At 41.5% G+C, this 72,089-nt stretch overlaps 2 protein-coding genes across 4 annotated transcripts in view; both read right to left on the bottom strand.

Moving 5' to 3' along the window:
- The window catches only part of STON1 (stonin 1), a gene marked incomplete at its 5' end in the record, with an annotated part of 12,960 nt that extends 7,326 nt beyond the window's left edge, over nt 1-5,634 (bottom strand). Inside the window, one exon of the mRNA XM_081998483.1 lies at nt 3,690-5,634. Within this exon, the coding sequence (XP_081854609.1) occupies nt 3,690-5,634 (1,945 nt within the window). The remainder of the gene's footprint in view (nt 1-3,689) is intronic.
- Nucleotides 5,635-27,744: 22,110 nt separating this feature from the next.
- Nucleotides 27,745-62,660, bottom strand: PPP1R21 (protein phosphatase 1 regulatory subunit 21; the record flags this gene model as incomplete). 3 transcript variants are annotated; one of them, XM_081997391.1, is made up of 22 exons in its annotated part: nt 27,745-27,774; nt 29,883-30,011; nt 32,082-32,180; nt 33,105-33,221; nt 34,445-34,477; nt 35,907-36,140; nt 37,313-37,405; nt 39,393-39,545; nt 39,924-40,051; nt 41,902-41,994; nt 42,992-43,128; nt 45,192-45,280; nt 45,381-45,482; nt 48,473-48,622; nt 50,816-50,868; nt 53,292-53,386; nt 55,643-55,701; nt 55,801-55,965; nt 56,658-56,759; nt 58,870-59,016; nt 59,432-59,500; nt 62,601-62,660. In XM_081997391.1, 22 exons carry the CDS (start codon nt 62,658-62,660, stop codon nt 27,745-27,747), a joined length of 2,337 nt encoding a protein of 778 aa, XP_081853517.1. The 3 variants fall into 3 exon arrangements, with proteins under 3 accessions (XP_081853517.1, XP_081853518.1, XP_081853519.1); XM_081997392.1 differs by lacking the exon at nt 34,445-34,477; XM_081997393.1 differs by lacking the exons at nt 34,445-34,477; nt 37,313-37,405.
- Nucleotides 62,661-72,089: the final 9,429 nt, after the last annotated feature.

Here is a 72,089-nt window from a genome sequence, read left to right as displayed (position 1 = left end):
CAGCAGCCACAAGCTCCCCTGGCTCCGCTTCTCTCTGTCGCTCGTGCACCGCCTCCTCAGTGTGGCTCCACGGCGCAGAAGAAAAGGAGAAGTGATCAGCTGAAGAACTGTTGCTTTACACAGCGGCCCAAGGACAGAGGTGTCCTCGCCTTAGGAAACACCGCAGGGCACAAATTTACACAGCAAGAGATTAAAACACAGCGTTTCGAGCCTCGTCTCTCCCCAGCTCCCTGCGCGGGACAGGTGCACGCGCTTTCTCCAGTGTAAAGACCGGCCCGGTGCTGTGCTGAAATCATAAAATGTTCTACACTTCCTTACACGATGCCCTGATTTCACAAATGTGGACTCAATTTGCAGAAATGTAATTGGATCAACCCTTCAAAGTCTACAGCTTTGCCTCTTTTTTGTTTTTAAATAATGTTAACACTCTGGCTCCAAACCCTCCATTTACATACCAGAATAAGCAGAGGCAGCTTTTAAAAATGTTGGGTATCTCACAGCTCACACAGACTTTGCTTGGCCAGCATTCTTCCAAGGAAGCACTTTAGCAGAATCCAGTGCATACTGACATATTTCAATGTCTATAAACGGAGTCACAATATAACTGTAGGCAACATTTCCTTTTCCCTTTCTTCTTTTTTTTTTTTTTTAGAAGCCTCAGACAAAGACTTTTTGAAAGCAAAAGCCTCGGCACATTTTTCTCCCTGCAGTAAAATTTATTATGAAAGTTTACATATTTCTATTAGTTTGACTGCCTCCAGATTTTTGGCATGCCTTGGGACAACTCTATTTTTAAACTCTTAACTGAGTACAGAAAACTTGATAGAGAGGTTTAAAATTTGACCAGGCAGTATTACTACCAAAATGTTTTTTCAAACACATAAACATTTCAGGGATACAAATGATTTTGCAGATCTCAGCCAGAGGAATTATTCAAATGTCAAAAGTTTAAGCTACCGGTTGAAAATAACATAAAGCTGTAGAATGCCACAAAAAAAGGGTTCTTACTTTCAAATAACATAGATCTGAAGTTAATTGTGCACATCAAATCTTAAGGTGAATGAACTGCAGGGAATTAAAGACTTTGAAAGACTGTATAATCTTCTTTAAAATCGCCTGACTAAATTGCTGACTTGATTTCGCAGAAGCAAACCTACATTAAATAGCAAAGAATATTAAAAGCTACCCAGACACTCAGTCCCATAAGCCTTGGGAAAACAAATGGGCCACAGCACATGTGCAAACCTTTGAAGCCCAGAGTGCGTGACACACATATCTACAGATTTTGGAGGCCTGAAGAATCTTCCGCCCACTGGTTCTCCCACGTCTCTCCATCAATTCTTCTGCCCTCCCTGTCCATTTTCCAGCCTCTCCAACCCCTTCCTCGGTGCCTCTCCTTACCTCCCCTCTCTCTGTCATTTTTCTCCCCCCATCATTAATTCTGGCTTGGCTCCCTGCCTTGTGTCAGTCTGTCTGCCAAGGCTGCATCTCCCCCGCTCTCCCGCTGCCCATTGCTTGGCAGCCCCCAGCATCCTCTCCCCGCAGAGCGCGATACCCAGGTAACAGCCAGCGTGCCAACGGGAGGGCTCGGCCAGCTCAGGAGGAACCATATGGCATTAGCCACAGGTCCAAGCCGACCACTCTTCCCCTTCTTTTTCTTTTTTCCAAAGCAAAAGAAGGGGAAAAACAGGGATGGTGTTAACACGTCGTCATTTCTGAACCTGACCACAGTAGCGTTTGTGCTGTTCCTCCTGCAGCGCGCATCAACAGAAATCAGAAAGCGAAACCGCTCAAGGTTTGAGAGACCTCACTGCCTAAGCAAGACCCAATCTGCAGACAAAAGGGGCCAGTTTTTCCATGCAGCATCATTAGTAAAAAATACTAGCCCTAGACTGCCGGTAGCAAGAATACAAGCAACTGCCACATTAGCATGTTGATCACAGAATCATTAAGGCTGGAAAAGACCTTTAAGATCATCAAGTCCAACCATCAACCCAACACCGCCATGCCCACTAAACCATGTCCCCAAGTGCCATGTCCACACGTTTTTTGAACACTTCCAGTGACGGTGACTCCACCACCTCCCTGGGCAGCCTGTGCCAATGTTTGACCACTCTCTCAGTAAAGAAATTTTTCCTAATATCTATGTAGGATGCTTTCAAATGCTGTTTTCATACCAAAAGCAATCATCTAGTTCATATATAGGCTTAGGATAATATTCCCTTTTCATTTGCTCCTGCCTCAGTTTTTCTGTTGACCTGTTACTTCTGTTGCTGAAGTATCAATCACAATTCGAGTATCAAACATCAAACTGTTAAAAAAAAAGTCACAATTACCTAAACAGGTCAGATTAAATATAAATTAGAATTAGTTAAAAATGAGGGAAAAAAATATCCTCAGGAGTTTTTTTTGCCTTTGCTCTTCTTTTTTAATAGTTTTGAATGAGAACTCTCGCCTTTACATATATCTAGCTGTCAGAACCAGTAAGTGGATATGTCAATTTAGTACTAGCATACCTGAAACCAGGACTTAAAAAGATTAAATCTTTTCTGGACGTTTTAAAGAGGTAGTTAGTCCAGACAGTTAGGATACTACAAGACTAGCCTAATCCATTTGTTACCATTTATCCCCTTCTTAAAAGTACAGTTTTTACAGACATTGGAGATAAAATGTTTTTAAAATTGCCCTTGTCTTACACAGATCCCCAAAGTCTCAAATACATGTAATGCATATCCAAGGAAAGGATCAAGTGCCTTCAGTCTACAGAACTTGAAGGAGAATAATACATTCCTCAATAATTTTCATGCCTTTAGAAAAGTGCTATATAGGGATATTAATCTGGTAACTTGACTAAAAATTGGAATTTTAAGACCATATATTTATATTTTCCTTCTCCCAAAAAATCATATTTTATTAATTAAAGTAAGTTAGCTGTTTTACTTAGTGGGAAATTAACAACTCCCAGGTGCATGACTATAAACTTAGCTGGTTTTATTGCTCCAAGGTTTTAGTGAGGTACCACCACCAAAGAAAAGGAGGAATAAAGTGGGAGGCATTTTTTGTCAGTGCAGTTATTGCCATGAACACACAAGCTAAATACACAAACCCATAAAGGAGTTTTAGATAACATAGATAGATAGATAGATAGATAGATAACATAGATAACAGCCTTTGCAAAAGCATACTCAACTTGCTACAGCAAGTTTGACCTCAGTATCTTCTAGTTATGTATCATACCTACCGTTTCTTAAACGACGCTAGGAAGCAAAGACGCAACAGATACAATACCACCTTTTCTATTAACTGCATGATATCGGGTGGCGAAATAATTTCACCTACTGGTGTTCCCTTCCCATCCCACTGTTGCTCAGCCGGTATATGTGAAGCATAAACCCTTACCTCTTTCTTACTATGGATTTGAGGTTTACTCAGAATGATGAGATCCATTTCCATGATACCGCACCCTTACAATTACTGACAATAATACATCTGCCTCCTTCAAATAAGTTAGGAAAATGTGCTTTAAAATAAAAGGCTATATGCTCTTTTCCCCAAAAGGCTACTCCAGCTTCTACCAATACCACCACACAGCTAAAAACCCAAACTACGGAAGCCCATGGGGGTACACAAGCATAAAAACAGCGAAGACATGCACCCAAGCCCATCATTTTATAGTGCAAATTATTTACTTGAGTTTTTATCTGGAAGCCTGTCTATCTTCCACACAACAGCCCTGTAGGCACTCTCATATTTTGCTGTTCCAACCGAGACTTGTATTACGGGATCAGATTCAATCTCGTGTAAAGAGCCAAGGCACGCTCTCCTATTCATTTTTGCTTTTAGGGACTTCTGCCTTTGGAGGTTCATGGTCCAAAGTGCCTTGACCCACTGCGTGGGAACAGGAAAGCGTATCATAACATTTTCACAGTATTTCACAGAGGGTAAACGTGTTGGAATCGGAGCAGTCGAAGACATGTTTATAAAAGCCTGAAGTTCAATGTATGCCCCCTGAACGACTACCACAGCCTTCACAGAAAAGGGAAGATCTTGCCCATTATACTGTGTCCTGAAACGCATCAGTTCCAGCCTATAGGCGTCGGGGGGCGTAAACTTAATAATTCGCGATTGCTCGAATTCCTGCGCTTTGACACAGTTATGGAAATGGCAGTCAAGAATATTGATCCATTTCTTCGCCTCCTCCTTCTCAAAGTAACGCTCGTCCCTCTTCTGGAGCTCCAGGTCATTCAGGGTTAGAAAGCAGTCAGCACTTCCGTTCACAAAACACAAGCAGTAAATATGTGTGATGACGGCACTTTCTACGAGTTTTCCTTCTGCCTTAGTGACTTTCCCCCAAAAGTTATCCACTATTTCCAGAGCCATTTCTTGCTCTTCATAATTCCTCTTTTGTCTAGAAATGGTAGGAAGTTTCATAAGCTCTTCCTCAACTGTTATGAGGAAATCGGTGAAGTCGTCGTAATCTGTGGTGCCCAGCTTTAACATCTGCTCAACCTCTGGCTCATGGATCACTTCTACTTTGGGATGATACCTCCTTTTCTCTGTGTAAGACACACACTCGATCTTCACGGTATGGATCTTTCCTGAGACGTTATAGCTCTCTAATTTGGGTTCGGACAGCTTACAGTGTGGCTGCAGCTGGAATTCCCTGAAAGGTTTCTCCAGACCTTTTTCGTAATACATCTGCAGTACACCCCCAGCTAGGACACTAAGGTAAATAGGGCCCCATTGCCGAGATGACATCATGTTCTTCTTTTCAGGAATCCTCAGCATGAATGGCCACCCATCCACTTTCCGGCTCATGAAGAGGCTGCATGGGACAGCGGGCGAGAGCTTGTGCCATGCATGGGCGCTGGAGACAGGTGGGCTTCCTGTGGCGTCGCAGCTATCGGCTTGCAGGTGTTCAAGCCTCTCGCAGATGTAGCTGAAGGAGCCCTGGTTCAGGCTTTTCTGATCATGGCAAGTTTCTTTGTCTTTAGGATGACAGACGCTCCTGTCAAGGCCTTTGTCCTTCCTGTGCGTGCTAACATTAGCTGGTGACGTGCTGAGCGAGCATCCTTCCTTCCAAAAGGGACTGGAAAAAGCGCAATCGCTCTGGAAGTACGGGAAGTGCCCCGGTGCCGACGACAACTCTCCTAAGTCCTCACAGTTTCCTGGCAGATTAGGGCTTCCTTCACATGTTGATTTGGAGATGGCAGTCTTAACGGGATGGTCATTAGGTGAGGTGTTCAAAGGAGGGCTGCTCAGCTTCTGCGAGGTTAGGGATGAGCAAATTCCAGGTGATGGAAGAAGGTTAAAGTTTGATGGCCATTCAGGGATAGGATAAAGGATGTGAATCCCAGGCTTTGGGATGCATGGACTTCCTGGGTAGTCTCTGGTAGGTGTAGTAAGTGGAGAGTTGCTGGGAGGTCCAGGACTTAGGTAGAAGTCAACTACAGGAGATGAGAGTGGAGTGCTGCCTGTAGAAGATGATCTACTTGAAGTCTCATGCACGCTAGACAGATTCAGTTTAAGGCCATTCGGTTTACAACCGCTCTGATTATCAACCGATTTCTGAGGCGACTGGAAGAGTGGCTCGTCATCAAAGGTGACCCAATTTGCTGGATTTGTGGAACACATCTTGTAGGAGAAACTTGAGGCACTTTCACACCTACCACCCGCAAACCATCTACAAAGGAACAACAGACATGAGCAGAAATAAATTCTTTTGAAAAACAAAACAAAGAAACACAAGACTTATAAAATTCAAACCACACAAAGCTTAAAATGTGCCTGCAGTTTATTAATCCAGTGTACTTTGTGCTTTACATGTATAGAAACAGGTAAACTCCCCATGAATCCCCACTGCTTCCCCGGGTTGGGGATCTAAGGGAGATCTAAGTTTTATGGGCTCTTCAGAGTATCTGATGTATGCAGCCTCTAGATCAGAGAGAACAGAAAGTCCAACAGCTGTACAGGACCACTCGCATAATAATTTCTACAATACCGCTTATCTGTAGCTTGTAATATGGACAGAGATTTTCCATACTAGGCCTTCTCTTCTCCAGGCTGAACAACCCCAAGTCTCCCAGCCTGTCCTCACAGGAGAGGTGTTCCATCCCTCTGAGCATTTTTGTGGCCTCCTCTGGACCTGCTCCAACAGGTCCATGTCTTTCCTGTGCTGAGGGCTCCAGAGCTGGATGCAGGACTCCAGGTGGGGTCTCACCAGAGCAGAGTAGAGGGGCCGAATCACCTCCCTGGACCCACTGGCCACGCTGCTTTGGATGCAGGCAAAATTAGGAGGATGAGGGGGGATATTTTTTTCATTGTTGAAAAGCTGTAGCAACTCAGTGATGATGGCAAAGGTACACATACTACATCGTTGCCATCAGGGCAAAACCAGCCCACCAAGATAACATATGCAATGAACAGCCAGTTCCTGAGGTCTCTCCAAGGCAGATGTTCCCCTCGTGCAATGGGCACAGGCAACAGGGCAGTTGCATGCGCATCCCCAGGTGAGAGGCATCAGGGAGTGTATAGTAGCCGCCAGAACCGACCAGCCTGCAACTCATCACCCACTCCATGCTGCCACCTGAGGTGCCTCCTGACAGGAGCAGGATGTGCAGATTGGTCCCAGATGCTTTCCAGACCTGGGCAGGAACCGCTTCACATCAGTTCCTTCAACCCCGACTTAACGCTCTTAGAGACTGGACATGTCAGAGCACAGTTAGAGGTGAGGTGGGGTGGAAAAGCACTGGACTTAGGAACAAGAGTTAGCCCTACGGATGAGCGACACACCCCTGTTGAAGGGTAGACTACAAGCATCCACTGGAGATAAAAGACTGGTGAAACACAAGTCAAGGCCAAGTAACAACATACTCATCTGCTAAGGACTGAATTGGCTGGCAGCCTGGAAAAAGTACAGGTCTTTAAGTCAACTAATAAAGTATGCTTCATCAAACAAGGTATCTTTGGTAAAGGGCTCGGCTAGATGTCCTCTGGGCAGGACTGCGACCAGTAAATAATTAATCTTGCCTTTGTGGCTTTAAATCATGCACCGAAATGTAAATGCTCACTGTATCCTTATGCAGGGTACGTTGGCCCCAAAGGTTTCCTCCCCACTGCTCCCGACTGATGAAGAAGCGAGCAATAAATTGCTAATGACTGAGGAATCGAGTACAATGAAGCACCATAGGGCACAGATAAACATAGTTTATTTGAAAAAAAGTTATTCTTGTTATGTCAGAACATATTCATGTTTGCCTGAAAGCACAAGGCAGGCAGAGTTCACACGGACAAAACCACCTGCACATACGTTACTCCGTTAATTAAGGTTAGATAACGATGACTTGAAGCCGTTCCCCTTCGTGCACACACCGCCTTAGGCCATTTATTAATTGCAGAGCACTACGGCATATAATCACATAACCACAAAAGCCATTCTTTACCTGTGGCGTGTAGGGAGCAGTTCGTTTCTAGAGATGCCCGAGTTCAGCCCAGTGAAATCTTATGCCACAAATCATTATTTTTACCATTTCCCCCATTATTTCTTGGCCAGTTTATAGCCTTTAAGAAAGCGCCGTAAGCCGTGGCACAGCCCGCTCCTTCCACGGCCGAGCAAACAAGAGCTCGCAGTGGAGAAGGATTCTGGTCCTTCATTATTTTTTGAACTCTCGACCTTTTTATTCAGTAAAAATATTTGCACTATGCTAGTTATTTTATAAGCGCTCTCCTCTCCGCTTACAGAGAGAGAAGGAGCAAACAAGCTACAAATGACTGTCATAGCTCAGGCGCACACAGCTACCAGTGTATCCTTCACCCACACAATCACTTCATCAAAATAACGCGTAGCAATGGAAAGAAAAATCACAGCTATTTGGTCACCGACTTGGTCATCATTTTTTCCTCCCGTTCCACACCCTTCTCCTCCTCTCCCTCTTGCGCTCCTTCAGCGTCATGTATCGATTATGTCTAGATGGGGAAGTTTCAAAGTTTTCAGACCTCGCTTCACCTTAACGAGCCTCGTTTGTTAACGACGGCTCACGCCGTGCTAACTCGGAGCACGGTGTTTCCCCTCGGACAGCCGGGACTGCGAGGAAGCAGCCTCCGAGGCTGCCATCAGAAACTCCCCCGGCGTTTACAAGAGATCAGGGGCCGCCAGCGAGAGAAGCAGCCGGGCGGAGGGAGGGCAGGGAGAGCCCTTCCCTCCCGAGGGGCTCCGGGGATGGTGCGGGGGTTCGGCGTGAGGCTCGGCGGCGAGGACGGCGAGTTCGGCAGCCTGGGAAGGCGCCGCTCTTCGGTGCCACCGCGCCTCGCTGACGGGGCAAATCGCAAAACACGAGCGTCACGGAAAACGTGAAGTGGGAATGTAAGTAAATGCAAATGTTATTTACAGTGAAGAACACAGTCTGCAGCCTGTTTCCCTTTCTCGTTAGAAATTAAGTTTTTCAGCGCCCTTTATCGTTTCCAGATGTTGATTTTTTTTTCCCCCAACGTCTGTTGCTATACACATTTTAAAACCTGACGTTACAGATTATGCAGCAGGTTTTTCTCCTGTTGGAAACAAAGAGATGTTTGAAATTCACCTGCCAAATATTTAACTTCGGTCAATAAATGTATATGAAGCAAACCACTTTGGCAGAGGGAGCTCTCACCTGCAGGTACAATACCCCTCACATACCTGTCAGAGGCCGTGGCTTTCACCTTTCGTTACTGTTCCATAAATGTGTTTTTTAAAAAAAAAAATAAAACGACACTGATGTTAACAAAATCACACGTGCAAGAAGTGAGTGTTGAAATAGATAGCCGTTCCTCTGCTATTGCTCACTGATCCCCAAAACCGACTACTGGGAATGGAGGAAAAAAAATCCAAATGGAGCTTTAAAAGCTGATTTTATAATGTCATGCTAATAAAAGGAAATGCGCCCTCTCACGTGTTATGGGTAGCACCATTCATCCAGTATTTAAAAGAAAAGAAAACCATTTATAGTCTTATGCTCCTTTATGTAGCTTGCTCTCTGCTGCTTTTACATCTGCACAACACCATAAATTAATCTTTTCCCTCAAGTTCTTCTTTGTTCTTAAAAGTGCTCCAAATTCCTCCTTAAGAATTAGGACATTCTTCCTCGAAATGGCAGTAAAATCAGGCTTTAGGATAGAAGTGTTTTGACTCCAAAAAGCTCCCACGGGACCCCCATAAACGTAACCCAGACGTTTTGGGGAAGAGGAAAATGACACAAGATGCCATTGATCTCTGTTACCACATGTGTTGTGCAGCCCATAACATTTAAATTACAAGCACGTGTGGTACCTCATTCAGACATGGGCCAGGAAATACCATTTTTAGAATAATGAAACTGCAAACAAAAAAGCTGGCTGAAATAACAGTTGATCCTAAATGCATCAATTCCAGTGACCCCAAAAGCTGAGACTCATCTCGATTCGTTATTTTCTGCCTGAAAACAATCTTCCCATTTATCAGGTCAACTCAGTCCCTCGGCATTTAATGAACAGTAGTTGCGGCTTAATTTTTTCGTTTTGATGCCTCGAGGATGTAAGGGAGAGAAATCCTATCCTGTTACTGAGAGATTTCATAGGCTGTAGCTGTTACGGGGTCCTTTTGCTTCGAAAATCCCTGATCAAATCTGCAGCGAAAATACCGCTCAACTTCTACGCCTTGCTGGGGGGATGCCGCTATCTCTTCCCATGGTGAAAGAGTAGTAACAGCTCCCTGCTTGCTCCAAGGCGCAATTCAAGGTACTGACTTCGGTACTTTTAATCCAGGTACAGCTCGGTCCCCAGCTAGCTGAGGAGGCTGACCTGCCATCCGGCGTGGCCGTGCGTCGCCTCCTCCACGGCAGGGAAGCAGCAGCACCTGAAGCAGGACGGTGCAGGAGTGAACCCCCCCGGCGTCTTCCCTAACGTTTGGCACCAGGTAAAACCCTCGAGCGCATCCCTGAAGACTTAAACACAAAGGTCCTTTTTTTTTTTTTTAAATATTGGAGGAGGAAGGGGTCATCTGATGGGGAATGGCAGGGAACAGCCCCCTTCTGCAAAGCATGAGGCACTCCTTACTGCCGCTAGCTCCAAAGGCCGTCGTGGCTTCAAAGCTATTAAGCTACACATCCTCTAAACAAATTCCCTTTATAAAGCCCCCGCATGTATCTTACGTCTGCCACTTCCATGGTGGGGTCTTACCGGGAAAACGCCAACCTCACGGATTGCTTCAAGCTCAAAAAAAAAAAAGCAGATTTACCTACACGCAGTGTGGAAAAAAACAGTTAAATAATCCCTTCAAAATACGCTGAGCTCTTCGCGCGAGCTGCTCCATTTGTGGACTACTCCTGGTCGTTATATTTCCACCCTTCCAGAACGCCTATGGACCCCATACATTAGTACGCGTCAACTATATTTCCAGACACAACGTCGTCCGTCGCGCATAGGCGATATAGAAATTTAACGCAAAACTCTGCATGCTCCGCACGCTGCGGTGAAGCTGTCCCATAACGATACCGTATGAGTTGTTACTGTTTCTTGTACAAATACATAGACAATTCTTCAAGCATTTTGCCATAAAGTGTAATAGTCTCACCGGAAAGTACAAATTCTCTGCAGTTTAAGCAATAAAGTGCATATGGTATATAAAACACCCTAAACGTTTGTAAGCCCTTGTGATATCCAAGTAAAATACGGCAGATTTATCTCTGTATTTTATAGCCATATTCTTTATATCGCCATTTCGCTTATTACTTAACTATGCAAAAAACCTGAAGAATACCTTCTATGTAAAATACTGCTTGATTTATGCTGATTTGCCTCAAACTTCTTTTTGAGACTACATACGGCTGCACTTTTATTTAACACTGCTTGAATGTCTCCTAGAGAAAAAAAAAAAAAAGTTCTCCAACCTATACCTCTGAAATAAACATACGCAAAAGGCACAACTGACGGGAAACAGGAATTTCTTGGCTTTCCCTTATATTTGGGATATAGACGTGGATTAAGTCTCCCACTGCCTTACTCTTTTTGCTACTTTTGGAAAAGAAGGAACTGGTGTAACAGTGAAAAATATACACCAACTTCAAAGCGTAACGTGAACTCGTATTTACGTTGCTCACTCTCTGGGGCAGAGGCACAGCTGGGAGAGGTTCGGAGCTCACAGCTAATCTGTTTAATTTGGAATTCCTTACTCTTGGCCCCGAGAGCTGGAGGAATTAAAGCTTTCAGCGTTTGACAGCGGGCACGTCCCCAGAGCAAAGGCAGGCGTAACTCATGCAAACGCCTCTTGCTATTACTTGTTTCTGCTTTGGCTCAAAGGGGAGTTTACAAAAAAGGTGGCTGGTACTTGCACGCGCAAGCATGAAAAAATTAACGTTTTTGAGGGCATCAGCACAACACACCACAGTACGTTCCCAAGCGGAGACAACGCTTACTTTCCTCGCTGGGGAAAAGGATACGGCAGAGGCTGAAACAGCCTCTAGAGAGGATGGTGCCGCGCAGTTTGGGACGTGGGGGACTCGCCACCACGACGGCAAGTGCCGACGGCTACAGCCCCGACGTTCTCTGCGCCCCGGGAGCGCATCCAGCGCGCGGGAGGGATGCTACGCAGAGGCGCCTGGCGAAGGAGGCCTGAAGAAACGCCTGCTCCTCGGCCTCTCAGTGTCACAGCTCATGCTCTAAAGGCTGCAGCAGGTGTGAGATTCACACGGAGGGAAAATCTACGGGAAGCTCTCAAAAGAAAATAAAAGAAAAGCAGCAGTGCTGCCAGATTCACATCTCCGGTAACTATTCCAGCCTGCTGGGCTGTCACTGAAGTGGGTCTTCCCCAAAGAAGGAGCTCTTCTTCTTGCTCGCAACAGAAGGAGACAGTGAGGACCTTCCAGTTTATGTGAAAGTTTAGCATGGCTATTCAAAACAATTCCCATCTTTGCCATGGAATAATCACCCAAACTTCAGCGGCCATGCACTGTAAACAAACTCCTTTTCATGTCTAGATCCACTCTAGGAGACCTTCCCTAACACTCATTTCAAAGCTGCCTCAAAAAGACAACAAAGCAGCATGCATGACCGGTCTTGTGTGTAACACGATCAGCTTCAACCCATCTCCCCATGTACTGTAAGCCCCGATTCCCACACCCTCCCTCGCCCCTCTCCAGCCGACACGCCACCGCGGGTGAGTCAGACCAGCTTGCTCCTTCGGTATTTTCTTAGTTGGGAATAGAGATCAAGGCAAGAAAGCCTAGAGGCAATGTTTTACTGGGAGTGCCCGTAGGATTTTACAGGGACGTGCCGAAGATGCTTGCTGCAGGAACGGAGAGGTTTTCATAAATCACTGCGACATAGTCACCTGGGATCTGCACCACCATTCCTCTCAAGGCTTTTTTGCAGAGTTTATTATCATGAACGTAACTTTCAGAAAGGCATAAAATAAACTAAATAGAATAAACCAAAATAAATAAACTAAGTAAACTAAAACAGAAAGCTAATTTATGTGTCATTGGGAAAGATGCTGGAATGGAGACCTGAAGCCACTACTCAAGAGTCTCTCCAGCAGCGCACACAGCCAAGCACCGAGCTGCAAAAAGCAATAGTAGTCCTCTTACCCTAAGGCCACCTCACTCACCTGAAGACAACTATAAAGTTCCTTGCAGCAATTCTTACCCTGCTTGCTGTGACTTAGCCACTACGCATTACAAAACACTTGAATCAATGAATGCAACAGCACGGAGAAGTCAATCAAAAGCCAGTCTCCAGCTACAAAACATATAAGGACCACAGACTTGCAACGAGCACTTTCTAACATCAAAAAAAAAAAAAATAAAGCTTTCCCAAACCACAGCCAACATGTAACTATTTTGTTTCAAGATGATGCCATCACATCTTGCATCACACCACCAACTCTGGATAATTATGGTGGTACCAGAAACAGGTACATTTATAACCTATTACGGTTTTTTTACAAATGTAACAAAAGTGACAAAAAAAAAGGTGCTTATCTCTGGTATATCATCAGGTCTAACCACAGGAATGGCAAACACCAGTTCCTGACACAAGTCTAAGCATCTTTCTTGGGTCCATCAGTTCTAACTTCTCAGCCAGTTCCTCCAGAAGAGATTCAAAAAGAGTCCCATCTCAGACATCCAGCATTTCCCTGTTGATGGGACGGATTTCCTGTCTGTCTCGGAAGGTGACAGACTGTGCCAGGTCTGAATAACGCGGTAGCGTGTGTTTCTATGCATCTTTGGGCTCCAGGTTGGTAACTGAGAAGGCAGGATGGGACGTGCCCATGCTCGTGCCCCGTTTGCTGGCAAGCAGGGGATGGTCAGGAAAAACCTCAAGAGGAGAGAATTTGCTATCAAAGGCAGTAGGAGCATTTCTACTAACTCAAATTTAAACCACAAAATGTTATACTGAACATCTTTAACAGAAGAAAACTCTATTTTCCTAGAAGAAATAATAAAAAGCATGATCAAATCAGTATTAGCTACTCGGTGTTTTTATTCTCTTCCTTCCTGGATAGCAGAGTGCCTTCTAAGACAGATCACATGTGTGCAAGATGCGATTGCATCTTCCCGAAACAAAACAGCTACATGTAGCTGTGGATTGGGAAAACCTGGTTGTTTTTTTTAATGTTAGAAAGTTGCTCGTTGCAAGCCTGTGACCCTTAAGCGGCTTGTAGCTGGAGGTTGGCTTTTGATGGACTTCTCTGTGCTGTTGCACTTAATTTCTTCCTATTAGCTGGTTAGACAAGATATGCAAATAATTTTTAATTCACTTCACCATACTTATGTGTGTTTCATGTATAGCACACATCCCTCCACAGGGCCTTTCTTCTTCCTACCAACAAACCCCCCTGGTTAGACGATGGGTGGGGGCGAGGCGGAGGTTGCTGGGCCGTCGAGCTGCGGGGAGCCGCGCCGGTGCACCCCTGAAAGGTGCTTCTGTTCCTGCTCCCATTCAGTTTACTCAGCCAGTCCTGCTTTATCCCCTCTGAATCGCGCTCCTCTTCAGCATCACCATAGTGACTGCATAACTTATGCGCCATAGGCAGGTTTTGGAGAGCCAATGGACGGTTGCAGCAGAGTCTCATGTAAACTGTTTATTGACACTAGCCAACATTTTACTGTACCAAAGGTTTGGGTTTTTTTAATTAAAAAAAAAAAAAAGCAAGCTAGCAAGCCCTCAGCATAGTGCTCTGGCCAGGAAGAGACAGGAAAATACATCTATTTTTATTTACGGTACTTCTGCAGGTCACTAAGTTAATGGAATGTTACTGCATTTACTGAAGCAATTTTTAACTATGTTTAGGAAACATGTTATTATTAGGAATGCACAAACATCCCACAAAAGTACTCTGGTCACAGCAGCGCTGCAGAGGGCTCTGGCAAGGAGCTTAACATCCCAAAGCCCTCCCTCTCTCCTCCCCCTGAGCAGAGATTTGCAGCAGAAACTGAGTTACGGGTGGCTGTTCCACTTCTGTAAAATCAACACGCTTTTTTTTTTTTTAGGATTAAGCAGCCCTCTGGGTGAAAAAAAAAAGAAAAAAAAAAAAAAAGGCCTGAACACTTTGGCATATGGATCATGTCAAAATGTTAAAGTGGCCCTGGTCAGAAACAAATTTAAAGCTGGTTCTTTGCTTGTGTTTGCAGTGTCCAAGGGAAGCAGTAGATGAAATGCCATAAAGAACACGCGGCGCAAAAGCACACTTCAAAAACTCTTGCAATAATCTCAGCAGTGAATAATAAAAAGTAGGGTAGCTAATGGAAATACTATATTTAGCATATTCACTGTACAACATAATACACTCTCTTTTTTTTTTTTTTTTTTGGTGTGTGTGTCGTTCAGAGTCGGTTTTTAAATCCGCATTTAAATCTACCTCATGCTTCAGTGCCCAGCAAACAAGCACTAGTACCTTCCTGGAGACCAGCACATGATGTAAGATTTGCAGAGCTCTTCTAAACATGAAAAGTACTGCCTGACAGCTATTAGTAATGTTTTCTGACAGACCTCTCCTCTCCTCAACTGCGGGATACATCCCTTCTCCCTGCCTTAAAGTCTTATAAGAATAGCAGCACTGATGAGAAGGAGGGTCACAACTGAATCCTTCTTTGTTTATTTGGATAAAGGTATTTTTAATAGCAACTGATGACAGCTGTGTCAGAAGGTATAATTTATAATGCAGTCACCCAAAAAAGCCTCGTGTGGGTTCCCCTCCAAAAGCTTTTGAAGATAGACGTGTGGGCAGCCCAGCTTTCTGAAGCGAAAGACTTCAGCTCATATTTATACCGATCAAAAACATAAGAAAAGGAGCAGTGGACTAGAGGAATCATGTTTACCGAGACATGAAGTAAAACACTGTCCATGATAGCGCAGCGCTATTCATGTGATCGGGTGCATTTCATGCTGGAGTTAACACTAACACACCAAAAAACTTAAAAGTTTATATTAATTTGCTATTTAGAGATCTGGATTTGGGCAGTGATATCAAAAAGCTGGGCGATTAAGCTTACAAATCCAAAGAATTTTTAAAGTGATAGAAAATAAAACTCTATCTGTGCAGAAGGAGGTGGGGAGAAGAAGAATAATCGAATCTGAGCATGAAGCAAGGACCTCGTACCTGCCACCGAGCAGAATTTCCCAGTGGTGCGATTTGCAACTCCAACATCGGTTAAGTATCATCTCCGGCCACGCTCCCTGTTGTACGAACTACTTCTGTGCTCAACTACAGGTAGTTACAGAGTGCAGTGCTAAGCTCTCCTCTGCTCATACATATAGTCGAGAAAGCAGCTAATCTTTCCACATAACGTTTTCTAGCCGCAGGTGTGCTTCCAGTGCACTAAACTGGGCAACTCAGCGCTTTGCCGTCAGCTGTCTCTTTTCCCCCTCTTCTCTTACAGCCGTAGAAGAGTCTCAGCATCCAGACAAGGAAAAGTGAGTTAACAGCCAAATGAATAGTTCATGTTCAACAGCTTCAGACTCCAAAAATTCTCTTCCCTCTTCCCCAGACCATCATTAGGGTGCTCCCAAAAAAAGCTAAGTCCTGTTTGCAGAGAAATCAGTGAGGATTTCTAGTACGCTCCACCTCAGAGAAAAAACATCCCTGTTGGGGAAGGTAAGTGTAGACTTTTGTAACTTAACTTTTGCTGGGCTCCTACAAAATAACCCTAGTCAGCATTTTTCCTAGCACATTTCAGAAGTGCTCTTATTTGCCAGAAGTATCAGAACACCTAGATTTAAAAAAAAAAAAAAAAAAAAAAGCAACTCACTGGAAGTCACCCCTTCAGTGAGTACTTCCTTAAAACCAGAAAGTGAAAACTTTCAATATTCTTTCTCAGCTACGATATACTTGAAATACCATCTCTAGATTTTGCACGAAGAGCAGTCTAATAATTTCAGTCCTGTGAGACACATCCCTCTGCATCCGCTCCCGTTGTTTTCCCGAAGCCCTGCGCCCCGCTGTATGTGCGGGAGGGGTTTCTGCAGTAATGACTGCAAACACCCTGAGCCTACATGCATAGTTTAACATCATCAGCTGAACCACTAGAAAACATGAGAAAGGCTCCAGGAATTCATTTCATTTCAAGTATTAAATAAAAAAAAAAAAAAACCTTCTCGCTCACCCCAGGCCCCTCCCTAACAAGGCAAAAGTCATGGGAACTTGATCCTGCGGGATACCCATCACCCAAACCCCACCGATTTCTGCAGCGGTTCAAAGCTCCGGGTACCCCACGCAAAGCCATCCCCTTTTCACCACTTCTACTTTAAAATAAAAAAAAAAAAAGAAAAAAAGAAAAAGTTAAAAAAGAAAAAAAGAGAAAAGAAGAAAAAAGAAGAGAAAAAAAGAGAGAGGAGAGAAGAGACCTAAAAAAGAAAAAAGAAATAGAAGGAAAAAAGAAGAAAAGACAGAAAAAAGAAAAAAGAAGAAAAAAAGAAGAAAGAAAAGAAAAATAAACAAGAACAATAAGAAGAAAAGAAAAAAACGAAAAAGAAGAAAGGAAAAAGAAAAAAGAGAAGAAAAAGAAAGAAAAAAAAAAAAGAGCCAATTCTTTTTTTTTAAATCCCGTTTTTCAACCAAAACAAAGCAGCCCCATCCACCGTCCCGTTTCAAGCCAGGGCTCCTGCCTGCGCCTCCAAACACCGGAAAAATTCCACTTTTGACGTAGCCCCCTCCGCGCCCCGGGGACCCGCTCCACCGCTCCGGTCCCGCGAGCAGCCTCACCCGCGGGGGGGCCGGAAGGACAGAGCCAGCCGACCGACTGACAGACCGACAGACCTCCGCCCCGCTCCCTGTCCTCCCCCGGGCCCTCTGCTTACCCGGAGTCACCGCCTCGGTGCCGCCATGGGGGCTGCCCGCCACCGGCAGAGGCACCCGCAGGCACCGGCCGGGCAAGGGGGCGGGGCGGGGCGAGCGGGGCGGGGCTTAGCCCGGCCGCCCCGCCCCCTTGCCCGGCCAACCCCCCGGGGGGGGGGGGGGCAGCATCGGGGCATACCCCCCCCCGCGACTCCTCTCGTCCCATTTCCAGCCCCTTCCCCCCGTGCAATCCATCGAACCAGCCCCTCGGCAAAGCTTTTTTTTTTTGGGGGGGGGGGTTGTAAACAAGACGTTTGGTGAAATCACGGTTCTAGTCTAACTCGCCGGCGTGTAACAAATATCTTCAAAGGACAGGTGCCCCCTCCCCTTCCAACATGTATTTATTCTGACGTGCATCATTTATTTTAATTTAAAACAGAAAATTACTTTCTAGTGCTGCGGTTGGAAGACGGTCATATCTTCTCAGATTCATCTATAACATGATGTGGCATCTCCAGGTCTGATTTTCACCAACTTTTAATAATAAGTGACACGCATACAAATCCTGATATATGCGGTAAATACTACTGAGATCTTTTGAACTGCTTCACGGTCTTCATTTAAAACGTTAAACAGTGCTGAGGAGTGCTTCGAGTGTATTAATTTAATTTTCATGTAAATGAGAAGGAAGGAGGCTACCCAAGCAGCTGTGAAGCCTATGAAATGCAGAAAGCAGGGAAGAAAATGCCTGATGAAAACAAGATTTCGTTTTGGTGGTAATGGGAGCTACAGCAGCAGAGGAAAGTTTCTTACTAGCAAGTATAGTTAAGGCAACTTTGTGCATACATTTGGTCATAACTATGTCCACAGGATATCAATAGGCCTGTCCTGTCTTTCCTGAAGTTCGGAAAGGGCAGAGCTCATTCCTCAACCAGCCAAGAGGTGAGGAAACGAAGACGGACAACAGAAAGGATAGAGAATGTCTTGGATGGTCCAAAGGACAGAACTCAAAGGACACCACTTCCTGGGAAGAGCTTCAATCTGTTCCTTCCTAAGCTGACTTCTCCTCCAAATGAGTTTCCTCCAGAGGAGCCTCATGCCTCTAATGAGGGCAAGGACTCCAGGATCACTCTCTTCAGTTGTGCACCCTTCCTAGTTGTCTCTCTGGTAGCACTGTGCTGGCTGGAAAGCCTGGGTAGAGCTCTGCAGCCATTTAGCTTATATCAGATATATAAACTTGCTGGTTTCTTAGATGATCTTAAGCCAAGGTGATTTTCTAAGTTGTGTAAGAACAGCCATTTCCTTCTCTGCAGTGTCAATCTTCCTACCTCCAAAAGGGCAAGCACTGTCCAAAAAAGGGGAAAGGATTTCTTGGTGTCCAAATGTTCACGCCCAAGTAAAGGGACACCTCAAAGGGGAAAAAAAAAAAAAAAAAAAGCACCTGTATTTTAATGAAGATGAGACTTGCTCCTCGGGAAAGAACTTTATGCGTGGAGGACCAGCCAGAAAAATCTGTTACTATTGTCCTCAAGAGTAAGAGAATATGAGTTGCAGTCAAAGAGGGGTGAGGAAGGGCAAGCTACTGAAAGACTAGGAGATTCACAGGTGAACTACCACTGTTTTATGAAGATGGGGACCTCTTAGGGAACAGGCTTGGAGGAAACACATTGGCAACCTCTGGTGAGGACACAAGACACTGCCATGTGACAGAGGTAAGCCAAGGCTGGTTTTCCATGGGGTGAGAAGCTGGTGAGATGGTTTTACAAGTTCTTATGTTGTCAGAAAGTGATGCCAAAGCAGATTGGCTTTTCTGGAAACTAAGTTGAGGCAGGGTCCAGCAAATTCAACAGCATGAGATGCGATGAGTGGCTCTGAAAAGCACAAGACAGCAAAGGCTTCCGTCGATGGCAAAGGACAGCATTTCCAACAACACCCTGCAGATCTTGGTAAAGCATCACTTGTTTTTCTTCAAGGTAGGCCATCAAAATTGCCAAGCCTTCCTGAAAACCAGCAGAGCTAAGGAAAGACTAAGTTGCAATGTGGGAAGATCAAGTCCTAGACAGGTCTCACCCTCTGTTCACCCTCCGCAGAGCTCTCTCAGAGCAAACACCTCCCTGCTCCAAGAAAGGACAGGCTACCTCATGCTTCAAAGTTCCTCTGGAGATAGGAGCTCCTCCAAAGACATATAGCACAAGGCTTGGAAAATGGCTTAATTGGCAACAGGATAATACAGTCATATTATCCTAAGTAATAGAAATTCTTTCTTATCCATTACACTGGGCGTCTCTAGAGTGTACCTACCTGAGGTGACAAGGTACCACACAGAAAGTCTGCTCCTAAAAGGATGGAACACATAGATAAGAATGGGTAGGATGAAGAGGAAGAGGGGAAACCACCTATAAAACCTTCTAGAGCATTCCCAGGGGCATGGAGCAGAGCTGGCAGGGACTGCAGATACTTGACCTGACCATATGAGAAACTATCAACAGCTGTGGTAGCTCACTCACAGAGGTGAGCTCCCGTTCCTTGTGTTATGCATCCAGAATTCTTTGTAAGGCATCAGCTGTCCATTTTAGCTCCGCTGCTTTTCAGTGTTGTTGAAACTGCTCTTGTATTTTAAAGATAATAGGAGGGATAGGCTTTTGTAAATTGTTTTCATTTGTTCTACTTGCCTCCTCTGAAAGGTTTTCTTATGTTTTCTCTGAAAATTAAGCAATCCTACTTCTTTGCTCTATGCATGGAAAATATTATTTTGGCTCTGGCTGTCTGCATTTGCAATAGAAGTGTTCAATACAGTTTTACCTACAAATTAATTCTTCTGTAAGTTTATTGCCGTTACATTTGCACTAGGAAAAAAATTGGCCATTCTTGGTTTAAAAAATTCCATTTTTATTATCTTAATTAAAAAAAATCTAGTGCCCAATATAGGTAGCCAGGTCTTTGTTCATGGGTGTTTATCATTTCAAACCAGGTTAAGATAGTGGTTGTTAAAAATATGCTCCCAATCAATTTTACATCGATAATATATAATTTCACCTGAGGACTTGCTAGCTACCAGCTTCTGACATAATCTTGCTGTTGTTCATACTTCCATCTCAATATTGCATTAGAGACAGCAACCGTTCACAGAGGAAGGATCTGAGGATCTCCTACATAGACAAGAGAGAGGAAAGAAAGGGTAGCAGTCTTTTCTTCCAATAGCCTGGAATTTTTTCACCATGATTTAATCTGTAACTTGCAAGCCAGTGAATTGTTACATTTACATTTTTCTCTCTTTAAATGTGTTTCTTTGGTCCTGCCAGCCGGAGGCCTCCAGGCTCTGATCACAAAGCCACAGCCCTGGCAAGCACAGGGTTAGGTAGCTCCCTGTGCCACCCTCACCCCAGCAGGTAGCCCTGGAGGTGCCAGAACCTGATCCCAACCTCTTCCCTCTGCAATTCCATCCCAGTGAGTCTTCTACCTTCTCCCAGGACACACCCAGCTTCTTGGCAGAGGGAACCGGAGGATCAATACCTCCTGTTTTGCCAAAATGCCAGGAAATGTTTTCTACATGTTCCAAAATGAGTCTTTCAGACTCTCAGGTACTCCTGCACAACATTCAATAAATCTTTTTGCTTGTTAGCTTCCACATTAGCCCTTTCTAATGCTTTTCAAGTGGGAGCGGTATTAATTTCTTGTATGACTTTATCAAGGTCAGCATTTGTCTAAAAATAGATCAGATTTTTCCTTTGCCAAGACATGTGTATACATTTTCAAGACAAGACTGATCTTCTCCAGTAAATTCTGTTATCATTTTCTCTTCCTCCAAATTAATTTCATGCAATATAAACTCAAGCAGCAGAGGAAAAAAAAAATGATACTGAGATTTAAAAGTCCTTAATATAATTTGACTTTAATGAATAGCATATGCAGAACAAATTAGAACTATGATTTCTACTGTAAATACAGTTTGAAGAGTATTTCACATAAAGATACAGTATTATATATTGCTACAGGCAGTTATTAAAGTCATTCAACATTTTACAATGCTAACAAAGTCAGTTTACATTGCTGATTATGTTGATCTTAACATGATTTGAAATATATTACCCTTTTCATAAAATGTTTATGACTTTTGTCAAAAATGAAACCTGTCAGTTCATATCTTGCTAGAACCAAATATTCTTAATTGGAGACAGAAGAGCACTCATTTCTAGACTTATTTTAAACTCTTTGCTCTACTACCTTGCCTTTTATTTTATTAACAGGTTTCTGCAGAAGTCCTTTTTAACTGAGAATTCAAACCAAATTGCAAAAGTAAGAGTCAAATTCTTCCCTCCCTCTCATTTAATAAAATCATTTTTCACTTAGTACTATTGCTATTAAGAAACACCTCACACGTTTAGTACATTCACTACATATAAATTGGTTATACAAATTTAGCATACTCACTGTGTTCCTTTTGTGAGAGACTGAGTGCTTACTGGCTTCAAATGCTCTAGACCTCCTGGGCTAGACTGATAATCTGAGAGAAACTTGTTCTTCTCTACTTGTCTGGACTCAAAACAAACCAGACTTTCCAGATCTCAAAAGAAACTTTTGGTAAAATTGATTCCCGCCCCCCAGGCAAACATTTGCTGTGTCCAACATCGCATATGCTATACGCGATTTGAAAGTCACGAAGTAAAGCAGAAGGCACGTAAGGGGTGCAGCACCAGTTCTAGCTATTAGAGCTATTCTTATGCCAAAGACTGCAGGGAATGAAACTGCACTGAGGTTCTCTGTTCAGACTTTTTCAAGCTAACAACTTCGTTAAAATATTTTTTCTTGAATAAAGCATTCTGCATTTACTATTTAAGCACAAGCTGAAGCTGCCTAAGTCCAAAAGAAACCTGAAGCTTTAGTGAGAGGGCAGACAAGGATGAAGACTCTTTTTGTAGCAGAAGGGGGTGGGTGTGGAGATTTCAGGTCCTCTCATACTCATTTCAGAAGCAAATGAACTTTATACAGAGAAAGTCTGCAAGAAGCTACACACCACCACAGACTAGCTTCCAAGTCAATTCACTGAAGAATCCATAGTGCTTAAAAGTGACTGGAAGTTACGTGGATTCTTCAATTTTGTGGTTTTAACTCTTCTCAGGACCAAGGTGTGTTGTTTATGGAAGACCATAAATACAATTTTGACACCAGGCCTAGGTTTCAAAGGCTACTTCCATGGGTAAGATCTCATCTGTTTATAAAGTTTTGGACTTAGAGGGTGAATTAGAGTTAAAACCAGTACAGATAAAGTATTATTTCTGCTGTCATCTCTCCAATTTCACATATAAAAAGTTTAAAATTCATATAGGGCTGTTAGCGTGGTAGCTTGCCATGCAAATTAAGCCCAACGAGAATCATACACTTCTTTTTGCGGTTCAGCTGCGTAACCTCAGTATCACAGCAATGCAAGTATTTGCACTCCCCTGTAAGAATCCAAGTGATTCTGAATTAGCATTGACGTGTCTGAAGCTGCCTACACACACAGCAGAGGCAGACAATGAGAACTGCCCCCAGGCAAGTTTCCATGTGGCGGATTTCATAGCCCCAGTCAGGCCTTGATTTATAAAAGGTCCCCAAAAGCTCTCCTCCATCCCCATCTGTAACCAAGCTAGCAGTTCTGTAGACACAGTTATAGTTAAAGCAAGTTTCTAACTGTCTGACTAAAAGAAATATTCAGGAATTGGGGCAAACATGGCCGCTTCTAAACAAACATGGTTTTAATTCATTGCCGAGTAATACTGCAAGTAGTAACAGAAGCAGAAACGCAGAATAAGACAGAACAAACATCCTTAATAGAGTGGCATCTAGCCTTTGTGGGAGGAAGTAATCAGACCTCTGGTAGCAATTACAATTTTTTACTGCACTAAGCTTTATTTTTATTATGACCCTGCTGTTGCTAAGATAGTGCTCTCATATTACCTTACATATATACTGTATTAGAGAACAGGTTTGCCCAGTTTACAGGGCCAGATGGTTCTCCAAAGTTTAATATATCGTTGGATTTTTTTAATACATCATTGGACTTCTATTTAAAGAAAAGCATTCACATTGCTCAACCAAGGCAGTAAATAATTTCTCTAGCCTCACGATAGGTTATATCGTAGAACGGTTTGGGTTGGAAGGGACTTTAAAGATCATCTAGTTCCAAGCCCCCTGCCATGGGCAGGGACACCTTCCACTAGATCAGGTTGCTTAAAGCCACATCCAACCTGGTCTTGAACACTTCCAGGGATGGGGCATCCACAGCTTCTCTGGGCAACCTGAGCCAGTGCCTCACCACTCTCACAGTGAAGAATTTCTTCTTTATATCTAATCTAAATTTATTCTCAGTTTAAAGTGATTACCCCTTGTCCTGTCACTACATGCCCTTGTAAAAAGTCCTTCTCCAGCTTTCTGGTAGGCCCCCTTCAGGTAAAGGAAGGCTGCTATAAGGCCACACCAGAGCCTTCTCTTCTCCAGGCTGAACAACCCCAACTCTCTCAGCCTGTCTTCACAGGAGAGGTGTTCCAGCCCTCTGATCATCTGGACCCACTCCAACAGGTCCATGTCTTTCCTGTGCTGAGGGCTCCAGAGCTGGATGCAGGACTCCAGGTGGGGTCTCACCAGAGTGGAGTAGAGGGGCAGAATCACCTCCCTCAATCTGCTGGCCACGCTGCTTTCGTGTTTGCAGCTGATACCTTGGATGTTAGAGCAAATCTGTTCTTTGCAGGTCTAATGAGCATTGTTGAACAGTGACAGACCCCTGCTGTGCCCAAAGTCAGCTTCAAGGAAACATGCTGGGCCAAAGACCCTTCCTCACCAAAAATTCAACTCATCTATCAGCAAGGGAAGGCAGAGTAGAAAGAACAACAGGATTACAAGTACAAATTTGAAGTGAAGATGGCCTGGTAAAAAGGGAGAATCCCTGTATAAATAGCCAATGCATTTCAAGAAAGATGGGAACGCAAAGTGTTTCAGTTTTGATACTGATGCTACTTTTGTGGGCTACTAGATTAACACCTAGTGTGAAGTTCCTGGCACTGGTATCATTGGAAACATTGACCTGGTTAAGAACGAATCTGAAGGAAGTAGCAAAAGACAGTACACACACCGTTTTTAAATCAGCCCTGAAGATGATCAGTATTTAAATCACAGATGTATAGTTACATACATAATGACTAACTATAATCACCATTATTTAAAAACCAATAACATCCTTGGGCAACTTATGACGATGTCAGCCTCAGACTACTGTTTTAGAAGTTAACCTTTCGGCCAGGGAAACCTCTGACCTGTAAGAGCTTAAGGCCTTTTAAAATAGCCAATGGATTTAGCTATTGAAAGTTTGGCTATTTGAAAGTATGTCATGCATACTTTCAAAACTTGTGAAGCAGTAGTTCTCAAGAGGGCAATCTTGAAGTTAAATTCATTCTTCCTTATAGCAAATATTTAGTTTGAACGCACAGAATAATTACTGGAAATGCATTTTCAGAAAACTAGGATAGCTAAACATTTTGAAATCTTTGAAAGCGTTAGCATAGGTTTAAAACAAAGTTCATAAAGAATTTCTGAAGATCCAGTTAAAACCATTAATAGGAAATAGTGCTGTTATCTGAACTGGTCAGTTATTTATGAGATTATTCAATGAGGTGCCCAACATTATGGAGAAATTAAGCACTTGAAAGATGCTTTAAAAAATTGTATGTTTCAATGAACTGTCCATTAAAAAAATTAACTACCATTAGGATATGGTTTTCACTGGTTTCACACTGTATTGTTCTACAGATTTTCCCACTTTTACAACAGTTTGTCATTAATTTCCTGATTAATCAAGTATTCACACTGTAATACTTGAAGTCAAGTATTCACACTGTAAATTTTTGAACATTAATTCCAGTATTAGTACAATTTCTTTGCACAAATTTTGTGCATTCCATAATAATCTGCACAGACCATTTCATATAGACAAAATAGTTCAAATTCATATTTCTGGAAAACATTGCCTCAAAGATGAATTCTTCACTGCAGTGTTGAAGACAGTTTTCAGCTTTTTAATAGCATAGCATTGTTCAGTAACAATTTAGGTATCTAAGAGCATTTGAGATATTCAGAAACTGATTCAGAACTAACAGGTTAACAGATAAGCACTAGCTAGTTGGGCCTTTCCACTTGTTCCAATGCCACCGAGTTAAACATAATATGCTATGCCCCTTCACAGCATTACTGTAACGGTATCTAAAATACCTTTTTTTTTTCCCCCCCCAATATTCTATTTTTGTGTATTGACAGTTTACGATTGTCTGGAACTTACTTGAAAACATTTCTTTGAAAAACTGAAGGCATCCTGAGTGATCAAAGTTGTCTCTTCCTGAGCATGTTTACTACTGATCGGTGAGGGGGACACCCAAATACATTTCCAAATAGGTGCAGCAAGGGAAAAATGCTGGTAAACTGATGTACGTTGGTATGTAAATGCCTATACATTCTATACAAATGCCAGTTTTGATGTTGGGGCTATACTCTGTTGTAAAACCAGTTTCAGATAACAAATACATTTAACTTTTTAATGCACATTTTTAAACACGCAATCTTCAAAAACCTATTTTTACCTAGGCCTGTTCAAAAATGGCATAAGCAAAACTTTTTTCTGAATGCAGACACCTATGGGAAGTAGCATCAGTAACAAGTTCAGCCATTTGATTCAGAGAATTAAAAAAGAGATAATGAATTAGTACCTTCACTGCAAGATGAAGGTCCTCAGAAAAGGCAGCTTCAAAACAATTGGAAGAGCAATTAGCTTCCAACACTAACTGAAACAGTTGAACCATCATAAAATAGCTAGAGAGAAAGTAAACACTTCCCAACCCTCATTAGCACCACTGTGTAGTTTTTAATTCAACATGATGCTAGTAAGAAACCACGCAGGCTCTCCCCATCTCCTCTCCCTACTCCCCAGATTCATGACTGCAGCCATTTTGTCATTAAAAGGAAAAACTGTATCAGAACAGTTCCACAGTTGCGATCAATACAGTTCAGATCCTTGTTTGCCTTTGAGCAGACAAGAAGGTGAGAAATGCTAACGTGGACTCAATGTACTTTGCACACTGCAGCATTAGGTACAGAAATGCAGCCTGGCTAAAACAAAGAGAAGCACTACTAAAAGTAACTGGACTGGTCTAATTAAGTTCACCTCACTGGGAATAGCCATTAACACCTCACTGCAATACTACACTGGGCAACCTAGGTATAACCAGAATTAAGAAAAAAAGTCAAGCTGGTTTCATGTAGTTGATTTTATTATTACATATTAATAATACATATCAACACAGCTGATATCAGAGTAAACCCTTATGGGACCAATAAGTGCCATAATGCAAATTATGGAACAGAAGATCAGTGTAAAGTGTGGAGCACCACAGCATCCGATTAATAACAACATAAAAAATATGCTATGAAAACTCGTGGTATTAGACTTCACTTAAAAAAAAAAAAAATCAATCTTAGGAAAGGCCTAAAGTTCACAAACTTCCCAAAACACAGGAAAAGTCATGTGCATCCCCCCAGTGAATCCATCAGGACTTAATTCCATGAAGACTTTTTGCAGATTCAGTGTTTAAAATCTTCTACATATTTCATACTCTTCTTTACTGTAAGAGAGCACAGTAAGCTGATCTATTCTACACACTTATTGTTTCATTCTTTTGGGGCAAATTACGATCACAATTTCCTCTAGCTTTAAACAGCTACTTCAACCAGTTTATATACATGGATGTGTAAACAAAATGCCTAAGTAAGGGCTTAAAGCAATTTCACAGAAGAATCCCAATTCAGCTATTTGTGCTCTTTACTTCAAAATCCAAAGTGCCAAAATCAAGCAGCAGAAGTTTCCACTATTGCAGTCTAAAATACAATAATGATCCCATTTACTTGTGTGAATTTATAGAAATCATTTAAAGCCACAATTCCAATTAATTCAAGAGGGCTGAGAACATGAATACTACATTTACAGTAACTGCACAGCTTGCATGGCCAAAAATGTCTCAAAACTGATTTTTAAACTGTTATTAACAAGTAAAGGAATGTATGCATGTTGACAATTTAAATAGACAACTACTGCACTGATCCAAATTTGTTAATGCATAATCATATTTGAAAATATACAAAATCTGAAGTTATTACATGAAATTAAAACCTGGTTTTAAAAAGTGCACAGTAAAAACTGAAGGTAATTACTATATAAATTATCCACAGAGTGTGTATTTCCTGGTTTAGAGACAACATTAAGTTCTGTTTTATCTGTTACAAGTTCTAAATATTTTAAAGCCATTTACAACAACAAATCAGTTTTTACTAGACCCAATACCACCCTCTGCTTCCTGGAAGAAACAGGAATTGGACAATGAACATTCACTATCTCCATCCTGTGCAGCAGCAGCTTCCGAAGACAGCTGGTTAGCCGTAAGCTATCGATTTTTGTTCTTTTTAGAATTTCCCTGCAACAAGAAACAAGTCAACAGAACATACAATTCAGATAAGAAAATCTAGATAGATAACATATAAAACCTGACATCTGATAATTTATGCCTACAGCAAACAAAGCAGCACAGTCAAACTGAAAATAAACAATCTATAGGTTTTTAATAATGGAAGTCTGTAACTGCTTGCTCTGAAAATCCCTTTATCTTTACAGGCATAACAGAGGAAAGTACCAGATATTCCAAACAAGAACAGCAGCACCTTACTTCAATCGACTCAAATGTCTTTTCCACAGGTTTCATGTCCCAAGACACTCAATTGTATTAACACCACTAATACTGTAAGGGCAGCGAAGGCAAGTCAAATCATAATTTACCCTTAAGTGATGTTTAAAATACCAACCTTATAGGATAATTGCTTCAAATTAAAATCAATCCCCCACACTATCATTTTATTCCATAACAAATTTAACTGTCTATGCAGAATATTCCTAGTTTAGAAAAAAATTTGTTCTACAGCCAACCAACTCACATTTGACTTCCAACAGTTCCACAAAGAAAATGTGTAGCTTAAAATAAACTTTTGTGCAATAGTTACTCGCTGGCAATTCTCTGTCTTTCTATTTCCTTAAGATAACATTTGTTTTTAATATAACCAACAACTCTCTCCAAGTGATAATGGCTTTAACTGCATCGTTTTGATTTCAACCGAATCGCCTTCTACATTTGGTAACATTTGAAAATATGTGTCTACTGTTGTGAGATTCTGAACTACCTCCTTACAGAGTACCCCTTCAAGTCTTAAAAATATGACAAGTGAAAAATTCCAGAAAGCATTTTATGAAAACATATAAAGCACTATGGTCAGTATGCAGCCAAGAGCTTCCCTCTAAAAACACAAGAGCTTATACACCAGAAAATAATTTTAAATATTACAATGCCAAGTCAAAACACTCCGATATCTGAAGAACCATTCTATATACATGGCGGGGAAGAGTTTACTCTAAAAAATAAAAATCACCACCATGGGACCTTTAATCAAAACATGGACTTTTAAAATATTTTTTTTAACCCTTCAGTGAAACCTGCTCCCATGCATTACACAATTAAGAAGAATAATGCTAGTTTATTAGTGTCACAGCGAGATGAGTGAAGGGTAAAGGCCTTCACAACATCTGTTTCTCCCCAGAATCATCAGAGTAAGATATACCACGGTCTAATCACTGACTGTTTGAAGCAGCACACCTCTGTATTTTTCATCATTAACATTAAGTCAAAAACTTGTTTCTGATAAATGGGTAGACTCCTTGCTTGGAAAAGGATTTAAGTGTTTATTTTCAGTTCACAGAAAAATGTAAGTGGCAACTTCCTCCCCCCCCCCCCTGTTTTTTTCTAAGGTTGGAAAGGACCTTCAAGATCATCAAGTCCAACCATTAACCCAATGCCACCATGTCCCCTAAACCCCTAAACCATGTCCTGCAGCGCCACATCCACACGTTTTTTGAACACTTCCAGAGCTGATGACTCCAACCCTGGGCCGCCTGTTCCAACGCCTGACCACCCTCTCGGTGAAGAAAGTTTTCCTAATATCCAATCTAAACCTCCCCTGGCGCAACTTGAGGCCATTTCCTCTCATCCTATCAGTAGTTACTTGGGAGAAGAGACCAACACCCACCTCACCACAACCCACTTTCAGGTAGCTGTAGAGAGCGATAAGGTCTCCCCTCAGCCTCCTCTTCTCCAGACTGAACAAGCCCAGTTCCCTCAGCTGCTCCTCCTAAGACTTGTGCCCCAGACCCCTCACCAGCTTTGTTGCCCTTCTTTGGACATGTTCAAGCACCTCAGCATCCTTCTTGTAGTGAGGGGCCCAAAACTGAACACAGTGATCTAATCACAGTGATTTAGTGACATAAAGTGTTTGTTCTTTCCCACATATATGTTTTGCAAGAATTTTGCTTCACCAAAATGTGCAGGACCAGGCTTGGAGTTTTCTTTCCAACTGGCCAACAATAAGAACTATAGCTTATGAATTGGTTTGTTAAAGGGTAGTGCTGCAGGAATGCCAAATGCAACCTATAGACCTCAAACCTGCAGGCAATGCCTAGTGTCAACACCTGGAAGCTTACCTTACTAGTCATCTTTAGTGTATCAATTTCTTCCCTTTGTTTAGTTAAGGTTTCATTCATACTGCAGAGATGGTCACTCATCATACTTAACTGATCCTCGTAACTTCTCTTTGTCGTCATCAGTTCATCCTAAGGGAAAAAAGAATAACCAGAAGCCTTTGCTCAATATTAGTGTCAACTGGCAAAGCAGCCAACGTCCATCTCCACTTCGTAAGCTACACTTTTGATGCTGAATGTGTGCAATTAAGCTAAATAATTGGAGAAAAAACCAAAAAACACTTTATGAAAGAAAGTCAATAGCTATTTTTCTTTTACCTGAAGTCTCATGCATGGTCTGTTCCCCTTATTTTTGCTCTGTTTCCTTTACACTTTGTTTTCCCCCACTTTTTTATGGCTTACATAAAAGACTAACAGCTAATTTTCCCAACACTGCTTCCAGCCAAGAAACAAGTCAAGTTTATAGGCTTAGAGTGCAGCCTGTACATGAACATACATGGCATACAAAGCTGAAGGAATCAGCAATCCACATGCAGTTGCAGAGCTATGAACTCTCTGGGATTAGAGCGACCTGGTGGGATAGCGTGCATGACTAGAACGCAGCAATGAAGGGTTACAGACACTTTAGGAAGGACAGGAGAAAAGAGAAGAAATCATGCTTTATGTGAAGAAGTGGTTTGAAGACAATTAAGATCTCATAGTTAGGGATCAGAGAACAAGGGCGATATGGTGGGCATCTGCTACAAGCAGACAAAAATCTCCCAACCCCAGACCCTGATCCTCATGAGGGATTTTAACTACTCTGACATCTCCTGGAAGGGCAACAAGGTGGAACACAAGCAATTCAGGAGTTCTCTTGAGTGTGGTAAAGAACTTCTCGATACCAGTGATCAATAGGCCTAGGAGATGCTCTCTGATCGACCTGTTACTCACAAATATGGAAAAGCTGGTCAGGGATGTGAAAGCCAATGGTAGCCTTGGCTGCAGCAACCATGAGTTAGTGGAATTTAAGATCCTGAGGGAAGCAAGCAAGATGAATAGTAGAATTACAGCAACCCTAGATTTAAGAAGAGTAGATTTTGGCTTTTTCAAGGTCTGCTTGGCAATATGCCAGATAAAACTGCCCTGGAAGTTAAAGGGGCCCAGGAAAGCTGAATGATCAAGGACAGAGCAAGGAACAGTCCAATGTTTAGGAAGTGGAGCAATTGTGGCAGAAGACCAGCATGGCTGTACAGGAAATTCCCGATTCAACAGCTTGATCTGAACTCTCTCTGCTCTGACCAAAGGAGGGGACCAGATTACCTTCAGAGGACCCTTCCAACCTAAACAATTCTATGATTCAATATCATGCAGACTACTAAACGTACAAATGGTGTGCCTGCTATCTTTTCTTAGCAAGTTTAATATGTAATTGGAGATTATCATCTTGTGCTGAGTTTGATATTGATTGTGGAATTTGTTAAAGGAACAAATCCAAAGAGCACCGTGTGTTTTTGAACAATTCTTTTACATGTATACCATTATATTCACTGCTTGTATTGAGCATTTTAGGTACGCACCATCTCAGACAGGTGAGCAATAAAGATATGAACTAATATAAAGAAAACATGACGGCATTTATGAACTGAATATTTATATATACTGTATTTTACTATTGGCTCCCTTCTCAGCTATGTGGAGGGCAAGGACAAAGGGATAGGACATTCACAGGATGTCTGGTGTAACAGTTTATTATCTATTGTTAACAACAGCTTCTCAAAGATTACCCCAAAGTTATTTTTGCTTAATGTTAAGCTATCCAGCTCAAAAAAACCACCCTGGCATTTCTAAGACTTTCAGTCCCAGGTGCTAGAAGGGATTAAGAATTTGGTGTATCATCTGAAATCAGCCACACAACCATGCCTTTTGACATATTCCACCCCCCCCCCCCCCCGATTTTCATAAAAAGCCTTGACATCAAATGTGCTAAAACACAGGCTTGGCTACTATAACCTTTCCTTGCAAGCATGTTCCACTTCAACTTTATACGTGGGATTTAAGTACATTATTTAAGTCTCCTCTCTACGTACCATTAAAGTTTTTACATCACATAACTAAGGACCTAGTAAAAGCATGACCATGCTCAATTGTTGTAATTTTTCTCCTCCAACTTCCCCTTACACACGATTACAAAATGCACCTATTATATAACATTTTACTTGCCTGTAATCTACTGGTGTTTTGACTAGCTAGTTTCAACTCTTCTGCAAGCGTTTCCTTGGACTTCTCTGCTAAAGACAGTCTTTTAGCAAGTGCTCGACACTGTCAATCAGAACAGGACAGGAAGGGTAGAAGGGAGGAAAGTTAGTTCCAGAGTATTGCCTTGTGCCATCTTTAACTGATTGCTCAGGATATTTCCATCTTTCTGTAATCCTTAGATTTCAAGAAACTTAGTCAGAGCTTGTGCACATTTTAAAAAGCAAAGGTAATGTAATAATTAACATTATATTTTTGTTTCATTTTACAGAATTACCATATTGCCAATCCTCTAAATATCATATTTTTCGCATAAATACTAGGAAATATTTCGTAAGTAAAAAGCATCACAAACAACTCACTTCATATATTGCTCAAATATCAGAGAAAGATGGTTCCTCCATACTATGTCATCTACCATTAAAAAATATTTAAGAGGAGTTGCTCTGTCAACCTGGAGCTTTCGTATATTCCACATCAGTTAATTACACAAACTGAAGCGGCCACTACTTTCAAGAAAATTACCTCATGATTTTAAATGAAAACAGGAAACCATAGATACAATGATTTGTTTTGTTAATTCTTGAAGTTAAGTATAACTTATACCTAAGAACCAATTTCTCAAAGGAGAGCTGTTTTCATCACTTCATGATACACTCAAATAATCTTAAAGTGATGCTGATGTCATTCAAAATTAAGTCAAAACTAGCTTGGTAACTAAAGCCAGCTGCTTCAGCTTATATGAACAAGCCTATACATGATCACATTATACTAAATACACCCGAGACAAGGCTACCAAAGGATTTATTTTAAAAAGTCTTTCTACAGTATCTATTTTTATGCATACTAGACCACAACCAAAAAACATATTCCAGGAACAGATTTTCATGAAACATTACGTTCTATATATTTAAAGGCACTGTCACAACACTTGCCTGTGCAAAGTTTAGAAAGGGATTTACTGTTTTCAGACACTGCCTGCATGCTCACCTCAGCATGAAAGTGTACTGATTTACTGTCAGCAAGCTGCAGATGAGATGTAAGTTCTGCTATCCTTGCCATATAGTGGTTTTTTATCAGGTCTTCACGAGACTCAACATCTGGAGCCTGGCAAAGCAAAAATTTAAGCAGATAAATATTTAAATTTAGTAGACTGAATACATGCATCACAACATTGTCCTCTATACTAACTTCTTCCCTCCTGAGGCCTAGCTGCTCTACCCAAAAGCATTAAATTCCCCAAACACAGCAGACAAATTACAGCAGGTCACTCTACAATTTGTCACTCTGATGGTGACTCAATGCCAGACTTCCTTAAAGGACAAAGAGCTGACTGAAGATGATATGTTAAATGAAGCTAACTTCTTACAAGTCTCTGATGACGATGAAAATCCACTGCAGAAAGAGGACTACTTTCATCTACATAAAAACTTACTGGCTTTTCCCAACAAGGAAGAATTCCTTCGCATAACTAAATTTCAGAAGATCACAACAATCAGAACTACTTCTAATGTTGCGTGGTCCAGAAGTTTAAAATCTTTAGGCATTTGAACTTTAAAGGAAAAAAAAGAAGAAAAAAAACACCACCTCACATCTCACCAGTTTACTGAAAGTTACAGAGAAACCACTACAGGCAGCTTTCACATGACTTGTCATTACCTTCAAGTTCAGCACTCTGCAGTAGCTTTTAAGAACTTTTATCAGTTATTATCTGGCCCCCACCCCTTTTTAATCATACCTTCACAAGAAAAGGGAGGAGTAAAGTAAAATACACGTCAGTTCCCTGCAGTATCAGAAAAGGGAAAGCACTGAATCTTACTCTAAGTCCCTGCTGGGGCAAGAGTTACGCTACAGCAGTGCTAAATAAGGAGTTAACATTCAGTCTGACAGCTGGTTCGAAGCTTCTTTTGGTGTGACCTCTGGTTTGGGATAGCCTGTACTTAAATATTGAACACCAGGCACTACAGTCAGTGGCTTTTTTGTGGCTTGAGCCTTTCCTCAAGAGCTAAGAATTGAGGCTTGGAATGCAGTTAGGGTTACTGAAGTACAAACAGACCAATGCTTTCCTCAAATTACAGAAAGCAGACCTGGACTACAGCTCACACTGCTTACATGAATAAAAAATAACAGTTCACTAAACAGAAGACAATTAAGAAATACATGGATTTCATAAACTTGAAAATACAGTATAGAGTGTCTCATGATACATGGGTGACTCATGCCATTACACTACAGTCTTCTTGGTAATTAGACCTTTGGAATAAGTTTAACAAATCAGAATTGAAGTATTTACCAGATGTACTTTGATAATGTTTAAAACAGATTACCTTTTCATTATCAGTAGTTACAGTCAGCATTCCAATCTAGAACAAGGAAGAAAATACACTTAAGTGAGAACTGCAAAAATAGATACCACAGCTGCAAGTCATTTCGGCTTCAGTCATAGAGGGACTTTAAAATTAAAAAGATCTTGCAACAGTTAAAACAAACCAAATTTAAGTAATTCCACCTGTAACACATACAAGGGTAATAACATAAATGAATGCCTTGAACAGAATTAAAGCTGACACCAATTTTCCAAATATATCCTTTGCCTTACAATGTACACAGAGAAAAAGCAATAAAAGCAACAACATGCAGTTAGCCTATACGATTATGCAACTGCTTGATTACATGAAATTAATTCAGAGGTACATTAGTACATTGAAACATTACTTTTCAAGTTTAAAAGTAAGGAAAGCCAACTTGGATTTCTTAAGTATCTTCTGAATTCCTTTCTTTCCACTTTGACTAGTAAATTACATTGACAGTTCAGTGTGAAGCACTGACAGAACTCTAGCAGAGAGTTGTATGCCAATAACAAGTTTCATGGAAGAACCAGAGGGTCTTTTCCCCAACCTCAGCAGGACTAGAGGTTTAGGTTTATATGAAATATTATACACTATGTTGACCTGTGAGTTACATTAAGCATTGTGGCTAGAAAAAGCTCAAACTCCTAACGGATCAAATACAGGATTAAAAACTTAAGATGCCAGTTTACTTCAAAGTTGAGAATTTCAAAACAATCCACTGGTCATTTTTATCCTGGAGCAGGAAAGTGGGGAGGGAAAAACAAAAAAAAGAATTCTATTGAGTGCTGAGCTGAGGAGACTATTTCTTACAGATGACACCCCTGTTAATAGCACTTCAGAAGTGTTAATTCAGAGCAAAGGCCAACCCCTTTTAAATACTAGTAATAAACAGGAAAAAAAAAATTTACCAACATAGAAGAGCAAGGACAGAATGCATTCCATATCCAAAACTTAGTGCTCCATAGAACACTGAAAGCTTGAATAGCTTCTTGATGTTGAAATTAACCTATAGTAAACTGACCTGTAATGTCTTATAACTCATTTAAAAATACTAATTACCTACTTCTGTTCGCTTTAACATACCTGGAGATGAAAAAAGTACTGGAAACTCAGAGATGACCTGAGATATATATGTCTTGCAAGGCTTCCTAACTACATAGTCAGAAAAATCTAGAAGTACCTATTATTTGCCCCTCAGTCATAAAAGTACAGAACTACAAAAATATCTCCATTGATACTAAAGACAGTGAACAAAGTCTCAAAATCCAAAAAATTCTAAGCTCTGCAGAAAGCATTAGCAAGCAGCTTTGCAAATACAAGGAGCCCAAGTGTGAATGCATTTCACAGTCAAAAAGCTTTCATTATTAGTGTTCCACTGATCAAACACTACTACTACTAAAGAAAGTGGATTTTTCTTTATTGAAGGAAAAAGGTCACTTACCAGACTAGTACTCTTAATAGGTTCCCTCAGACTCTTTTCTGTAGTTTCCTTCTTTTGTTCAGACACATTTGGCAAAACAGGACGCTCTTGTATAGTTTCAGTTAAATGTCCACTAAGAGAGTTCTTCAGTTTTTGGTTTTCTTTCTCTAGCTTTATTTTAGCTAGCTGGGCCTCCAACATCCAGTGTTCTTTTTCTTGTTCAAGTTTTGCAATTTTCTCCAAACTCTGCTGGACCTTTAGGGAGGAAATTTTACAGTCCAGGTTACTGAACACAAGGGGGAAAAAAGCCCCACACAGGAAACGTTTGAAGACAGTGTTATTTTAAACCATTACATAAGTGAGCTAATGAATAATGCAGCAGGTAAACAACTACAGATTCAGGCTGTATGCTTAACTGTGGTCATATGTCAAAAATGACCGTGTTATCTAATTAGTCTAAAATGTGCATCACAAAGTTCCAGCTCATAGAACTGGCAACTTCGTATTAGGTGAAAAATCAAAGCAGGGAAGAATTTTATGAAAACTTGAAAGGTGTGTGCCTGGCACTAGCATTGTCTTGTTCTATGCTAGAAAGACAAGCAATCTCTTCCCTCCCAGCTGCCCCACTTCACACAGAGGAACCCCCTTGTCCAGATACAAAATCAACTACAGAACAGTACATATCATATCACTCCACACATTTCTGTTGAAATTCATCTCACCCCTACTAATACACTTGAATACTGGCCACTACAAAAAAAGATCTACTGAAGTCTCTCTCTTCTGTAAAAGCTCAATGACAGTGACCTAAGCATTCAAGCTAATAAAGAAGTTTTAGTATTAGTCTCATTCATATAAGGAGATGGGCAAACTGTGTAGGCTTTTTAAATACCATTTAACCTCCCTCTGCCTCACCTCCTCCCCACAAGAAACAAACATATGCATACTGCAAGAATGATAAACTGTAATCTATTACTAGACTCTAACTGCAAAGAAAAATCATTGTTCTTGACCAGTGCTAATAAATCCCGCATAGTCCAAAAAAGCACTCAAAACATTACATAACGTTACAAATTAATTCTTCAGTATGCCTTATTCTTGTCTTTTTTTTTGCATTTATTTGAATTATTAAAGATTGCCTGACTTCCTGTATTTATAAATTAAGAGATCAATGGCATAATCCTCTCTCTTGTAACTACATGGCCTCCTGTACCTGCAGAATGTACAAGTCTTGGATAACGCAGCCTCACAAGGATAAGTTTTATGTTCAAAACTCTACAAGACATCTGCAGTCTAATTTTAAGCTTCAGTAAACGCACATATACTTACAAACAGCCACACACATAAATATATGGAGATTATTTGATACTACTTTACCTTTATAAAATACACTATCATATATGTTAGTAAAATTTATACCAGAATACCTGTTGTGCAAGACCTTCTCTACTTTCTGTGGAACTCAGAAGAACCCTGCGATTGGCTAAAGCCTCTTCATAAGGCACTGAATCTGCACAGGGCTGCAGAAGGATAAAAGAAACCTCAAAACATGTTTCACAGAAGATCAGAATATGTATTGTACAATTATTTTTCTTATTGCCCTCCTTACTTTACTAAAGAAAAAATATCTACCAAGTGTTTACCAGACAGTAGAAAAATTGTTTGAGCTCACAAAAAAATACTGCCCCAAAATGCACACCTGATTAAAAAGCACTCAGAAAACTTCAGGTGTTAACTACTGATGAAATGCATCTTAAGGTCCACTTTAAAGACATTGCAGTAAACTGATTTAATAACTGTTAAGCACACCATCACTTAATTGTTAATTTTATCAGAGACAACAGGGAGATCTGGCAGTGTTCAATCCTTTGGTTCAGCACATTTTCTCCAGTGTACCTCCTTTTCAGCTGCTTTCTTTTTTTTGCTGCTGCTCTCTACTGTCTTCCAGTGAATAGAAGTATAAGAATATGATGTCATTCACTCATATTTCTGGTGAATATGGGAGGAAATTTAAATAAGCAGCTACTCCCTTCTCCTTGGCATCTTGGCACAGAAATAATTAGTGGAAATGGGTAACGGCAGAACTGGCACATACCCTCAGTTGTAAGAGCAACTATGCTCTCTAAATTTTTCAATAGCATTACTACTAATGCTTATTGACCCGCCTAATGGATGAGGGAAAGGCTGTGGACGTTGTCTACCTGGACTTTAGTAAAGCCTTTGACAGCGTCTCCCACAGCATTCTCCTGGAGAAACTGGCGGCTCGTGGCTTAGACGGGTTTACTCTTCGCTGGGTGAGGAACTGGCTGGATGGCCGAGCCCAGAGAGTTGTGGTGAACGGCGTTAAATCCGGCTGGCGGCCGGTCACAAGCGGTGTTCCCCAGAGCTCGGTTCTGGGGCCGGTCTTATTCAATATCTTTATTGATGATCTGGATGAGGGAATTGAGTGCTCCCTCAGTAAGTCTGCAGATGACACCAGGTTGAGTGGGAGTGTTGATCTGCTGGAGGGTAGGAGGGCTCTGCAGAGGGATCTGGACAGGCTGGATCGATGGGCAGAGGCCAGCTGTATGAGGTTTAATAAGGCCAAGTGCAGGGTCCTGCCCTTTGGTCACAACAACCCCATGCAACACTACAGGCTTGGGGAGGAGTTGCTGGAGAGCAGCCCAGCAGAAAGGGACCTGGGGGTGCTGGTTGACAGCCGGCTGAATATGAGCCGGCAGTGTGCCCAGGTGGCCAAGAAGGCCAACAGCATCCTGGCCTGTATCAGGAATAGTGTGGCCAGCAGGAGCAGGGAAGTGATCGTGCCCCTGTACTCGGCACTGGTGAGGCCGCACCTTGAATACTGTGTTCAGTTTTGGGCCCCTCACTGCAAGAAGGATGTTGAGGTGCTGGAGCGTGTCCAGAGAAGGGCAACAAAGCTGGTGAGGGGTCTGGAGCACAAGTCTTATGAGGAGCGGCTGAGGGAACTGGGGTTGTTTAGTCTGGAGAAGAGAAGGCTGAGAGGAGACCTTATCGCTCTCTACAACTACCTGAAAGGGGGTTGTGGCGACGAGGGTGTTGGTGTCTCCTCCCAAGTAACTAGTGACAGGACAAGAGGAAATGGCCTCAAGTTGCGTCAGGGGAGGTTTAGATTGGATATTAGGAAAAATTTCTTCACTAGAGGGTGGTCAGGCATTGGAACAGGCTGCCCAGGGAGGTGGTGGAGTCGCCATCTCTGGAAGTGTTCAAAAAACGTGTGGATGTGGCGCTTCAGGACATGGTTTAGGGGACATGGTGGCGCTGGATTAATGGTTGGACTTGATGATCTTAAAGGTCCTTTCCAACCTAGTGATTCTGTGATACTCTAAGGGTTCCATTTCCTCAGTCAAAGATTCTCAGAAAATCTCATCCATTCCAAATATTGAAAAGCCTTAGATTGTATTCTCTTTATAGAGAATATATAGAGTAGCATAACCAACTACCAACAGAACTGTGTTTTCTCTGTGCAAGTACACGAACTAAACAAACCTTCTTCAAAGACTTCATGTAAGCAACCGCCTTTTTCTTGTACTGCAGCATACACTCAGCTGAAAGAGGGCTGATGAACTCTGTTCCTCCTTTAGGGCCATAGCTCAATGAAGTAGTGAAGTGATCCAAGTTGTTGCTAAAGAACGAGGCAATCTAGACATATCAAGAAGAGTCACTTTTTGAATTAAGTTGGCCAGAAAGATTAATGAGAGCAATTAGTTTTTCAAGAGAAAGACAAGTATTTAGTGAAACTGGACTTCACAACAAGAATTTCAAAAAAGGTACAGGCTCTTCCACATAACATAGACCTTACTAACACCAAGCATCCTCTCCACAGTATCTGCTTTTATCACCTATTCAGCTGCTTTTAACTAGTAGCCTGAAAATACCTTAGAACAAACCTGATAGTATAGATTATTGATATCAGCACCACATGTAGATTTTCCAAATCATTCAAAGATTTAAAAAAAAAAAAAAAAATCACAACTTGCACAAGTTAGGGTATTGTATTGAAACAAAAATATCCATTACCTTGCCCACTCCATTTGTTAAAGCCACAACAGAGGATAAAATACAGTCATTTGTAGTTATGAGTTTCTGTGTGGCAGTTGGAACATCTTGTTCTAAAGTAGCTTTCTGACTGTAATGCTTGGAAATATCTAGAAAAAGAAAAGACACATTTATGTCAAATTACAATTTTTGTCTGTTTCAGCAACCATTTTCAAATTCAGCTTCTGACCTCAGGCTTTGAATGCTTCTCCCCTTTTTAAATAAGTTGTATAAAAGTTTAGTCCAGATACTCTTAGTTCTTCAGTGTAATGCCTTTGACAACTGTTTGTGATCATAAAGAATAGACATTATGCTTGTTACACAAGCCAGAATAAAGGTGTATACTTAAATGTACTCTGTATTCCAAAAATCATAGCTGTACAGGGGATCCAAGCTCACACTGAACTAGCACTTCATTTCACACGTATACTTCCCATGTGTTTATATCAGGACACTTAAAAGTAGAATTTTTAGTCATGTTCAATATGTGAGTGTTAAGCTTACATGACTTAAGGGAAGAATATTTCAATTTTGTCAGAGCAAATCTAAAAGACTAGAGAAGCTTAGAATGCTACTTCCCTTATTCTAAAATTTTTTCAGGCAAAATTATCACAACAGTCTTCACAGAGGAAGAAAAAAACCCCACAAAACCTTTTACAAGTCATTCACAAAAACATTTTAGCTTAAATATACTAATTAATTTCAATGGCACCAAAATTTAAACACTCAAGTATTTATCAGTAAGAATAAACATTTTCAACTCCGCCTAATTGAAAATAAGTAATTTTTTGACAAGTGAACATTTTACACCTACTTTATAATAAAGTACTATTGCTACAGAATGGAGAAAACCCAAGTCATCACCACCAGAAGTCATAACCTAAGGCAAGCTTAAACAGTTGGAAATTAGTTTGGGTTGGGAAGGGAAAAAAGAGAAGTGACAAATCAAGCATTCTGGAGTATGGGAGCCTGAGATGTTAAGCACAACATTTCTGTTGCTAGCTAATGAACTCTACTGACAGTTTTCTTCAGTACTTTGCTTCTATTTGATTGATTTTATATTATAGTAACTATATTAAGAGGTAGACGGTATTTATCAATAAACTTATCCATGCTACAAAACTCTTGGTTTAGTGTCTCATTCTGTTTGAGGTACAATCTCTAATGTAATCTTTCTTTTTTTAAAACAGGGACTCTGCAAAATGGGGTGTGTTACTGATGTTATAACTAAAAGAAACAAAGAAACGCAATTTTGCTTAGAATTATAAAAGCTTAATGTTTAAACAGCTGACTAGCATGAAAACTATTCACCTGTATGGATTATTTTCTCCCTAGGAATAGTTACATGGTACAGAAATTCTAGGATATACATAAACATCAGTGTTTTAAAACTCCCTGAGCGTTAACTGAACATTACTTCACTGAAAATGTAACATATCCATGTTCTTCTGATAAAAGAAAGGTAAGCCATTTTCAAGTAGGAAGTTAAGTTTCAAAAAGAACACAGACTTCTTCGTAAGCTTTGGTTACGTATTCTTGTTAAAAATAGTAATCAACCTAAAAACGATGAGGAAAAACTCCACTTTGAAGGCAGGTACTAGGTCAAAAGTACATAAGCAGGGGAGAGTATGTACATTTAATGGCATTCCATTCTGTATGCTAGTTCCACTACAGCAATGAAGTTCAGGAAGTGATACTACTCAGGAAGATCTAGAGCGCCACTATTAAATATTTCAGCAACTTGGAAGAACAAAGCTAACAGAATAGAGGAGGGAAAAAACATGCATGCATGTCCAAAACAAATAGTTAGTAGGTTTAGTTTCTTATCTGAGTTTGTAAAGGCAAAACAAACCAGATTTATCACATATTATACATTCAACATTCTTACAGAGAGAGTACGTGTGCTATGTTAAAAAAAAAGCAGCAGAGCCGAAACGTAACAATATTCCTGTGCTCTCACCTTTTAAAATATCATGAAATCCATGAAGACTTGCAGCAATGTTTGTAAACACCAAGTTGTAATTTGTCCTAAGTAGTCCTTCTGGTTTTGTACCTAAGAGTCCCATGTAGAAAGGAAAACAAACCAACACTAAGATTTGACCATGACTGAAAATAGTTAGCTTTGAGAATAATCCAATTTCCACCTACTAGAAACATTTGCATGGAGTATGAGAATCACAAGCAGATTCATTTATTTACATTTCCCCCTCAATATCAAATGTATATACACCAAATTTTGCCAGAGTAGGCAAGTAAAAGACTTCCAAGTTTCCTAAATTTCATTCAGATTTTACAAATATCAGCTGTTTCAGTCTCAAAAAGCAATTACGCATGCAAAAAGATTTACATGCTCACTGCTATAGGAAGGACCATCTGGGTCCTTCTAAGGAGTAAAGACTGAAATAACCTGAGGCTATACAATAGCTGTTTCCTCTTATTTACAGTATGCATTTGGAGATAGTTTCCCCACACACCTACACACAAAGGTTTTACCTGATTTTATTTAGTCATTACCATGAGAGTTACAGTTTAATAATCTTGGGAACGGGAGAAGCTGGAAGTGATAATTAGCAATAAATGTAGTTTATTAACAATTTCATGATTAAGAGATGACAAAAAACATACTGTCAACCACACTATAAAAAACTACAGTCATTTCTTCTCCTCTACAGTTAACTATGACTATCTAAAATGCGGTACATGTGACTGCTTGGTCATTTGAAAGCCTGCATTATGTCCATATCTATCCAGAGGAAAGAGTGTGCAGCATTAAAGAAACACCCTACAGCTCACTCGGTCTCCCAGCCTGGATAAAAGAGAGTCCAGTATGACATGGCATACTGCAGAACTCACTTGCCCCATAGTTTAGACTGTACGTAGAGTAGTGTTAATCTTGTTTTCCTCTATCATAGAAGTGGCATTTTGTGTGTGTGTGTACGGTTTAAAAAACACACACACACCCAAAACAAAACAAAAAAAATGAACACTGGTCGAAAAGGAAAACTAGTACCTTCCAAATGCAATGTAACCAAGCCAAAACTGGCACTTACTTGGTAATGCAAGAAGACTAACGTACGTATGCAGCTTCTCAAAGACTGCAGTCAACCTTTTCATGTCTCTGTGGAGCTCCATATTTCTAGTTCTTAAAGCAGCTGTGCAAAGAGAAGACTCACACTCTTCTTCCAAACTAGGAATATATGAATTTTTTTTTTTTAAAAAGTGAGCAATTATCTTAAGAAAACAAGTTTGTGAGTTTTGGAGCAGATGAGTATTCTCTACATCCCCAGCCCAAAGCAACAACAGACTAGGATTTTATGTTAGAAAGGTTAACGTATCAGAGTAACTTAGCAATACATGAAAATTACTGTGTGCATGTACTATTCTCACTCTTAGGAGCCTCAGTCACAAGCCAGGAAGAGCTTACACCCACAGCAAGGAACCGATTACATCAGTTTAAAGACTTTTTCCTCTACTACAAATAATTTATCTTTTGCTTCTTAAGGAGCAGAAGAGGTACAATGAAGGCACAAAAAAAGCTTTTTCTTCTTCCTTAAGAAGAAAAAAAAAACCCTCTTTTTAAGCAGTCCTTTGCACTAATAATTCACCTCCCTTTGATCGACTTGGGAACAAAGATTTTCACTGCAGAAGGGATGTGCGTCTGGCCAAGTTTTACTACACTGCTATATTTACTGCATAATAAATAATTTCTTGAGCCTGTCTGAAGATTAACAGTTTTGGTGTATCATACCTGAATAGTATCAGTGCTATAAAGTAACATTCAGAAACATTAAAATTCTGTGCAGCTGTCATTAAAGTCTGATCCGTGAGGGAGAAAAAAAGGCTTTAAAAAAACATGTTTTTAGCTCTAATGCCCAGCTGAAAAAAAACATGCATAACCTAACCTAGTGACCTTCTGTGATGGAGTGACTACATCAGTGGACAAGGGAAGAGCTACCGATGTTATCTATCTGGACTTTTGTAAGGTCTTTGACATGGTCCCCCACAACATCCTTCTCTCTAAATTGGAGAGTGATGGATTTGATGGGTGGACGAGGAATTGGTTGGATGGTCGCCTCCAGAAGGTAGCGGTCAACAGCTCAATGTCCAGATGGAGATCGGTGACAAGTGGTGTCCATCAGGGGTCTGTATTTCGACCAGCACTCTTTAATATCTTCATCAATGACACAGACATTGGGATCGAGGGCACCCTCAGCAAGTTTGCAGACGACACCAAGCTGAGTGGAGCGCCTGACACACCTGAGGGACAAGATGCCATCCAGAGGGACCTGGACAAGCTCCAGGAATGGGACCCATGTGAACTTCATGAGGTTCAACAAGGCCAAGGGCAAGGTCCTGCACCTGGGTTGGGGCAACCCCCGGTATCAGTACAGGCTGGGGGATGGAGGGATTGAGAGCAGCTCTGCTGAGGACTTGGGGGTACTGGTGGATGAAAAGCTGGACACAAGCTGGCAGTGTGCGCTCACAGCCCAGAAGGCCAACTGTATCCTGGGCTGCATCAAAAGAAGTGTGGCCAGCAGGTCGAGGGAGGTGATTCTGCCCCTCTACTCCGCTCTGGTGAGACCCCACCTGGAATCCTGCGTCCAGCTCTGGAGCCCTCAGCACAGGAAAGACATGGACCTGTTGTAGTGGGTGTAGAGGAGGGCACAACAATGATCAGAGGGCTGGAACACCTCCCCTGTGAGGACAGGCTGAGAGAGTTGGGGTTGTTCAGCCTGGAGAAGAGAAGGCTCCAGGGAGACCTTACTGCAGCCTTCCAGTACTTAAAAGGGGGCTTATAATAAAGATGGGGACAGACTTTTTAGCACGGCCTGTTGCGATAGGATGAGATGTAATGGTTTTAAACTAAAATATGGTAGATTCAGAGTAGATATGAGGAAGACATTTTTTATAATGAGGGTGATAAAACACTGGTACAGGTTGCCCAGAAAGGCGTAGATGCCCCATCCCTGGAAACATTCCAGGCCAGGTTGGACAGGGCTCTGAGCAACCTGACCTAGTTGAAGATGTCCCTGCTCATTGCAGGGGGGTTGGACTAGATGACCTTTAAATGACCCTTCCAACCCAAACTGTTCTGTGATTGTATAGGCTCAAAAACCAGCAGGCAAAGAAAAAATTTCCACCTTTTAAGTCAAGGTGCTTTAAGGGTTGACTTAATATTTGAGTTGTAGATGTTGCCAATGCTGCTCATCTGACACTTAGTGCCCTTTTAATTTAATCTATTAAAAGTACCTTTTTAACTGGTAAGGAAGAATCTTTCTTAAAAAGCATAAGTATGAAGCTAAATGTTCTGAGAAGGTCTTCAATTTCACAGCTGTTTCCTGGAAGGAAAAACAACACATTAAATATTTGTGCTCTGTAAATAAAAATCTTTGTCAATACTAAAAGAAAATTTTAGTATCTTAATCTAAGAAATCTTACCAGGACTGTCACAGTATCTTCTGTAATACTCTCAAACAAGTGAAGCATTCCTTCCTCCAGAGGGCGAACATACAAAGCATTTTCATGAAGATACTGTGAGAACTGAGCACAGAGAGATTTTAAACTGGTGCTTGCCAAAAGCCCTTGCAAACTGCTGCAAGTTAATGATTGAACAGTGCAATTTAACATAGCACCTGTCATCTTAAGTGATGCCCAGAACGTTAATAATAAGCTATAACACTCAAGTGATGTACAGCCACCTCCTCGACAGGGTGCACACACAGACCTTGGGGGGAAGTGAGAAACAGTGAAGACAAAGGAAGTCCAGGCAAAATGCCATCTAGGGCTTTGCCACAGCACCCCATCCTCTTTAATTGCCATGCAGAGCACACCAAACCCCTGTTTTTTGAGTATAAACATCCTTGCTTTCCTTGCTCAACTCTATCAAATTAAGGCTAGATCCATGCATCCATTAAGCCACCAAAAGAAACTATCCTACCTTTCTCCCTGCTGTTGTTCACCTATCAGCCCTTGCCCTGCGCACAAGCACAAACATTTGTGCAAGAACTAAACAGACTTAAAACTGAGAGCAAGAGAGATACATTTTAGTCTTTCTGTTTCTAGTCCAGTTTGCAACATGGGTCAAAGCATGCTTATGCCAATGCAAAGGATGGAGCTGTAACTAATCAAAGGGAGAATTCCTACTTTCAACTATGACAGGTTTGGGCAATTATGAAACTTTGACTTTACAGAACTGCCGGACTTTATGAAAAACCGCTAAAGTAAATGTTATGGCTAATTTCTCTTTCAAAAAAAGTATACCTAAGAACAAAGGTGTTTACATTTTGATTATATTTAAGAGTAACAGTACCATGAGCTTTCAATTTCGATGCCACAGTATTACAAAAAGCTCTTTCCACAGATTGACATCGGCAGTCAAAAGTGATCTTGGTTTTTCTTTTACCCCAAAGAAAGAAACCTTCACCTTTGATTATTTATACCACAATGTAGCTAAAGATCCCAGGCAAACAGGGTATGAGAAATTTTAATATTTTTTTATTATTATTATGGTGCAGTAACACAGTGTTAACAAGAAGAGAGAGATGCCAAGCTCTCATTCATGCATGTACAAATCTGGATGGAATTAGGGAAAACTCCTAAATCTAAGGAGGAAGAAATAAAACATGCAGAATGCTCCTGACTTGTGTTGCAAGAGAGAGGACTGGAGTTATGTGGCATGATGCTGAAGACCCAGCAGAACCCAGCAATCCAATACTTAAAGAGAAAAGGAATACTTGAACCTGGAAGGGAATTGTCCACATCTACTTTGAGTGTCTGGTGGGGAAAATAGCTCGAAAGCGCCAGACAAGACCTGGAGTTGGGGAAAAATAAATCAGTGCAAGTGTGCTAAGTCACTACCTGACACTTGTCTCGTTTCCTCTACCACATTTAAGGGGAGGTTTTTGAACCACCCAGTGGAGGAGCCAAGATCACAGTGAGAACACTTGCCAAGCAAACAGATAAATTACTCAAAAATACAGGAGCAACAGCAGCTTCAGTGAGCGATAAAAGATGCTTCACTGCTGGAAATTCATGGTAAAAGCCCTGAGAGGTGGCATGAACTGAGGCAATTAGGTCATGAATATACAATGGGGTAGACTACAAGAGCCATAATTATGAAAACAAACAAAGTCTGAACTTGAATCAGAGTCAATTATAGAAAAGGAGAATCAAATTACAGTTCTGATTAAGTTGCATGTTTCAGCTGTGTGAAAGCACTTCTCTGCTGAAAAGCAAAAAAGTGTTAACTAGGACATTAAGAAAAAAAATGCATGACAAGTGATGTCTAAGAAACCTGATTTTATTCCCTGCATGTAAACTGCAGCACTGTCTATAGAATCTGATCACCACACTCAAACTTCAAACAAGGAGACACAGTGCCTGCCCCAAAGAATTTGGAAGATGACAAAGCCTCGTGTTTTTCACAAGAAGGATGTGCTATTTTGGGAACATTTGGTGGCAGGAGCAAGAAAATGTTCTCAAACCAAGATCTACACAGAACCTCTGTTAAAGTGTATTTTTGATTCAAATAGTTGAAACAACCGAGAAGGCAAATAGAGCGCGATTTCTCTGGTGGATAAAACATCTTCACAAGCATACTTGTTGCCTGCAAAGACATTAAAGGAGGTCCTCCCAAGAACAGGAAAGTTTTGTGATCATTAACATTGCCACTACATGCATTGCAGCTGTTTGATGAATGCAAACCACGTCCAACTCGGTAGCTTAAGTCCAAGCCCTACAAGCTGAATCAGAACATACTGTCATCCAGCAATTTAAATGCACACAGATTCACTTGCACTATGAAGTCAACAACTCTGATGTTAAGGCAGTTTTATTCCAAAGTACACGTATACGCATCACCATGCAAATCCTTGTGCACGAAGTTCTTTTCCATTCTTCATGGCATAGAAAGAAAGAAAGAAATCAAAAGATGCAGCTTAACAGCTCTGAATGATACTCTCAGAAAAGTCTTCCAATGGAGTTGCACGGAAAGAGGGAGGTCATGTTTCTTGTAATAATTTCCACATGCTTTACAGACTTGAAGCTTCAGAACACTTACAGGAAAGGTCTTTACACAAATAGCCCAAAATCAGATTATAAATTGGGTTTTTGACATGGGAACAGAATCAAAGTTCTCTCCTTCATAAACCAACCTTACATGCAGTTTATTTCATGTTAGTTAAATACTTTAAACACAAGACCTTCTGTCTCAACATCTCCCATGCCCCAGTGCATTAAGACAATCATCTGTTTAGCAGTGCAATATTTACATATTTTAAAATAGTTAGCTGAACCTTTGCCAAATGCCAAATTTAGCACGTAAAACTTTGATTCGACTGTCATATTGCTCTTGTAGCAGAGCACATTCAGAGAATTCACCCAATAGAAAAGATCTCTCATGCAGGAGAAGCTACCTCTCAGGAACACACTCACAGCATTCCAGTAAAGGTGGCAGAAGTTTGCATGACAGATTATTCACTCAAAATACTACATAACTGAACATACTTGTAGCTGAAATCTGTAAGCTTTACCTTCTGATTTAACGGTGATATAGTGTCTGTTGCAGAATCAATGGGAAAGATCTGTACCTTCTGCTCAGTGTATGTATGGAAGTTCAAAAGAGCTGTTACAAGTTCTTGAACAAAAGCCAGTGCCTGGCCAGCAAGGTCTCGCAACTTCAGCTGTGAAGACAGTTATAAAATTATTATATTTGACATGTACCTATTTAAATGAGAAAAATTCTATTGCTGGATAAAAAAAATTGCTATCAACAATTTCCTTCTGGTTACTAGTTCAGCCTAAAATACATCACAGCAGTTACCTTTAACTTCATTTTTAAAGTTTATTCATAAACTACAATGCCGCTCAGAAGGGCATGTCTTTCTATGATGACAAAGTATGTTTTTATTTCATACAATAGATGACGCTTTGCCTTTGCTGCATTTCTCAAACTACAGGCCACAACAACACTAAGAGGTTAGTAGTACAATTACAGAAACCATCTTTGAAATTAAGATTTGTAAAGACCAACAGACTAATTGCTGACAACAGCTCAGTTCTTTCACTGTGGTGATAATGAGAAATTTTTAACACCCGGTTGTAAGAAAACTTAACTTTAATTAGTAAAAACCAATTAGATTTTTCTCCCAGAATAAAAGGTGTCTTCTTCTCTAACCAGTAACATTCAATTCTTATTCTCCCACCTGGACAGAACTGAGCTGCTGCTAATGACTAAGGCTGTTCTGTGACTTCAATGAAGTAGGGGTGTATCTAAGAAATTAATCCAAAATGGAACACTGAAAAAACAAAGGCAACCACAGAAGAAAACCACACTCTATTGTGATTTATGGAGGAGAAAATAAGGTTAAAGTGACATTTCAGCCAAGAATGACTTATCCTTCACAGATGTATTCCTAAGGCTTCAATGAAGTGTTAAATCAAGTGAATCTTGATTACGGATCAGGGATGGTGGTGAGTAATTAATGCAGTCATCATACTCAGTTTGTGTATGTCAATTAGCTACACAAAGAAAGAAAACAGACAATATTACTGCTTTGCTGCCCTTTACACTGCAGCTTGGGCCAATGCACTAGCATTTTGCCTCCACTGGCAAAATCAGTCATAAAAATCTGTCCTGGAACATTTTCAAGACTGCCGATCTTGAAGCATGAGGCTGGCTAACATAGCAGAAAACAGTAACAGGAGAAACTCTCCACGCAGTTATTCAGATTTTTCTTAGTACTTAACAACAGGCTGACTTAAGGATACTTCCATCACAAAACTGGACAGCAGGTCACCTATTCTCACTGCAGACATTAGGAACAAGGTCTCTTTATAGGCACTTCTGAAGAAAGGAGAAAGCAGCTATTTGAAATCTTTCTACAGTGGCACTTGAATGTACCAACTTGAAGGTTTGAGACATATCAAACAAGCAAAGAGAAAAAACACTGAGTGCTGTGGAGCCCATACTCAGTGGCAGCAAAGCAGAAAAATATTGCCTGCATCAAGGTATCCAATTTACTACTGTAAAAAGCCTCAATATATTTAGCTATTCACAGAAAACTAATGCTCATTTTTGAATGCTGAGTAAACCACATTCTCAAGGAAATTGATGAAATTACAGTAATGACCAGAAACTGTTTCTTTTTTAAATAATATCTACATTAATAAGGGTGATATGGCTGCAAGTAAGAGGTGTTTTGGCAAGAAGTATCCCATAAAACATAAGTGAACCATGCAGATTTCTCAAAGATGCAGAATTTATTTCTCAAAAGGATTATGACTAGTGACAAGTAATATTAACTAATATGGGACTCTAGCATACACACCAGTGTATCGTTTACAAATGCAAACATTCTTTGAGGCTCGAGTGATGTGACTGAAGAAACTCAGTGTGGGGGCAAAGGAATTTAAGGTACCATAATTACCTTTTTTCAACAAAAATCTTAAGACCTCTAAACTAACATAGTTTTAACCAACTTTAAAAATTAAATGTTCAAATTCTAACTTACTGCAGGTTGGCCTAGTAAAAGAATATTTCGTGTAACTTCAATAAGAGACAAATATTAAAACCTTTTTGCCATTCTTTTTAGAAAGGCATGCCTGAGTTAATACCTACAATGATCATCAGCCAGTAGTCAATGGATTAGCTCTGGTGAAGTGATGTGAGCAGACAACTTGGCTCCTTGACATAAGAACAGTATAGACTACCTGTTGAAAGGCGCAGGCTGTGTGGGCAGAAATTCCCTTGGAATATCATGATAATAGTAAGATAGGCTATCTTCTGACATTTCGGGTCACTAAAATAGTTCGTTTTATTCGGTATCTGTGTAGGAAGTTGCATCTTTACATATGAAGTCACAAAAAGTGCTTACCTGATATCTTCTGTTGTGCAACGGTACATTCAGAGCATTGTATTGATTAGATCCTACAGAACAAAAATGGAGTTATATGCACTTATTAAATAGCGTTTTTTTAAGACACACTTATTGGTAAATAGTGAGGGGTTTTTAAATATAAAATTTGATTGCAGTAATACTACAGTTTATGTAAGCAATATTAACTAAAAAGATAGTAAAATTCACTAAACTAAGTAAAATTAGTAAGTAAAGTAAAAAATTAACCTTAAAGGAAGATTAACTAAAAAGATTGGCTTCAATAAAGTCAGCCTAAACATCCTCACTTAAGAACTGTTACTGTGGCTAGACGGAGAGAAAGCACTTCCATACTTGCCTCAGATTTTAAATCAAATTTAACCACCTGAACACCCTGAATTTGATAGGTAAAAGGAGAATCCCCTTGCCCAAAAGAACAGTACTCATCACTAACAAGAGTGAAAATCTTTTAAAAAAACCTTAAAGAATTCAAGATGATGTTCACATTTCAATTACATTCCAGGGACTGTCAAATAAGATGACTGTATTTTTTAACAGCTTGCATGTTTAAATAAAAAGCTCCTGTATGTACCGATGTACTCTGCACATATTTCAGCATTGTGTTCCAGTTAGAGAGCAACTAGAATGATTATTCAATTGCAAGAGGGCACAATTTTTAAAGAGGTAGAGGGATATTTGTACCTAGAGAACATCTTACAAAGGCTTATAGATTTAAAAGGGATCACATCCATCCTCAATTAAACAGAATAATAACCAATTTAGTTTAAAATTTGCACACAAAGGAAATGTACGGTTTCTTACTCCTTTTGTATCATTCACATTTAGCAAGTAACACACAGGAAGAGACAGTTGTATTCAGAACAAAGCGTCCAAAATTATCAAATCCCACTCACAAGGAGGTGCTTCAGAAAACTTTTTTTGTTGACTGCTAAGCATGATTTTGAGAGTGGAAAGATAACAAGCCATTTGATTGTAACTGAAACTGAAGGCAGCTGCTAGGTTACACTTAAAACCAACTACAGAGCCTATGGAAAGACAGTTGGAATCCATAGCAGACAAACATTTCCTGATTCTCTCTCATTCTTCTATCACTAAAGATCTGTCCACTATTTGCAGTGTTTTCTACACCAGCAAAAACATTATGCTATGGTAGATGAGCGAACTGATAAATTATTTGCATTTAAGTTCTTGCTACAATGATAACCAACTGTAAAAAAAAAAAAAAAGTCAGCTAAAGAAGCCAGAGAAGTGTAAGTAGGCAGCCCATGCCAGGCAAAGCGATCTTTGTAAGAGGAAAGAAATGAAAAGGGTATCAATTCAAGGCACCAACACCTAAGCTTAACATGCTATACGAGAGTCAATATTTCCTAAAGAGAGGATGATCTTGTGTTTCTAAGCCAAGATTTGCTGGATTGCCAAGCCATTGGAGAATTTGGAAGGCTCATCCCTGCAGCACTTCACCAGGTCAGCTTTTAGAGAACCTAAGGCTATTCAAAACATTGTCATCAGGTTTTAAACTGAATGAAAAATGCAAAAGCTACCAATAAAACCTACCAGAAATTCAACAGCCTGTTTTCGCTTCTCTGTTCCTTCTCCACTACTTTCAGCTTTTTCACTATTCCAGGTCCATCCTAGTCTCACTGACAGAAGAGTACAGACTGCTGGCCTGCCCAAGTACAATCTCGTATTCAAGCTATTTAGAAAAGCACCCAGTACACAGCACCGATCTGGCACGTACTAACCAATTCTTGCACCAAAGCAATGCAAAGGCTGAGCACTCCTAGCTTCATGGTATCCTCTGCACTTCAGTTTATCTAGTAGCACTTGGAAAGGACGCAGGAAAAAAAGATTGCTTCAGGTGAAAGTCCCCAAATTCAAAGGTTGGGGTTTTTTTTCCCCCAGAAAAGAGGAACGAGTCTGAGACAAACCACAGATAAGAACTAGTCTGGGTGTTCTGTGGTCAGACATGAGACACACTGACAGACTTCCCACTGATACCAAGTGTAGACCATTATTGATGCAATGCCTCATTAAGTCAACATCTCTGCAGCCATTAGTTTATCCCCATCTTAACTTACTGTAACTTTTGAATATGCCCTGCCCAAAATAATACTCTGAGATGAGTAACTAAAGAAATCTTTGAGGACAAACCAATAAATTGGTAGTGTTTCTTCACCTTTTACAATGTTCTGTCAACACTAAGCAAGACAAGTGGCAAATTACCCAAAAGCCTTCAAAGGTTTTAATTTTCATTAGAGACATATATATAAAAACTTGATTAAGATCACTGAACAACATTATGACAAGTATTATGAATATTTATTACAATTACCTCCAAGTGTCTGTGCTGACATCCAAAATTTCTTACAGCTAATACATCTTAATTAATGAGGAATACTTCCTCCAGATGGATACCCAAAATTAAACAAGAAACCCAGACGAAGGCAATACGTACTTGTGTCATTAAAAGGTACTTTTTCACTGATTATGCATAAGGATTCTTCCAGTCTACTGCCCAAAGCTGCTTGAAGATTCTTTAACTGTTGCTGGCTAAGTAACAAAGACAAACGAAAAACCACACACACACATTGTAAACCTTTAAAATTTAATCTGTATCACTTTCACCATATTTCACCATAAGCATCTCTTGACTTTACAGGTATCTGTCTCTTCATAGAATTAGATAGAAATAAGACAGTAGGAATAATTTTTCCTCCTTTATTTGTATTTAATATATGACATAGTATTTTAATCCCTTCCAAATAAATGCAATAAACTGTTGTAAATCCTAAATTCTGGTCTTGGGAAGCTCAACTTTCTTCAGAATTAATCTTTACATTATTTTCCAGTTATGCAATTATTGTATAAGCTATATGAAGGTATTCTTTTCTACTAGCATTTGAATGGGAATGCAAAAGGACCTTTAAATTAGTTACTATATATCAGATGCAGTATTCCAATGTGCAAGTAGTGAGTTGTCGGTAACTCAGTTATATCACATCACTATTAGAAATACCTCACAAGTTTTTCAAAGCTCCATATTTAAACATTGCTATCATATGGCCCACTCCCACAAGACTTGGCAATTAGGTTACTGTTCATCTCAAGAGCCTATGCTAATGATATTAGTAATAACTTGGGTTTACATCTATATATACAATCAAATGCAAGTGAAGCAGACCTACAGAAAAACCACTTGAGAATGCATCAGAAACCTATCTCAGCATTATATACATATGTCATTGCAGATTGATTCAGACCAAATTCCACACCTTACCCAACTTAGGCCCCCAAATTCTTCACTGTTTTGCTTCCCGTTTGACATCTAGAACTCCTGCACATATAGTGGAGGTTGGGGGAAAGATGCCAAAGTGACAGGTTTTTTTCCTTTTTTACAAAAACATTTGATAAGTGGAAATTTATTGGGACTAACAAGGAAAAATAATTAAAAAAATAGACAAGCATGATATCAAGAAACTGGCCAATAAGTAGCTCATGCACATTAACAAACATTTTCCTTGAAGAGCAGCTCCAAAATTCCATAGAAACTGTACAGCATGAACCACAGTAGCATTGGGCATGATAGAAAATAAACTCAAACACAAATTGCAAAAGTACGGATGTCTCCTTTTTGTACTCTAAAGGAATGGCAAACAAGTAGTCTGATAAGTTTTAATTTACATTCTGCCCTTTAATTTTCAAGGCATGCAGACTGACAAGTCTCATATCCCCTGGCTTTTCTGAATAAAGCGTGGGTGTCAGAGGCAAATGGATCCCTTCCCCTGAAAGAGGGGGGAAAACAGAAGAGCAGTACTCTCAAAGACATCTTCTGTCATGTGTTCGTTGGATACCGATTTCAATGTTTAAAATAAAGAAGTGTCAGGCTTTATTATTTTTTAAAAGCCTCCTTTCTTAAATGGTAGTGACAATTTCTTACAATGACATTAATCACTCAGTTGTCATTGAACATGAAAGACAAGCTCTGAACTGAATAGTAGCAGATTAAGACCACACTGTTTTTCAAACACCACAAAAAAGCAAACAACTGCGAAACACAGCTTTCATCCTCTTTTGCAAGTCATTCTCAGTGAAACCCTGACCTGTATAAGAGGAAAGTTATTGGAGTTCAAGTATCTTCACATCTATCAAAATAATTAAAATACATACTTCAAGGTTACCATTTGAAAGAAGGAAATCTTCATCTGATCATTCACTACGCATTTTATCCATTACATTAAAGACCTATACTGCACATATCTTTTAAAAAAATGGATCTTAATAATGAAGTTCAGAGAAGTGCACCCTAAATTGATTTGGTCCACAGTCCTCAACTTCTTCCTATTTTCTATGATTGGTCTTCAAGATAATGAGGGTATTCCAAAAATAACAATACAATTCTTCAACAAAAACTTTCAAATATTCTAGGTAAGTGTGTTATACCTGAAGCAAAAGTAATTGTTCAAGAAGCTTTTGAGGTGGAGGGGGATTTTTGAAAACTCTCTGCAGTCAGTTGTCTCAGCATACCTTACCCAAGCTTTGTTTTTACAAAGCTCATATATCTTTGTTTCATACAAGTTCCGTAGTTTCTTTACTTTTTATAGCATTCCATTAATTTTCTAGTTACATACTTAGAAGGAAAAGGGGTCTGACCTGCATAGTCTTGATGTTAATGTGCTGTTGCCCAGTATTTTGAGTTTTATCAACTTTTTTTTTAAAGTATTATACTCTAAAAATAATCCAGCTAATCTTTTACAGTAGTTATTTGTTTATAATCAATTTTTCATTATATTAAATAAAAACACTTACCATTCTTCGGTTCGAAGCCTACAGTCCTTAGCTTCTCTTTCTAGTGTCTGAGACTTGATCTTTATGCAAGAAGATAATCTCACAATGTAAGTACTGACACAACAAGACATTTCATTTCAAAATTTTTCAAACTTGCAAGCAACAGAAAAATTCCTTACTTCTAATTTGGCTTTATCATTCTGCAGCTTTTCTATGGTATCTGTGTATTTCCTTGTTAAACCATCCACCACAGCTTGATGCTGGGCAGCATCAGTTTCCAAAACCTCAAGTCTAGTTCTCAGCTCCGCTTCCAAACGTTTGTGCTGCTCATCTGCTTCAAAGAACTGAAAGAAAAGTAGAGCTCATTTTACCTATGGAATCTAGTGCTATGAGTTATACCAATTTAATCAACCAGTCCAGGCTAATAACAAGTACTAGTTCTCAGACAAATAGAAATTTCATGATATTTACAGAGAAAAGATTCAGGAACAAAGTACTTTGTGTTTATTAAAGTTTTGTCGTACCAACCATTCCTTAAATATATTGCTGATTAATAGCAGACACCTGAGAAATTAAACTTGAGCCATAAGGTGTTTCTCGATTTTCTAAAACAAAGTGAAATGCATTCCATTTTGGTAAAGTAATTCCCGACTTAATTACAGCAACTTGCAGAAAATACTTTAAGCTTTAAGGCAATTCTGAAACAGTGAACTAAAAAGAAGTTTCCACCCAGTACCCACTATATGGCTATTTTCAGTAGAGTACCTAAGTGTCACCAAAAGTTAAAAATCTAAATGAGAAAACACACGCATTATGCAAGTTATTCCACATACTGTCTTAAGAATCTGAAGTCAAAATATTTTCTCATTTGCCCAGTGAACATCTTTATAGACACCCTATCCGATCTAGTCTACTATTCTGCATACAACTAAGCTTATAAACCCACTAGCTTTCAGATGCCATTTTATTTTCTCTATCTTTGTTCATGTGACGAGTTTTCTGTACAAAAAAGAAAGGCTAAAAAAGTTTCACTCACAAGTATATGTAGTCGTTCATTCTCTTCTATCTTCTTCTGAAGATCTTCATTGAAGACACTTTTCTGCTCTTGACTCAACTGAGATGAGGATTCTGTACTTTTCTAAAAAAAAGAAAATGTGCATTCATTACCTCCAAGTCTCTGAAGGTATCCCAAAGCCCAGCTCCAAGTATCTGAAAACAGTTCCCATCACTAACTCCCAATAGAGGCACATAAGTATACACCTTATTTACATTGACTAATACATCAAAAGGTACACACATTGCACACAGCACGAGCCTAAAAGCAGCACTTTTTCCTTCACACCATTGTTACAGTATAGTGGTGGAATGCCAATTCGATAAGGACTCGGGAAAGCTTCTACTCAGGTATCATATTCACACACACACGAAATTGCTTGTATGGGCAGGTGCCCATTTGACATCATTTGAATCTTGCATGACTCCACACAGTCAGCAATATGAAACCCTACGCACACAGGCTTATTTGGTTTGGGAGCTGTGTGTAAGGCACACCTCCCCCCATCAAGTGTGCAGGTGTAAGCTGGTCTGGTCTCAGCAGGAACCACGGGGAGGGGGAAAAAAAAATCACGGGAAGTGCACTGTCCCATGGCAGGCTGTAGCACAAGGTGGCACTGGAAAACACAGGGTCTTCACTGTCCACCAACTACCCTGAGAATACAGACATGTCTCTGCCAACTGTTTCCTCATTTTTCACCTGTTTTGTCCAAAAGATTCAGAGACCACCAGTGAATCCTGCGCTGCTTCTCTGCTCTACCACACTGCTGAACATAGGTAATACCATCATCAAACAGAAGGGAGACTGTTTACATTTAAACTGAACACGACACTTCAAGTGCTTGGGACAGCTAGGACAGCTAAGCCACCTCTGCATTTGATGTCAGCCTACGAACTATAACATCTGAGATATGAGCACGTGTTCACCTTCTTCTAGAAGGATTGCAGTCTGACACAGATAATCTACCCAAGTCTTAATCTAAATAGTTTTAGATGTGATTTACATGTTCTCACAATGGCAAGCCTCTGAAGTAAGGGTATGTTCAGTACAACGTATGTATTTAGTGAGACCCTATAGGTAAAAATAAAGGGAACATGTTTAAAAGGTACTACAAGCACTTCTTAAAAAAAAATAAGAAATACAGAACTGTGCATACTGACAGCTGAACAGGAAAGAAAGTCAGTGGCAATGGTTTGCAAAGCTACTCAAGCCAGGTTGAGGTCCTTCACAAGTTTGAAACATGTCTAGTAAAGCAGTAAGTTACATAACATGCAATAAAAGAACAGAAGAGTCAAACTGCATTTTGAAGAACAATCTACTATGGTGCTCCAATAATGCAAGTCAGAGGTACTATTCTTGTCAAGGAACTGGATTGCAAAAAAACGCACAAGAGTTTAGGGGAAAAGCAAGGAAGATGATCATATTATTAATCAGTTGAATGATTTCTTGAATGTTAGTCTTGATAGCTACAGTATTTTGTGAGCTAACCAAAAAGAAAAGATGACAGTAATTAAGAGGGGTTTCCTCAGAAGAGGAAGGTAGAAAAGGATGCTTGAGAATTATTTAAGTCCAGACACACCACCCCTGGAATTCTGATGTTACCTACAGAAGACATGGCTGATCTTAGACAGAACATGGTTATAACCAGGTTTAATCAGCAAGCGTTTTGGCAAAGAAAGATCTCAGTACTGAAATTACTCTGTCATTTTGAAATAATGTAAGGAATACTAGCAAAGCATTTGATGAGATTCACGTAACAGCTGCCTAGAACAGCTACAATCATAGGCTAGAAGTGTTAACCATTGACATCAACATTACAAAGCAAGGAGGTGGGGATAGGAAATGAGGGGTGATCGGTTTTCTTTGTAGCAGTAGATTAATCACAGTGCTCCCAGATCTTTCCCAGCTATTTGAACACTTAATAAATATCTGGGAAAGGGAGATAGCAATTCAGTATCAGTTAGCTGACGCACTAGAAAGAAAAGTACAGAACTGCTTAGCAAGCATTACATGTATCAATACCTGTTTTGTGCATATTTTCACTCACATCAGTTAGGAACACAAGTTCTGACAAAAACATTTAGCTCAACCCTTGACACAAAGCAATACTGCTAGAAATCTGGATAAGGCACTGACAGGTGAGGAACAGATATCTGCTAGTTACGCAAAAAGTTTTTTTGCTTTTAGCACATACTTTGTTCTTCTTGCCCCTAGCTTCACTTAATGCAAGCTCATCTTGAAGTAACTCCACCCGCTTGGCAAGTTGCTGATTTCGAAAGGTCAAGCTGTCCATTTCTTGTTGCAGTTTTCTCAGTGATTGATCCTTCATCTTCAGTTGCTCCTGAATGACCAAAAAGTTTATTTTTAAAACTTTCACTTTTAATAAAAAGTATCATAAGGACACATTAAAAAAAAAAATCGCTTTCTTCATTATTTGAACATTGAAGAGGCAAAAAGTATTGTTTTTAAACTAAAACACCGGTTTCACTTCCTTGAGCTGCCCACAGATCACACTCAAGTAGATACTTCATTCTACAAATTAATCATCGAGAAGCAACATTCCACTTTTACAAAGTCAGCACCTACAGAGAACAATGAAGACTAGTTGCAGAACAGAAATTCTTTAACTAAACCAAGTTCCTTCTTTATTCTTTTAATCACAATACTTTGAGTAAAAAGTATTTCTATTTACCCTTCCCATTTACCTACTTTATCACAGCTTAATACATATGACACAAGTAGTTTTTAGAGATTACCTTCAGAGAAGCAGAGTTTGCTTGCTCGTCTACAACGCCTTTTTTCAGTACTTGGTTCTGAGCTCGAAGCTAAAAAATAAGAGATGTCAATAACTATGCAAGACAAAAGAACAAATAAAAGCCATTCATTACAATGTGCATAAAGCATCATAAACTCTCATGAGAGCACGAGATGTGCATGCTTTTTAAAGTACTCTGTTCAGGTAGGTAGTAGTGATATCGAGTTGAAAAAGTATCCAATTCATATCCTGAATTGTCAAGAAACAAGTAGTTATTTTACCATCTGAATATTTTGCTCAAATAGAAAATAATTCTTACTCAATATCTTAGAAGATTAGTTACTTAAACATAGTTAATGTTCGAAGAACAGTGAACAAATATGGAAAAAGTTGCAACTTCTTCCTTGACTAATCAAGTTCTTGCTCCTATTCAGTGCTATTTCTGTCTCTCCCCTCTTCTCTCCAAAACTGTTCATGACTGCTTCTGGAACATAAGCAGGGCTCACAATAAAGTAAAAATCTGTATCAATTCAAGAAGAGCTTAACTATACTCTAACGCAAAAATACTTATTACCGGTCGCAGCAGATGATCCAGAGAGAACAGCTTGACAAACGCTTCAGGAAAATCATAAAAAGCATATAAGCAAAAGCCCTCTAAGACTTACTTATATCGTTCACAAATCTGAGCTAAAATCACTGTGGTGAAAAGTGATACTCAAGAAATCTATTTCCCAGTCACTTCACAGAGTACCTCTACCCTGCAGCAATGAGGATACCGACAGTTCCATCTCCCCATTCCTTGAAAATTGCTTGAATCCTGGTTTCTTCAATGGCAGTTTGTATTCATTTGACATGTTTGAGTCCAGCTGTTGCAGATATAAATTAAAAGGGTTTGTATAGTGTTTGGGAATACCTCTGGCAGATGCATAAAAGGCAAGATTCAATGTAAAACAGCAATGGCTAATCTTTTCAGCCTGATGACTGAATATATTAGCAATGTCAACTGACTTTTGACCTTTCAAAGCACAGGCTTTCACCCTGCAGTATTCCCACTGTGCTGCTCAGGCATCACAAAGGCAAGAGAAAAAACTTGCAAGAGCACCACAAAAAGACTTCCAAGCACAGGGTTTCCCTAGCAAGAAAAAGCAGTGTGTAGTTTTCTACACCTTTTTTCTGCCACAGCTACTAATGCAGGAACATGTCAGGTACAGTGACTGAACTAGTTCAATCGCGCTGCACTGAGATACCCAAGCTGAAGTGTGATCCACCAAAGGCTGTCACAAGCTGAAAGAGCCTTTTGACTACTACTTCCATCAGGGTTGCGTGAGAGAGCCAGAAGCTGCAAGTCGAGGGGAAGAAGAGACTCTGAAAACACACATCCTTCTTCTGGACTGCTCTGTGAGACAGCAGGGAGAAACAGAAAGCAATCCTTTGGCAGGTACTTCTGTTGGCACTCCTTGAGTCTATCAAGCTCTTGTCTACCTCTCCTTGGCTTCCACAACACGACTGAGTGAACAGGCAAATAGCTTCCCAGGGCTACTCTCCATTTCCACCCGCATGCAATAAACAGCCAACTGAACAACTGATCATTTGCACAAAAAGGAGAGTTATCTGCAAGGGGAATCCCACAATGTCCTGGAGTCATTGCACAAAAAATGGGATGAGAGCAGAAAATCATTCCCATGAAGAGCCAGTGAAACATCACAGGCTGAAAATTGCAAGATTAAGTTCAAAGAAAGCTTTTGGACACCATGATACTAAAAGAAAGAGGATCCAGCAGCTGGAACTTTCAGAAGCTATAGTCAAAAGTCCACAGTTCAAAGTTTAATTCTGGAATCAAGCTGCAAAGTCCCTCAATTACCTTATCCCGTGAGATTTTTGTATCTCCAAGGTATAGCAGAGCCACTGTAGAAAGCAACGAGAAACATGAACTCTGTGACCTACAAAGCCACAAAGCAAATTCAGTTTTCTTAAAATGATTTTGTGGACACAAATAAACATCTGTGAACAATTTAGATTCTGTACAGTTTTTTTATAGCAGTTCCAAGGAGAATAGTATTTAAAGATGCATCATTCTGTAATCTAGGGAAAGGTGTCAAAAACAGTCAGGTGCCTTGTGCCAACCACTCTGATGCTAGGCTACATAAAACAAAGTGCTTTCCCAAGGCCGTTGAAGAACTATACCATTCAAGACCAACAGTCTCCTCTTCCTTTTAGTGAAGAAACAAGAATGAAGAGTTCTGTATTAAACAAAGCTCCACCATTTAAGAAATCATCTCAAGCACCTCGGAAAGGAAAGGCACCTATGGGCCAGAAGTCTTTGCAAATACTCTGTTAGCACCAGAAACGGAGAGCAAAGTTACCTAGGGCAGCTGCGGAAGAATGGGAACAGATGTGAGGCAAGTGGGGAATCAAGTGTCCTCACTTCCAAGACACTGCAACACCACTGCAAGCACTACTAACACCACTGAACTCCTGCATCCAGCAGCCAAAGCAAACTCAAAGCCTATGCATAAGACACAAGACCAAGACCTCAACAAATGTTCACACCCAAAAAGATAACTAAGCCTCACACTTGAGTGCAAAGTGGAGAAGCAGGGGAAAGCACAGCTGGTTTCACTTCCCTGTCATAGCTGAACCCATTATTTGCCCTACTGGATGCTTTGCAGACAAGACACTTTGGTCCTCACGCCAACCTGCTCAGCCAGCGCTCGGCAATACTGTAGCCCCTCGGCACCTGCAAACTCGCACCTCCCCTGCCTGCTCAAGTTTGCCTTCACCTCATCCTCAAGAAGACGCAACCTCTGAGTCCCAAACACTTCACGCTGCCACAAAAATCAGCGTTTCAGTCCTGACCAGAGCTCCCCGCTCCGCTGGAGCACGTCGCCGAAGGCAGCCAAGCCGGGCGGGAGAGCTCAGGGCCCCGCCGCCCCACGGCGATGCCGGGGCGGAGCGGCCGGCTCCCCCGGGCAGGGAAGTGCAGGGCAGGGCAGGGTATGGGCAGCGCCGCGGGCCGAGCGGGGAAGACCCCCTCCCCTCAGTGAGGTGGCCGTTAGTCGCGTAACGGCCGGCAACCCGCGCGCAATGAGTGCCTGGAGGGGTGCAGCACCGGCAGGGGGGCGGCGGCCGCCGCTCGCGGAGCATCGGGGACGGGCTATGGCGCCCGATACCTTGGAGTACTCCTGAGCCAGCTTCTGGTACTTCCCCTGCAGCTCCGCGGCGGCCGCCATTCCCCTGCCGCCGGCTCGGCTCGGCTCGGCTCGGCTCGGCTCGGAGCTAACGAGCCACCAGCCCGCACGCCCGCGAAAGGAAGACGCACTTCCGGGTTCAGGCGTTTGGAGCGTGATGACGTCACCACACCGCCCCACACGCCGCGGAGAGGGCGGAGTTAAGCCGCCGGCGCCACCATCTTGACGCAACTTCCAAGATGGCGGTAAGAAAGGAGGGCGGAGCCGCGTGGGGGGCGGGGCGGACCACGTGACACTAGCGAGGCGACCACAGCCGCCTCTATTGCCATAGTAACAGCCGCCGGGCCCTGCGCGGCCTCGAGGTTACGGGGCCCCACCCCGCCCAAAAAGCATCGTCCGCGCGCGGGAGCAGCGTCCACCCCGGGGGCGGGGGTAGAGAAGGCGGCGGGCGCGGGGGTCATGTCGGCGGATCGCGACGCGGGCAGCGACGGGCGGTGCCCCGGCGCCGTCCCCTGCCTGGGCAGAGTGCCGGGGCCGGTCCCGTGCCTCCCCGCACGAGGCAGTGCTGTCGCTAGGTGGAGCCCCGGGCCCGGGCCTGCGGCACCGGGGCGCGTGGTGGCGCTGGCGGGGACGGTCACCCCGGGCCGTAGAGGCCCGTCCGGTCCCGCCGCCGATGTCTGAGGGTGGTTGCTTGAGGGCCTGCTCCTCAGGCGGCTCCCGGCGGAGCCTGAGTTTGGGGTGTGTTGCCGGCGAAAGAGTGAGGCGTGGGGCCTGTTACGTGCCTGCCAGGGAAGGAGGTCTGCTTCAGAGTGCACGGCGGCTGTTGTCTGACGTAGTACACGTAATGTCCAGAGAAACTGAGGCAAATACATTTTTTGCAGATCCGTCGGTGAAGAAATGAAACAAAAGGCAGTCGAATAATGTCTCATGGTTCACAACAAGTGAGTGGCAGGGATGGGATTAGTCGATGCCAGCACTTGCTCCTTCCTGCTTGCGTTCAACCTTCAGTGCCGTTATTTAATGAAGGGGAACACGGGTAACCCGCGTGTTACTGCAGTGCTGTCGGTTTGCTCTCAAGCTGCAGAAACTCGACTTCCACAGTCTCGGGGAGTCATTTTGAGTATCTGCACCCTGTGGTTCCCGGGGCGGGGGGGCTTCTCTGCTGCCTCCAGCCTGTTGGTCTCTTTGTTTCAGGGCCTGCTTTCAGCTTCTCCACCTCCTTTAGAGATTGCTTAGGTTGTGCTAATTATCTCCTATTTTCTTTTTCTTTATCCTCAGATTTGCCAAGCATTTAAATGTGTATATACCATCAGCACTCTTTAAGAAGAATCTGAAGACATTGTAATAGGTGTATTTGGTCCTGCCAGATACTCAGCCAATGCAGGATTTTGTTTCTGAAAATGACTAGAAACAGATGTGCAAGGAAGAGAATAATAAAGCAAAAATGTGATGATACTTTAGCAGTATATGTTGAGCATCTGTTGATTTGCAGGTTTAGTGCTTCCTGGTCTAGGATAGAGATGCAACAGCAAATTATTATTTTTGTTCAGTTTCCATGGTGTCATTTTTTTTCACTTGATTCAGCATGGTGTCTTCATAGCCTTTCCTCAGTAGTGGGTAGTGCTAGAGATGCTAAATCATCATTTTCTTACCTCCTTTTCTCTTTGTTTCCCTTAAGTAGGAGTAGATAAGTAGGTGCCTGTAATGGAAGCTAATCCTTTTCCTTAGTCTTGAAACTTTGATGGTGTGTGCTATTCTTTTACTTATCACAGTAGCAGAGTTGGCAAGAACTAAATATGATACGGTGGGCAGATTAATAAATGTGTTTGTATCTCCACAGGAAATCTTAATGTTGGAGGACATGTTGCTGATCCATATTGCTGAGAACAGATACTGCACATTTTTAGGCAGTAGTCTAAAAGGGGAAAAAAGGAAAACACATATTGACACTATTCATCCAAATGATCTTGCTGCTTTTTGCATGACCAGAAGAGCTTAAATAGCAATACTGGAATAAGAAATAAGGAAGCTTTAGTTTTTAACATTAGAGCTATGATAGACTACTCCTTCAACTCCATTTTGTATTCCCCACAGAAGTTCTTGATGAAGTAAATGGAGTTTGCAGTTGCTGTTTAGCACACCAGCATGGTATGTCCACACATGTCCATGCAGTCAATGTTATATCAGAAAATTATTAAAAACGTTTACAATTGATTCTGAGCCTGTATTTTTAGGTTTGCATTTTCTAGGCTATATCTTTTATGAAATGTTAGATTGAAATGCTTTGAACATACTTTGCAAAATAGAGTACTCCTGGTTTGTGCTGTGTTCAAAGATGCTTTTGTGATAAAATTTTCTTCTCGTATCTGGTGCAGTGAATGCTGGCAGAGAGGTTTCATAGCTGAAAGCAGGGAAAGGGAGCTGAGGGAATTACAGTGCCTAGTTGTAGCAGAATGAATTGCTTTCCTACTTACAACAGCGGTGTTTCTGACTGGACAGCTAGCATTTATTTGCTTGTATCAATCCAGAATGGCATGATCCAAATGTACATTATATAGGGCATTTATCATAGGAGGTAATATGTCAGTTTCTTAAAACACATGGATGAATCAAAAGATGGGTGCTTTTACTGCTTAAAGGCTGTAAGGCTGAGAGCTGACTGCAGGATTTTTGGGCTCATCAGAACAGCTCTAGTTCAGTGTATTTTAAGCATCAAGCTAGCCTCTAGTATTTTAGAGTGGTCCTGTCTCTTACCCAGTTTCTCATGGATCCTGAAGTCCCTATAATGTTAGCAACATATAATGTTGTAATTTATCACTGTTCCATGGTGGTACTTGGTGAACAGCTTGAGTCAAAGTTCGCCAAACATACAGGTAACAAAAGTTATGTGGCTTGGTTTTGTTTGTTTGTTTAACTTTCTCATAGGAAATTCTCAGGTTCATCCTTTTGATTTGTCATTGCAGCTGCAGTGCTACTTCCCCTACTTTCAGCTGTGAAAAAATGTCTTTATTGTGCTGTTTCCTCGCAAGCACTTTCTTAATACCGCTCTCTCCCTAGAGAGCAAGGTTGTCCAAACACTGCGCTGGAGAGGTGCACAACAATGCGTGTTGCTGCAGCGTGGTGTCGTAACGCTTCCTTGTCGGTGACTCAGTGTGTAATTGCAAAGGACTGATCCTGTCAGCAGAAGCTCAGAGCAAGAGAGGTCAAGTGAGTGGTATGCCAAACAGTGTGGGGTGGTTGCTACAGGACCCCCAAAATACCACCTTCTGCAAATCCACCCACGTGAAATATCAGTACACATTATGGCAGTAGAACTTAATGCAAGCTAAAACATGACGTGTTCAGCAAAGAAAACCCTTACGAGGGTCGTAGCATTTTTTGCTTGCCTTGTTGGCTTTCATAGGGGAGGATGGAGGGCAAAGGATATACAGTGGAACAGAGGCTGTCCTTTTTTTATGTCTGTGCTCAGCAGCTAGTGTAATGGGTGTTGAATTGTAGATGCTGTCTCAAGACGAATAATTTATTTAAGAATGACAGTGAACTTTTCAATATGTTCTATTTTCAAGCTCGTTTATCCTCCCCTGCTCAAACTGTGCCTTCCCCTCTGTCCGATTAGTCAGAATTTGTACGCACGTACCCTGTGAATAGGTGCAGGTAGAGAAATAAACAAAGAATATATTTTGAATCATCCAGGATGTTTTCTGTGCTTTGGGAAAATAAACTTCATTGTCATAACTTACAAACTTAAAAGTATTCACAACAAAAGAGTTCTAGGATCCAGAAAAAAATTCAAAAATGATTGGAAGGGAGCCATCTTCAGTCGTCAGACTATCACCAGCAATGCATAAACCACATCCTCGGAAGCTGCAAATACCCTAAACTGTGTTTTGTTTCTGTTATCTTAGCAACGGCAAGTATGAACAGCAGGATATGTACTCACGATACGCACTCGTTATTTCTCATGGCGACTCTGTAACAAACCGTTTGTTATATGTAACCTTTCACCTCTTTCAAAATCTGATTGTTCTGATAAAAAAAGCCAAGTACTAAAAAAATAAGTATATGCATGTACAGATATGCACTTCACAGAACAGTTTCTTTTAATTATTTGTAGTCTTCATTATCATAATTTCAGTGTTTCCGTAGCATTTAAAAATAGAAATGAAAAACAAGCCTTTCTGTCTCTCGCGTCCCAGCCTAGCCCATAGGATAAATAGCTTGAGTCATCTATAGGGTGTGTGCATGGCCAGGGGGAGTGGTGCCTTTGTGTAAGAAGAAATTAAGATGGAAAAACTGAGCACGCAGCTGCCTGTGATAATTCAGAGTTGACTTTGCAGCTCACGTTCCACTCGGGTGCAACACATACCAGCCCTTGGTGCAACAGCAGCAACTTCTGTATCTTCACAGCAAATCCTTACTGATACTCGCTCCATAAAACAGAAGAACTTAGTAACAGCTGAAAAAGTTTATGTTTCTTCCTTTTTTTTTTTGAATGAGGAATTCCCCCCTCTTCCAGGAAAAGGAAGCCTTTTCCCTAGCTCTGCCATCTTTTGTTGAAGGTCTACGCATCTTCTTGTATTGGGTTTGCGTGGCAAGGTTTTTGTAGCAGGAGGGCTGCAGGGGTGACTTCTGTGAGAAGCTGCTAGAAGCTTCCCCTGTGTCCGATAGAGCCAGTGCCAGCTGGCTCCAAGACGGACCCACTGCTGGCCAAGGCCAAGCCCATCAGCGACCCTGGTAGTGCCTCTGGGATAACAGAGTTAAGAAGAGGAGAAAAAAAACCTGAGCAACTGCAGCCAAAGAGAGGAGTGAGAAGATGTGAGAGAAACAGCTCTGCAGACACCAAGGTCAGTGAAGAAGGAGGGGGAGGAGATGCTCCAGGTGCCAGAGCAGATATTCCCCTGCAGCCCATGGAGCTCCATGCTGGAGCAGATCTCCACTTGCAGCTCAGGGAGGACCCCACGCCAGAGCAGGCGGGTGCCTGAAGGCCACTGTGACCCCGTGGGAGGCCCATGCTGGAGCAGGCTCCTGGCAGGACCTGTGGACCCAGGGAGAGAGGAGCTCAGGCTGGAGCAGGGTTGCTGGCAGGACTTGTGACCCCATGGGGGACATGCGCTGGAGCAGTCTGGTCCTGAAGGACTGCACCCTATGGAAGGGACCCAGGCTGGAGCAGGGTTGCTGGCAGGACTTGTGACCCCATGGGGGACATGCGCTGGAGCAGTCTGGTCCTGAAGGACTGCACCCTATGGAAGGGACCCAGGCTGGAGCAGCTTGTTAAGAACTGCAGCCCATGGAGGGACCCCACGCTGGAGCAAAGGAAGAGTGTGAGGAGTCCTCTGAGGAGGAAGGAGCGGCAGAAACAATGTGTGATGAACTGACCGCAACCCCTATTCCCCGTCCCCCCGCACCACTGCAGGGGAGAGGAGGTAGAGAATTCAGGAGTAAAGTTAAGCCCGGGAAGAAGGGAGGGGTGGGGGGAAGGAGTTTTTGAGATTTGTATTTATTTCTCATTATCCTACTCTGATTTGGTTGGTAATAAATAAAACTAATCCCCACAAGTCAAGTCTGTTTAGTCCGTGACAATAACTGCTGATTGATCTCCCTGTCCTTATCTTGACCCACAAGCCTTTCATTATATTTTCTTTCCCCTGTCCAGCTTTGGAGGGGGAGTGATAGAGTGGCTTCCGTGGTCACCTGGCATCCAGCCAGGGTCAACCCACCATACTTCTGCAGCCTCATTTCATGTTTTTCTTCTCTTCACGCTTACAGGGGCCATAGCTGAAAAATGTTGGCCTAGCTAAGACTGCCTGCATTCAGATTCTAGAGTCTTGCATGTTTGCTGAAGAAAGAAAAATAAAAGCAATGTACATTAAATCCCAAAAGACAAATCGTCCGATTTCATGGAGAAAGATAAAAGACTGAATTGAGAAGGAGTGTTATGGACATTGTACAGTGAGAAGTGGATGCTCTTTCATGTACAGCAGTTGTGGACACAGACCTGCAAGCCTTTGAAAGAAATCCCAACTCGCCCATCGGAGTAACATCAACAAACCAGGAGCTGTTACCTGCAGCAAAGATGGCATGGGTTTGTCTTAATTTTCTCAATTCTCCAGAGACAGACACATGAGCAGAGAAAGCCCTACCTACAGCCCTTCCAGAGGGGATGCGATACTGGACCTGTTGGTCACCAACGCAAGTGAGATAATTGGTGACATCAAGATTGGAGGCAGCCTGGGCTGCAGCGATCACACACTGGTAGAGTTCATAGTCCTGAGGGATATGGGCCAGACAAAGAGTAAAGTCAGGATCCTGAACTTTAGGAAAGCAAAATTCCAACTCTTCAAGGAGTTAGTCAGTAGGACCCTTTGGGAAACTGCCCTCAGGGACAAGGGAACAGAATGGAGCTGGCATATCTTTAAGGACACTTTCCATAGAGTGCCAGAGCTCTTGATCCCCAGGTGTAAGAAATCGGGAAATGAAGGCAAGAGTCTGCCATGGCTGAGTCAAGACCTGCTGGTCAAACTAAAGGGGCAGAAGGAAATGCACAGGCAGTGGAAGCAGGGACAGGTATCCTGGGAAGAGTACAGGGATGCTGCCTGGTTGTGTAGGGATGGGGTCAGGAAGGCCAAGGCATGGCTGGAGCTGAACTTGGCAAGGTATGTGAAGAATAGTAAGAAGGGCTTCTACAGGTATGTCAGCCAGAAAAGGAAGGTCAAAGAAAGTCTACTCCCCCTGATGGACAAGACTGACAGACGGGTAACAATGGACAAGGAGAAGGCTGAGGTACTCAACAACTTCTTTGCCTCAGTCTTCACTGGCAGTGTCTCTTCTCACACCTCTCAAGTGGATGGACTGCAAGACAGGGACTGTAGAAGTAAAGTCCCTCCCACTGTAAGAGAAGATCAGGTTCAAGACCTCCTGAAGAACCCGAACATACACAAGTCTAGGGGACCTGATGAGATGCATCCTGGAGTCCTGAGATAATTGGCTGATGTAGCTGCCAGGCCACCCTCCATGATATTTCAAAAGTCATGGTAGTCAGGTGAAGACCCTGGAGACTGGAAAAAGGGAAACATTGCACCCATTTTTAAAAATGTAGCAAGGAGGACCCTGGTAATTACTGGCCTGTCAGCCTCACCTCTGTGCCTGGAAAGATCATGGATCAGGTCCTCCTAGAAGCTATGCTGAGGCTCATGGAGGGCAGGGAGGTGATTTGAGACAGCCAGCATGGCTTCACCAAGGGCAAGTCCTGCCTGACCAACGTAGTGGCCTTCTAGAATGGAGTGACTACATCAGTGGACAAGGGAAGAGCTACCAGTGTCATCTATCTGGACTTCTGTAAGGCCTTTGACATGGTCACCCACAACATCCTTCTCTCTAAATTGGAGAGTGATGGATTTGATGGGTGGACTCTTGGGTGGATGAGGAATTGGTTGGATGGTCGCATCCAGAGGGTACAGGTCAATGGCTCAATGTCCAGGTGGAGATTGGTGACGAGTGCTGTATTGGTCTGTATTGGGACCAGCACTGTTTAATGTCTTCGTCAGTGACATAGACAGTGGGATCGAGAGCACTCTCAGCAAGTTTGCAGATGACACCAAGCTGAGTCGTGTGGTTAACATGCCTGAGGGACAAGATGCCATCCAGAGGGACCTGGACAAGCTCCAGGAATGGGACCCATGTGAACTTCATGAGGTTCAACAAGGCCAGGGGCAGGGTCCTGCACCTAGGTCGGGGCAACCCCCGGTATCAATACAGGCTGGGGGATGGAGGGGTCGAGAGCAGCCTGGCCAAGGAGGACTTGGTGGTACTGGTGGATGAAAAGCTGGACATGAGCCAGCAATGTGTGCTCACAGCCCAGAAGCCCAGCTGTATCCTGGGCTGCATCCAAAGCAGCGTGGCCAGCAGGTTGAGGGAGGTGATTCTGCCCCTCTACTCCGCTCTGGTGAGACCCCACCTGGAGTCCTGCATCCAGCTCTGGAGCCCTCAGCACAGGAAAGACATGGACCTGTTGTAGTGGGTGTACAGGAGGGCACAACAATGATCAGGGCTGGAACACCTCCCCTGTGAGGACAGGCTGAGAGATTTGGGGTGGTTCAGCCTGGAGAAGAGAAGGCTTCAGGGAGACCTTACTGCAGCCTTCCAGTACTTAAAAGGGGGCTTCTAAGAAAGGTGGGGACAGACTGTTTAGCAGGGCCTGTTGCCATAGGAAAAGGGGTAATGGTTTTAAACCAAAAGCAGGTAGATTTAGACTAGATCAAAGGAAATTTTTCACGTTGAGGGTGGTGAAACACTGGCTCAGGTTGCCCAGAGAGGCGGTAGATGCCCCATCCCTGGAAACACTCCAGGTCAGGTGGGACGGGGCTCTGAGCAACCTGATCTAGTTGAAGATGTCCCTGCTCATTGCAGGGGGCTTGGACTAGATGACCTTTAAAGGTCCCTTCCAACCCAAACTATTCTATGATTCTATGAAAGGGAAGAGATCTGGCAGATTTACCAGTAGTTTAGGAAACGTTTTAATCAGAACTATTTCTGTTTGTAAGCGTTTTTTATTTTTCAAAAGATTGTGGCACCTCCAGAAATAATTTGGACTTTCACAATGAGCTAAGGCCAGGTCTTTGGTGTGCAAAGACTGCCGTGGAAAAAGAAGAGGGATGGAGGAGACGTGGGGCAGGGTTCCTTACCGACAGAGCATGGGGAGAAGGCACAACATGCCATGCGGAAGCAGAAGGTGATAAGCAGTTATTTGCACATTGCAAGCCCGCTGATGGGAAACGTGAACCTGAAGCAGTGGAAGGGGGGACACCCCAGGAGGATCGAAAGGCAGCAGGGGAGTATTATGATCAAATTGACTGATGGAAAAACTGCTTTGGCGGAAACAGGTTTGTCTTTGCGGATTAGTATGTACTGGAAAGGAGAAGCAGCATGAGGAGCAAAGCAGTGTCGGTTTTGAATCCTAACAATGGGAGGAGGAAGAATCTTAGGGGGGATTACGATGCTGAGATGGACTATGTTAACGTTTTTTAAAACAGGAATGGTCCCTTTTTTGTGTGTGTACATTTTGTTACACTTTATGGGTTTTTTTAGTGCAGTTCTCAGTTTTTTTCTTTCTTTTTTTGTGTGTGTGGTTATGATACTGACCAGTAAAAGCAGCATTATTTCAGCTGAGTGAAATATCATGTACCTTTAAGAAGCTAGCAGTGAACTTGAGTGCACTTACAGGGACATGTGTGGTAATTAATCAAGTAATGAAACAGTTGGTCAGAAATACTTTTTTTTTTTTTTTTTTGGTTAAATATAAGAGTAGGCTTCCAGGCCTCTACACTTCAGAGAGAAATAAAATGTAGAAAACTGTGTACAAAAAAAACCAAAAAACCCAAGCCTCTGTAGAACTGCATCATGATCTCTAATGATTTAAAAGAATTAAAAGTTTTCCAGTATTAAAAAAAACCCTAAATTTCAAAATGACAGCAG

This window comes from Phaethon aethereus, assembly GCF_964289735.1.
Source record: "Phaethon aethereus genome assembly, chromosome: 3".
NCBI classification, from domain to species: Eukaryota; Metazoa; Chordata; class Aves; order Phaethontiformes; family Phaethontidae; genus Phaethon; species Phaethon aethereus.
Note: the sequence above shows the minus strand (reverse complement) of the source record. Positions and strands in the feature narration are given on the sequence as shown.